The sequence below is a fragment of the Rhincodon typus genome, chromosome 42, assembly GCF_021869965.1.
Source record: "Rhincodon typus isolate 14 chromosome 42, sRhiTyp1.1, whole genome shotgun sequence".
Classification (NCBI taxonomy): domain Eukaryota; kingdom Metazoa; phylum Chordata; class Chondrichthyes; order Orectolobiformes; family Rhincodontidae; genus Rhincodon; species Rhincodon typus.
The window spans coordinates 7,275,447-7,347,535 of NC_063373.1; the positions used below are offsets into that span (position 1 = coordinate 7,275,447).

The window sequence follows — 72,089 nt, forward strand, 5'->3', positions numbered from 1 at the left end:
ACAAAAGCCCAGAGCAAAGAAAGTCAAATTGTCAAAACATCAGCATTGCTTTCTCCGGCAATATTTCTGGTGAGATCTGATGCTGGACATGCACAAACCTTTTAAGGTGCAGATCAAATTCGGAAGACTCGAATGAGGGAGGAGGAATCCTTCATTTTTAAACTGAACCATGTAATACAAAGGCAAAAATATTATGCTTGGCCCTAAAAAGTATCACGAATTATACCCAACTTGTTTAGGGAGACTTATTGCGTTGTAAAGACTTAAGGAAAGACGTGAAATGGAATTTAGAATCTAGAAAGGAAGTAAAGGAAACTGTTTGCAATTGTACAAGCGGGATCTCAATTTTGAGGTGTTTTGACTAAATAGCATAACTGTATCACCTGTCAGATGTAGAAGCTACTGAGTTATCAGGAACTATTATGTGCTGTTTAGAAGTGCAGTAGAAGTATCTTGAGTGCTAACTTTCCAAGGGAAATTTTAGTTTACAACTGCTTGAAATCGCATCGTTGCAAGATAAATTGTAAGCTATGAAGTTTGCAGGGTACCAGAGAAAAACAGGCAACGGGAATAATGGGATTATTTCTTCAAAGGACCGTGCACTGGAAGCATCATAGTTTTTTTTCTGTGCTGTATTATTTTATGTTTCTATAATGTAAGACGTTAATTCGAACAGCTAAAGACTTTACGTAGCAGGACAGCACCAGAACAGTCATGAGAATTGATAACGACATGGATGAAAGCTTCAGCAGGAGCAAGGGCCTAAGATTGAATATGTTATCAAGAACGGAAATTGACTTTGTGATGATGAGAATAAAGAGAGAAAACATTTCTCATGGTGAAGTGTGATGTAGAGTTGTGTTTTTATTTAAACGTGAGCGGTTATCAGTGGTCATGACAATTCTGGTGCTGTCTGCATGGATTACACTATAGCTAAATGTTTCTTAAATGTTGCTTCAAAATTCTGCTGCCTCAGATAGTCATGCAGTCCGTTTCGAAATAAATTATTTTTGGACTCTTTTAATGAAGGAAAATTTAAAGATACGGTAAAATGATGTGGGATTTGCAGAAATACAATGTGAACAAATCTAATTGCACACATATCAGTAAACAGCGGGCAAAATATCAAAATCAACTGTCAAACACGAAGGGAGAGATTAAGTGAGAAATTTTATGTTGAAGAGGGTCGTTTCGTTTGTAAACCCCCTCCAAAAATCGATAATGCTAGCCGAATTACTTTCTTTCCATGAATATTGCCAAACATTTGTAAAACAAAGTGCAAAAAACACAGGGCAAGAAGGCTTGAAGATAAAATTTAGTTTGCACATCTCCCTGGCTTCACAGTGAGTGTATGTCGAGAAATGAGTGAGACTATTGCCTGATGTTCCGCACTATACCATCATTGTGGCGATTTAAATAACACTTTCAGTGCTGAAAAGTTGGTATTATCTAAGCTTCTCGAGTAATATAGTCAGGTGATTGTTTTCTCTGCTGTTTTGTGTTCAAGCTCACTGATGCAGACTCTTAAAAATTCAAAGTTCACCACTCCGTTTGGCTCCAATGTCACCCCTGAGAGAAAGAAATTAAGTTCCTTTATACACCAGAAAATAGGCTGGTGATCAGTAAGAGGTTCTATCTGCAAAGCTGCTTGAGGGAATGAATCATCCCAAGGCTCTTCATAGGATGGTTGCAAATGGAAATGTAACACAAGCTACTTGAATCAGGTAGCCAATTTGTGTTGGATAAATTGGTAAACTTTAAAATAATACAGTATTTAGACGAGTCAGAGTAAGTAGAAAACTAGAATTGTGGAAGACCCAAAGCTCGAATGTGGAAGGCCTTGCAACAATTGAAGCTAAAATTAATTAAATATTGAGCAATGGTTCCAAGAACAGATGAGCTGATGTAGGAGTGCAATTGAATGTTGCAACTGGTGCAAAACATTGGTACTGCAAGTATCAGTGCCAAATCTGCGGTCAGAAGCTCTTACCAGAACGAAATACTGCACAAAAATTGTGAAGTCTGCTTTTGAATCAAGCAGTCAGCGAGAAGAGGTTTGAAATCGCAGTTGGTGAAATTCATCCTCCTAACGTTTACGTCCTGCCCCGATCCATGACCGAAATTAACGCTGAGAAGATGGGTAATTTGGTGTATCGAGCCAACGGCTTTTACCCTGCTGAGATTTACTTTGGTTGGATGGCCAAAAACACACCTTTGAACTTAGAGTACAGGTGCCATGTGGAGATCAACAAGGGAAATGGCCCTAGCTCCATTACCAGTACATTGAGGCTCACTGTGGCAGAGTGGAACTGTGGAACCAATTTGCTTCTGTTTAGTGCGACACCCATCCCTTCGCAGAAATTTAATGAGGAGTATAAATATTTCCCATGGCAAACCAACATTTGTTCCAACTGACAGTTTCAAACCCTATTCATAATCTGAGATGTGTGTATTATAGTTTCCTATGGATGTGTTAAAACTTGTATGCCAATATCTAAGCAACTGAGTCGGATATGAATATTCTGAAAAGCTCAATAGGGTTCAATGGCATTGCTAGACGAAGATGGAATTCTTTATGTGGCTTTGTTCATTGCAATAAACGAAGAAATACTTCCATACCCATGTTTTGCTTGCATGTTACTTTGCAAAAATTACCTTACATTTAATCTAAATGTATATATTATCTAGAGTGATATGTGAGCAGTACAATACGTCTGGTGCCCAAAGCTTTACGTCCATTACGGTTGTTGTTAATCACTTGCTCCTGAGTGCAATAAAAAAGCAGATTCCACGTGTACGTTGATGAGACCTGGCTCTCTCTCAACATCCTCTAAATTGACCCCGCTGCTGCCTTCCGAATAATGCTTGTGCAGTAAATACTAGTGGACGAGCAGAAATGTCCAACAATTAAACAGTACAGCGACCACCAAAACTAATGTGTTATGTGCCTGCCAAAACATCAGTTTCTCAATTACCTGATCCATCCTTCTACCTGACCATTGTTCGAGGCTAAACCTGGATTCAGAGGCTCGGCATCCCAATCAAAACTGAGCTATCTCCAAACACATATTGACTCCACCACTATGACTCTCTGCTTGCCACTCTGTCATTTCAATTGACTCTCACCTCCTCTTCGCTCCCCTGCTGCTGAAAATGTCATCCATTCCTTTGACGCCTGTCGATTTGACCATTGCAGCTCTCTCTTGGAATGCCTCCAATATTATTGCACATTAAACCATATCCTTTTCATAATTTCCCCCTTCCACATTATTCATTGATGGCTTCCAAATTTGCAGCCAATAAAACGTTCATTAAACTATCAGGAAAGGCGGTGGTTTAATGGAAATGTAACTGCAGTATTAATCCAGTCCCCCAGATTGGTGAACTCAATTGTTATCTCCCCACAGTTGCTGGTAGAATTGAAGGTCCATTGACATGCCTGGAATTACTCTCAGCAATAGCGAGCATGACACTGTTTTAAAACATCACTGGTTCATTGCAAACATAGTAAACAAAGTCTGATACACCTTATACAGTTTGTACAGCTATTTTATATCGTTTCTCTGGAATAGCCTCGGGAATCATTTAATTCATGGCCAATTCGAGTTCAGCAAATAACGCTCGTGCCTCCATCTTGTGAAACAGTAGAGAATAGAGACATTTTCGTAGTCCTGTAATACTGGCCTCTTCTCTATCCTGCTTTTGTACTGTCTGATTGGCGGCAGTCAATGGCAAATGGAATTACATTAACAAAAATAATTTTAAAAAACAAGTTCTATGCTGTTCCGTGCCTATAATGAATCTGCTAATCCAATCGTTGCCAAAATCGTGGTGTTACATGCTCATGTCACACGGGACACCAGATCGTTGTTTAATCTGTATTGTTAATACGTCATATGCACAATGTCACGCTGGAACCTCTGGCACAGGTTAAAGAATTGATTGACATGCTACTGTCCAGATCCATCCCTCCAGAAAATCCCACGTTGTGATTGGAGGGGATACCCATTGTTTCCATAAAAAGTCACAGCAGCAATCCGTTCCTGCAAGTGCCAGATTTTGCACGGGGGATTGTTGGTTAAGTGTCTCTAATACCATGATTTACTGAATACAGTAAAAAGAAGGAATGCAAACAATTCGCTTGTTATAGATGAGATAATCTGTCATGTGAAGGAATCAGGTCAGAGAATTCATTAACCAACTTTGCACAATATATGCCTGATCAGCCGACAGTGACACAAGGATGGGTGAGGCCTTTTATGACAACAGTCAGTGCACTGTTCTATGGAACGTAGAAATGTTTATGTTGACCGTGTCACTGTGACTTTGCATAACGTTGCTCTCTGAGATGTACTATCTGTCCATCCTGGAGGGTGTCTGCTCGATGGTCTGTTGTACCTGCTAATGCTGGAGCAACCCTCTCTGATTGGAAGAAGTGCTGCTCTATGACAAGTGGTGCATATATCTTTGCTGGTGGCTGTTTTAGAATGGGGAAGCTTTGGTCGCACGAGATGTGTCAGCTATGCATGCACAGGATGTTTCTCTGAGTGGGAGAAACGCAGATCACATATAAAATTACTACTGTGTCTTACATAATACGAACTCTACTCCTCTGACACAATAATTACTTTTATTCATTATTATGGACATTGCGTCAATCAATATCAAGCTGGCAAAAGTAACAGCTAAGTTTTAATGATTGGTAAGTTCAACTTCTATTATATCACCAAACCCGAGATTGCCGGATTCATTTCATCAACACTGCATTGTATTCTGCTTTCAACGTGAACACATTTATAACAATAACCATCAATTCCATCCAGAAATCCCTGACGTGGAGGATGACCTAGATGTCTATGAGGTAGAAGAAGACACTTTGAAAAGTTTTAATGACGATACCGACTTTGCATTAAAGATTCTGAGGAAGGGTCAACGGACCCGAAACGTTAACTCTGTTTTTTTCCTTCACAGATGCTGCCACCCCTGCTGAGCTTTTCCAGCAACTTTGTTTTTGTTCCTGATTTATAGCATCCGCAGTTATTTTGGTTTTTATTTTGAACGAATGGTGATCATTTTCGTCATCCTGTTCGTTCTCAGCATGATGTACAACGCGTTTGTAACAACGCTAAAGCGAAGAACCCATTTCAGCGATACCATAGCATTGTGCAAATTTACAGGAAATTTGTATACGAAACAAAGATGAACATTTATTTCCCCCACCCCACCCCCACCATCATAAATGGGACATCATTAATCGTTTACATGTGATTAACTGACAAGTTCAATAAGCCTACTGCACATGATGTTTTAAAAGAATACGTGAGAGTGCATGTGACATATGGGAATTAAACAATACAATCGAGGGAGGTCATTACCTTGCCTGTAGATTGGGGTTATTGGAAGCACAGAAAATAGAAAATCGGTTTAGGGTTATATTTGGGAATATTGAGCATAATAAATCAAAAGCGAGAGGAAGGAAGAAGACAAGCAGACGTTCCAAATACTCACGATGACTTTGAAGGAATGTGAAGAGCATTGATTGATGAAGGATTGCAGACAGAGGACATGATTTGCAAGTCTGCATCAGGTTATGTTTAGTCCGTGTCTGAATTAATTATACACATTGTAATTACATGTCTCCTAATAATACTGTGTGGCAAAAAATATATCAATCACTGTTTTCACTTTTCTAATTATTCACTAAATCCACAGGATTTTGTGAGGAGGACAATTTGAAATATAACTATTCTTCAGGTGAATAAATAGTCCCTGGCGTTACCCTCAACCGGCTGGTGCGAATTTTAGTTTCATTGTCACCTTCTTCTGAGTTCTGTCAACATCGTTAGAGTATAAAGTTTCTCTCCATAAATCGTCTGCATTTTCAATGACCTTGAACAGATCAATTCTATGGACCAATTCTTGAATTATGGAGTGTTACAGTTGCTTCCATGCATGAGTCACAAAAAGTTAGTGTTCAGATGTAGCACAAAGTCAAGAAGGCTATGGGATCTTATCTTTTATTGTGGGAAGAATTGACCATAGCAGTAAGGACTTTATGCTTCATTTGAATTGAATATTGGTGAGGCCATGTCTCGAAGGCTATGTTGAATGTTTGTCTCATTTTTTTTATAAAAAAAGGAGGAATGTACATGCATTAGGTGTTGTTCAGACAAGTTTAACTGGGTTTACAGTTTAAATGAAAGAACTGTTTTATGAAGGTATTTTAACAAACTCGGCTTAAATCCAATGACGTCCATAAAAGAGAGAAGTGGCTTTACTTGGCTCGATAAGACCCTGAATCCTCATGATAACAAAAATTCGAAGTTATGTTTTTCATAAAAATGTGAGGTGAGGTACTTTGGAAGAAGTAATAAGACAAGAGATTAATCAATGAATGGTCGGAAATAAGGAAGCTTTGATTGGGTACTTGCCCACAGATCTTTGAAGGCGGAAGGAGAGGTTGCTTTAAGAAATCTTAGCACAGATTATCAAACCAGGGAGATCATGTTGGAACTGTGGAAAACCTTGGTTACGGCACAGCTGGAGAACTGTGTGCATTACTGTTCAGCACATGATAGGAGTGACGGAACGCCACTGAAAAAAGGTCTGAAAGAACTGCGAATGCTGGAAATCTGAAACAAAAGCAAAACAAAAAAGCTGGAAAATCTCAGCACATCTGGCAGCATCACTGGACAGAAATCAAAGATAACGTTTAGGGTCCAGTGACTCTTCTTCAGAACCAGATCTGCATAGATTTTCCAGAAATTTGTTTTTGTTTGGAATTTCAGTGGTACGGCTGCAAGAGAGGCTCACCAGGATGTTGCCTGTATGGGAGCATTTTAGCAATAAATAGAGGCTAGAAAAGCTGTTTTCTTTAGCGTAGAGCAAGCTGAGTGGGAACCTTACTGCGATGTTAGAGATTATGATGGCCATGTGCACAAGGGTAGTAGAGGTGTCCTGTGATGATAGTCGACAGCGCTTCCTTAACGCCCCACTTTGAGTTCCTCGACCTGTTCCAAGTCCATCACTTTTGCCACGGCAACAGTTGTACACACTACAATGGTGGGTATACTCACTATGACAATGAGATTGTGCTACGATGACATGACTGTGCACTGGTAACTGTTACCATCACTGTTATGTACAAGTGCAGTTGCGGAAGGCAGATTAGTGAGGATGAGCACAAGTCTGTTTTTCCTTCTTGTTGGCTCCCTCACCACCTGCTCTAAATCTTACCACTCTTTCGTGTTTCTTCCACTTAGTGCTGAACATAGGGCAGTATTAAATCATTCGCTGAGAAGGTTGCCTTGCATACTTTTGACCTAATGCCACGAGACTTCATGAAGTTTAGAGTCAATGTTGTGGTGTGCTAGGTCAACTCTCTGCGACCTGACTTTCCACTGTCACCAACTCTGCTGGATATGTCCTATAAATGGGACATGAATTACTTAGAGATGGTGATTGAGGCATTTGGGACATTGATTCCGTGCATATGACAATGTTCAATCATATTGACTGGAGTTCCGAGGAAGGGTCAATGGTCCTGATACGTTAACTTAGAATTTTCTTCACAGATGCTGCCAGAAATTATGAGCATTTCCAGTAACTTCTGTTTTTGTTCCTTTTTGACTCGTCTGTGAGATAGTTTCACCAACTCAGTCACTAAACCCCAGATAAAGGGTATTATGATATGTAGGTTCGACAGGGTTGGGCTTGCTGTTGCCGTTTCTTGTGCCTTAGTTAGTGCCATTTTTCTGATTTGAATTGAGAACTTTATGAAGTTGATAAAACTGAATGGTTTGTGAGACTGTTTCAAAGCGCATTTAAAAGTCAATCAGAGGCAGTCTTAGGGCAGTCAGAGACAAACAGCAAGCGCTATATTTTCCAGTGTCCCCCCCCCCCCTCCCAATCCCTACTATAACAAAGGAAAGTTTCTTGCCTTCCATCTTAATGTTCCTTATTTCTGCTTCAAATTTACAGACCGTCAACGTTAGTAGAGGGGAAAGATAGCTTATAGTAATTAAAATAATGTTTGCTCTTGCTTCAAGCAAAATATACCAATGATGAACGGTAACTACTTAGGGAACTACCAATTAAAAGGGACAGAAAGCCAAAGGATGACTTTAAATAACTTAAAGTACGATTAAAGTCAAATTGTTTGCGTTGGAAACAAACTTTTTCTTTTTCACACGAATACAGAATCCACTGAACATAAATACAGAATACATTTGAGTTTAAATTGTTCTGTTCAATGCTGTTGTACAATGATTTCATTTCAGAACGAATGGGTCCATTGAAGAGTTCCCTCAATCATAGAGAATGGTGCACGCCATTGAAATAGAATGTTAATCATGTCGTGAAAATGCTCATTTAAAATTCCATGGAATGCGATGAAAATTAGGTTATGATAGAATTACTTGAAGTCAAGAAGAGTTTACCTGAAAACATCCTGCATTTTTTGTCAAGGATTAATAGGTTTGATTTTTCCTGTATGCTTTTTGGCTATTCAGCGTTACTATAATCAGCCTTTCCCTATTTCTGATTGGCTTCTCTTTCTACAATTGTTTCTACAGACGGTCAAGAAGTTTATTTCTGGCTCGTGTTTAAAACTTGTATGGGAACCTGCGACAATGAAGATCTTAGAGCAGTGGCACGATTATCAGCCACTGCACTGTGTATCTCAATATAGTCACAATTAAACAATGAAACGGCTTGCTTAACTTTTGCTATTAACTTGCATTTTAAATCTTCCTTCTTTAAGTTTTAGTGTTAAGTAGAATTCTACATAAATGCAAAAAAAACCCCAAAGAATAAATCAAAACAGATTGGAAATGACTGTTCATATGAGTAGGTCGGATATTCGAAGAGAGACAGAGTTTCTGGTCCTGGCCTTCATTAATGATCAAGATATTTACGAAAAGTAATGTCAAAAAACTACCTACCACATCTTGAACTCAGAGATGCAATATCCCAGAATGTAAAACTCCCTCGTCATCTGGAATTCCTTAACAACGCAGTATCCAGATATTTCCTATGGAGCAATAGAGCTTAGAATTAATCCAAAGATTACATAGCAGAACAGTCAAAAGCAATATTTACAGTGGGAAGTAAATATTCCTTTGGTCATTAGTTTGCATCACCAAAGAATCCATCGACATGGTATTCTGTGGACAGAAGAGATGGTCTAAGCTAAATATTGGTGACAATTACATCAGTGATTCAGAACAGGGAGCCTTCAAGAAAGCCTTCACATCTAAAGATATACATTGGCAAGAAAGGCAACTTTATGCATTTCCCCAAACAAATGTAACGAAAGTAACATCCACTTTGTACCAGTCTCAAGATCTGGTATAACTGCAAAATAACTAGATAGATTACGAAGACGCAATACGACCATATCTTCGTTGTCACTGAATGAAAATCTTGAATTGTGCACAAGGCAATATTTTGAGTGGTTTACTTAAATGAACTGCCGCAATCAATATGAACGTTTGCTCACTTGATCGCTCTGTGCAATTGAAATGCAGCCAACGATAGATTTCATGTGCATCTTTACTTTGAACATGACTATTCTTTTATTTTATTATCAAAATTCTTTGACTGCCAACTGACTGTTAAACTTTGTGAACATAATGTGATGGGCTGTAACAAAAATGATTGATGTTATATTTCTGTTTTCCACTGATATCCTGTATTTTAATCTAACAAATATTTTAGAATATACATTTTCCAATTTCCCTCAATGATTAAGTTTATAAAATTCGTCCTGAATTGTCATAACCGTTACAGCACACATGAATGAATTCATGTAGGGGTAAAATTCAATCAAACGAACAATGTGCAAGATCACTTTCATTTCGCAAAGTTTGGAGAGCTCTCAATTGATTTTATTTTTCATTTCATTCTCGGGATATGCGTGAGACGGGTATGGTAAATCGTTATGCATAACCAATTGCCTTTGAGTCGATGCTAGTGAGCTCATTATTTGAACTTCTGAAATCTATGTCGTGTAGCTGCACATGCAAATGTGCAAAAAGGGAGTTTCAAGATCTTCATTCAGTGACAACGAATGTATGGTCGATAGAATTCCATGTCAATATGGTCAGTAACTTGCATGGGAATATGCAGTACTGTTCTCTTGCTCATTCTTCCCATTTAGTTCGAGGTTACACACTTCAAGAGACTGAAATTAAAGCGCTTAAAGTTTCAAATCATGGTAAATGGAAAGCCACAGACAGGGACTGAGTCAGCGTAGCAGAACTTCACAGGCAACAAAATCGAGTCTTTAACTCCAAGGAATTTACGACAGAACTGAATGCTTAAAGCTAACTGAATTGAATTTAAGGCTTCATTTCACTGAATCTTCAATCCATTCTTTAAAGTAATTGCCAGGTTTCGAAACTAAAACCCGAATGTATGCGTCATTCTGGCAACTATTTGAGTATTACAATTGACCAAAAATTTACATGGACACGACATTTTAATGTAAAACCAAGAACTTCAGATGCTGCAAAACTGAAAGCCGGAGAAACTCAAAATACCTAGCAGCATCTGTGGAAAAAAAGCAGAGTTAATGTTGTGAGTCTAGAGATTCTTCTTCAGCTTTCATATTCTGGCTAAAAGAAGAGGCCATAGATGAGAAATTAATTGGTGGATAAGTGACCACTTATCTCCCCAGAGGCCAAGGACTGGGTAAACAATGATGGTTGGAACAGTGATGATATAGTCCCAATAACGAATTAAGAAAATAACGGTTGAAACAACTATTATAGGAAATCAATTCAAAATATTCATGCAATAATGTAATTTGGAAACTTCCAGAGGCACATACTTGAAATGGTCAGAAGGATTAAGAGTGCAAAGACAATTTAGCATTTTTTTTTGTTTCATACTTTGCAGTTTTTCCATGGTCCTTTGAGGCATGCATTTCACTGCCAATTTTCAGCACGCTACCGTTTTTAAATCATACCTTTCAAGAAATCCCCCAGACGTACTGTTAATGCAGCGTTATTTTAAAACAAAAACAGACATCAATAAAACAAATTGAACCTCAGTATGTAATATTCAACAACTTCTGTTTAAAATTGCGTTTTTAAAATTCACCAAACTGGAAACTGATTGAAGGTCCTCCCAACTGAGTATAGTAACTTCGTTGGGTTCTCTTTCAGGAAGCGAAACTTACTTCCTACAATATCTGGCATGTTTCGAAGGAAATGTGCTTCATCGCTATATTTCTGGAAGCACTATCCCATTAAATATGAATAGGTTCTCATGTCACCTAAAAGTGAAATTACAAGAACGCTGAACAATTTGTCTTGGTCAGTGTCAAACGAATTGCTTGAAAACAAGCAATGACGTAAAATTACGTCAAAATAGTCTGAAATTAATACGAAGAAGTCAAGAAGTAAGGGATAAAATGCACTTAAAATGCTATATGTAAGAATCAGAACGCGCTACATTTTACACGGTTTCAATAACGTACCTCTGTCTTTTCACATGGACTGAGAAAATGGCCAGGAAATCCCCAATGCATAATACATTCGCTATTTTTGAGGGTTTAATGCTTGTTTTCAAATAAAATAAATTTTGGAGTTTTAAGCGTTTAGCTCAGAAAGCAAAACTAATCAATTACTGGTCTATCAAAATTAACTAAAGTCAATTGAATCGATATCGAGCAGAAAGGGTGTTATGTTGTGGTGTCACCAGAGTTGATGCGTTGCAGTTTGATTTCAGGAGCAGCATCGTGTGCCATCTTGTGGCTAATTCGAGTAATGCAGGCTCTTAGGAACTGAAGAAAGCTGCTCATCTTTGGTCTTCCTCCATGAACTCAGATCTTGTTTAACTTGTGTCTTACATCAATTCAGCAATCTTGGCTTTATATGGTATAAACCTCCTCAAGCAAAGATTGAGCAAAACCATTTGTTACCATTCCCATAACCTACTAACTTTTGAGAGAAATATCATCTGATTTCAATGCTCCTCTTTGTGACAATACCTTGACACCTGAATGTGCTAGGCGTAATCCTAGGATCACAGCAGCAAGACGAGTTTCAGAAAATCTATTTTGAAATTGTTACCATTGTTTCTTTTAGTTTAAGTAGCTCCTCCTCCTTCCATGCATCACAGAACACACCCTTTGTTTCTGGATCCTGGTTCTCGTAATTTAACCCTAAGCACAGAAATAATTTTTCCTTAAACTTTTAAGATGCACCTCCAACAACAAAGTATGGTCGAATAGTGACCAGAAATAATGAAATGATGGTGGCACAGTCCAGGCAAAATTCTCCACAGCAAACAATCACTTATTCTGTATTCCAGTCCCCTTGACTCATTGCTCTGTCTGCCATTTATTATAGAATCCCAACATTGCGCAAACAGAGCCTTTGGCCCATTGAGTTCACACCGAACGTCCGAAGAGCATCCCACCCGATCCATGTCCTATCGTATCTCTGCAGCCCTGCACTCCCCATGGCTAATCCATCTGCACATTCTTAGATTGTGGGAGGAAACCAGAACGCCCGGAGATGACAGGAGAATGTGCAAACTCCACACAGACAGTCGCCGAGGTTTCTGGTGCTGCGAGGCAGCTGCGCCATCCTCCGACACATCATGTTACCCTGCCTTTTGATTGTCTAACAAGGTAGCCTCCTTCTTTTTGTCATTTGACTATATCTGTCAGAGCTTTTACCTATTGCCTCAATTTGTCCCTGTTCATTTATCTCACTCAGTGGCGCATTACACGCCGTGCCTCCTAACCGGTTCACGCATTACTTAATTACAAAAATATGAGTACAGTACAGCATTCTTTATGCAATCAGGTCACGTAACTTCACAACAGTATTTTTAGCAGAAAACTTGCCGATTCTGCGCGCAATTCTCACTTTTTCCAAACACAGTAGTAATCAAAAGTATATATCTAAGTCAGTTATTCCGCATTTCGTGGCTTCTGACCCCGTCGCAAACTCTGTCCCTAATCCTCTCCTCCTATCTACTCATTTCTATCTCTCTTTGTAGGTTTTTCTTAACCATTCCTCAGATTCATAAGGACAGAAAATGCTTGATCAAAAGGCTCGGGAAACATGAATTAAGTTTAACATTAAGATTACACAATTCCTTCTTGCTCCCTGACTGTGAACATTTAACTGATATAAATGTACAAAACTGTTGACAAATCACGGTATTGCATTGTTTCCGTATCCCCAGGAAAGGTACAATGATTTTTCAGTGACAATTCATTTAAAACCATGTAAAGTGCTTACCAACCTGATCTTCCTTTTCTACCAAAGAGATGTATGTCACCACTCCGTACAAGCTACTCCTGAACGTCAATGCACCATGTTGAGACAAGTACAATCTGCAAGTTAATGTATTATTTGTACGTGCATTAGTTTCCTGACTATTTCCCTTTGGTAAACAGCCAGGTCACCAGGAAGTTGTTTACACAGTGCCTGGCCTTTCCTTCACTGCTTCTGTAATTTTCGACAAGAATAAACAAACCATTGCTGATCATATCTCAAGACACCCAGCCCAGCTCAGGTGAGCTTTTGAATACATGTAGATTTTTTCGCTCTGTTACCTTGAGGACTGATTATACAATCTCGACAGAAAGTGAAAGGTTGAACTTCGTCTGTAACTGCTATCCATTATTGAAAAGATGTACTACATACAGCATGTCAAAACCCAAAAGCTTTTGAAATGGATTCCTCTTCTGATCGTGTAATTTGATCGCATGAACATTTTATTCAGCCATGTGATATATTAACTAATACAGTAACAAACTGAGATTATAAACCATGTAAGGGGCCAAAATGAAAACAGTAACTTCAAGATCTGGCAAACCAAATGTCTGACATACAATTAGTTCGTCCTTTGGAACAGTTGTATGCTGGCGTTTACCACCAATCATCCCAAATCCCTGACCCAGAAGTGGTCTAATCAATTATCCATGTCATGGATCACAATCATAAAGGAGAAGTTCTGTAAAGTTTTGTATTATTTTCCTTTTCCATTATGTCGAGAAACCTCTCTGATTCCTGGAATGTCAGGGCTGACTTCTGAAGGAAGACTGGATCACTTCAAAATATGTTGACTGGAGTTTATATGAATGAAGGGTGATCTCATAGAAACCTGTTAAGTTCTGACAGGAGTAGATAAGGTATATGCAGGAAGAATGTTGTCGATAACCAGGGTGTCTAGAGATTAAGGATACGGGGTAGGATATTGAGAACTGAGAAGAAAAGAATTATTTTCCGCAGAACATGATGATTCTTCTGGGAACTGTCCCAAAAATTTTGAGGGTAAACATTGAGTGCGTTCAGGAAGGAATTCGATATCGTTCTTCAGACTAAAGGGGTCAAAGATTGTAGAGTGAAAGCGGAAACCTGGTACTGAGTTGGAATACCAGCCATGACCATATTGAATGGTCGAACAGCTTTGAAAGGCCCAATCACCTGCCCCTAAACTCCTATTTTCTATGTGTTGATGAAAACAGCTATTAGCTAATTAAAGGAAATGAATGCTTAGGTTTTGTTAAAAATGCGAACATCGGGATCACAAAGGAATGACATTGAAATCCTACCATCATTACCACGAGAATAGTTCAAATACCAGAATTAATGCGGCTCCATGAAACATTTTTTATTATTTTGGTTTAAGTTAAAGCATATTAAAAAGAAGAAATTGAAAAGTGTGTTAATTTTGATGTTGTCAGTCAAATCGTCCCGAAAGATATTCCACCCTGCAATAATTCTTTCGATTCCATACAGAAGGAATTCCACTCACATATTTTTCTGAGACTTCTACTTGCACAGTGAAGTAATGACAGTTTAAAAGGTATAAAGTACCTTTGCGAAATTCATATATTCATTAGTACACGAAATTATGTCTCAATTATCCATGTGATTGAAATTGGAATCAGCTATCAACTGCTATAAGGCTATGAGACAACGCAAAGCAATGTTATGTATGCTCAATACAGAATTATTCATACAGGATGAGATCATGGCATGGTTTGTGGATTTACTTGATTCTCGAGATTGTGTGGCACTGAGAGATTCGTTGGTATTTATACGGAGCTACGATGAGAGAGGTGAATCAGATTTTCATTGTGAAATGGAGGCTGAGAAAACCTTGTCGTTAGGTTGGCACATATGTAGGGCAGTACAAAGAGAGGTGGCCAGTGAGTTTAATGTAGTATTGATACAGCGTGCTGAGAGAAGGCAGAACAGTTAATTTAGCGAAGACACTGGACCATGAGCTGACGACTGAGCAATTTCGTTCGCAGGCACTTTTACAGTGGATAGGGAGTAAGGGAATTGTGGGACTACTTTGGAATTGTTAGAATGTATGATGAGGCAGTAGGCAGTGAGGGTATTTTCAGAGCGAATAACGGGTAAGGGAGACAGTGTTGAGCTCAGCTATTGTTGTTTAGGACACCAGGTAGAGTAGGGTGTAAAATAGACTTAATTATAATTATTTGCTTCATCAAAGACATTCCTTGCATCAGAATGTCAGAAATTGCAATGATTGTTTATTATTGTACGAATTTCAGCACAATCTGACGCTCCTCAGATTCTGAAACAGTCCATAGGAAAACAGAGAAAGACTTTGACAACATCCAGGCTTTGCACGTAAGTGGCAAGAAGCACACCAAACAAATGTGAAGCAATAACTCAACTCTATCAAGAGAAAATCTCAACCTTGTCTCTTGACGTTCAATGTAATTACCTTCGACAAATTGCCATTTCCAAAATCTTGGGTGGCTTCGAATTACCAGAAATTGACTGCAACAACCATATAAACACCATAGCTGCAGGAACACGTTCAAAAATGGCAATTTTGCATCGCATAATTCACCTCCTGTTTCCAGAATATTTTTCCCACAAGTATAAATCAGAAGTCCTGTGTGTGATGGAAGTTTTCCATTGGCTTGGATGAGTAGAGCTTCATCAACACAAAAGAAGTTTACACCAGCCAAGACAAAGCAGTCCATTGTATTAATACCCAATCAACCACCTTCACTCTAGTCACAGACATCGACAATTGCAACAGGGATGTATGATTGGTTACAAACTTTTAGAGGGTTAAAGGGTGGGCAGAGTCAGAATAAAATGGATACAGATTTTTGTTTGCTAAAGGTCATATTATTGGTAAGTTTGGGTACCGTTCTGTTTTCGTACGTGGCGACACTAATACATATTTTCCTCTGTCACTTCCCTGTTTTTCTTCCAAGACTTGTGCAACCATAGAAACTGTTCACCACAGTAATCAGTGACAGGCAGCTTTCCTGCACAGACTCGCTAGCTTGTTGAAAACTCTCAGTGCCAAAAGGAAATGGTCCATAGTAGTCTGCAAGCCGTTGACATTTAACAGTGATAGTCAACTTGGAGTACTGGGGTCATTCTAAACTTAACCACAGATTGTTGTGATGTTTGTGCAGGATATTCTTATCGAGTTCTGCAAGCTGCTGTATGTTTGCATGTTGTATCCCGTATTTTGACATTTCCTTTCGTAAATCATTCTGTTAGATTGACTTAGCTTGGGTTGAAAAATGCACTGAGGAAATGGATGCATATTAGTTGTGTCGAAAAACACTTTCGACCCAAAAGCGTCGTCCTTGATTTCCCTCTCTTACAACGTGTTGCTCATCATACCATGAAGCATATTTTATAGATATTTCAATTCACCTTCTCGAAATATTTGGACACACCTTTAGGACAGGAGAGACTTGAGCCTAGAACGGTTGTCCATCCTTTATATGATATTGCAGCGAAGACACAAAGTTTGAATGGTCTGTCATTGGATTTTATTCGTAATATTTGAATCATTTTCCAGCCAGTGCCTCAAAATAATTTTGTTCCTTCCTTTCTTAGAAATCATCATGACGTTTTCTTATTAAGATATGATTATTTTCTTTCAAGTTCTCAGAATAGTGCAACAGTGGTAGAAATGAGAATATTTTTATGTTCCTATCAATGGAGAAATCAAACAGACCAGATCAGATATCTTGGAAACACTTGCTTATTTCCATAACTCCAAGGAGATATATAATTATTGATCATCTACCTCTATTTCATTGACTATCGTACATCCCAGAGGTAATTCATCCATGGTGTTTCCAAATTCAGTTTCAAATGAAAGTAAACATTGCACAAACCACATGTCGAGCTACGAAGTGAAACACTGGAAGAGGAGATCAATCTATATTTTAAGCCTACACTGCCACAGAAATATATTGTGGTTGTTGCAAACACTATCTGGTTGTTCTGGAACGGTAACTGGTTGAACTGAATAGGTGTTGAACTGACCTCATTAAAATCGATGCATTTTGTCTTGAAATTTCCATTAAAACCACATGATAGACAACTGAAATGAATATCGCCCGTTTTGCAAATATGTTTACTCATTCCATTGTTACATTTGTTACCTCTAATTTTACAATTATGTTTGCCTGTACAAAGCAAAGAACAATAGAAATATTCACTGAAAGTTCACTTTTGGCATTTTCAGCGCTAGAACACAACACTTCTTTCGGGTTTATATTCTTTTGAATACAAACCAAAGTTATGCAAATCGTTATCACAAATTTAACTGTGAAGATATGCTGCAGAGTTACGAACTGCACTTCATACTCTCCCATTGGACGCCAAACAGAATGTGAACAAGACGCTTGATAAGTGAAAGATAAGCATGTCGGAAGATCCTAAACAAAATTAAAATCATAGGCATTCTGATTCCGTTTTGTATCTACTTTTACAGCTCCTTGATTCAACATTGATCTTCACAACTGCAGAGCATGAACAACGTCATTGATTTTGAAGTTTCTTTTTCCTCAGTGTTTCTTTTTCCTTTCCTCAGAAATTAAAAAAACTTTCCTCAGAGTGATTTACGTCAGTTGGAACTAAAGTTCTCACTACCGTTTCGTCTACTCTGGACCAATATTTTGTCTTGTCTGCATAACTAGCTTAACTCCTTTAATTTTTGTTGATAGTGCAATATGATCTCCGTTCGCCCTCGCCCTCCAATCTTTCCTGGAGTTTCCATTTTGTTCATCGAATTTTCCCTTTAGGAACTTCCCAGACTCCAAGACTCAACATTGAACTCCATAGATTCACAGACGATAACATGATGTCTATTATCAATTTTCCTCGCATTATCCCCCACCGTCCCACTCAGACTTTGGCGTTACGTCTTTGCTTTTCTCTCAGCAGGGAGCACCCGTTTTCGTTGCTTGACACCTCAATGTGCGTCCACTTTAAATCTCTATTTCTCTTTCAACTTAATTATCAACTCGCTTGTTTTTGCGCCAGGCCTTCAGATTACTTGTTCGCTTCACTCCTTCTCTGCCTAGTCAGAAATATTAAATAAAAATTCTTTTCAATACATTTCACTTCTGAAGAACAGTCACGCTGCACTGGAAATATTAACTCTGTTTCTTTCTCCACAGATGCTGGCAGACATATTGCGTTTATCCAGTAATTCCTGTGTTGTTTCATAATGCTTGATTATCAGTCTGTTCCCCCTTTCAATACGCTTCATGACAGGTGGTAAGTGCGAGGGATTTTCCTGGTCAGGCATCCTGCAGCAAAACAATGACAAACTTGCCGCAGCACTCCTTCTACTGTCCTGGATCAATCCATACAAGAAAGACAAGAAGCAGCCGACATTTTCAAGAAGTCTCATGCTAATTTCTCAAAACAATGACCGGAAGCAGCATGAAAGAAGAAAAAAACTTGTGATTTTCTAACAGATGTTAAAATCTGCTGCCAGCACAATTTGAGGCTGTGGCAAAGAATGCAAATTTCAGTTTTATTTCATGAACAATTATACAAAGCCACAATATAGACATGCAAAAACAATATAAGGCTATGTGGAATTACCACTGCATCGTACGTAGATATATAACAGCACCGGTAAAGCTTGAGGTTATCCATGACAAAGCCTTATGCTTGTCGAGAAGAGTCTATTGAATTCGAAACTATCACCTCGGAAACCTTTCAGAAAACAGTTCACAAACTAGAGGGAGAATGGTGAATCTTCTCTGCCATTTCTCTGCAGCTAGAGATATCGTCAATATCAGGCAGCATCCCAGTGAGTACTGAGGTGTTGTAATATTGAGCGATCTTGCACAGAATATATTCAAATGCTCAACGACAGACGGTTGAACAAAAGATCCTCTTGCATTCTAGTTTGTTACTCGAAGGTGGATAGGCGACAGACGTACATATCAGGTACTTATTAACAAATATCTAAAAACCAAATGATGCTTGGAAGTTACAATAACTAACTTTGGGTAGAAATTTGCTTTCGTTTGCATATTATTCTGTGGACATGGAAAATATTACAAATCCTCAGCAGAGTATGAAAATCTCATTGTGATGTCTGCATAAATATATATGCCTCGACTATGTAACTGCACAAGTATTTATTGGAAAATTGAGCGCAAGATTCCTGAGCAAAATTGGCTAAACAAATAGTTAGATGGACAGATAGATAGATAGACAGATGGACAGAGGATTCGACTATTTTCCCGTGACAGGTGTTAAACTGAGAGTACCATAGCTATTTGGTTTCTACTCATGACCATTCGTAAATATGTGAACGTCATCTGGGAACATCCCAAAGCGCAGTAAATAATATAAATTGAAAAGTCTCACAGATCAAATACTTCATCCCCTAAATAGCTTCGGCTACCACATAGTGTCCCTATTTTAGGTGTTTTAATTCAAGCCAAAAATGTATACAAAAAGATGGATAAATCATTGGAAAATAACACGCTGATGTACAAAATAAATGGAGCAGAAGCACAAAAAGTGACTTTAAAAATATCATGTTTGCGGTTCATGCAAAATTGTGGAAAATATTTAGTCACTACCAGATCATGGGAATTTTAGCGTGCCAATTTGCATGGCAGTAAATTTGAACGCTAGATAGATGTGCAGATATATACGGAGAAGTCAGGAGCCACTGTACAGTGATAGTCTCATTAATAGTTGAGTATCTAACTGAGGGATGGGTAAATGGATAGAGAGAAAGATAGGTAAGTGAATTAATAGATAGGTGGAAAGAAAGAAAGAAAGATTGGTAAAATTCTACGAGTGCTAGTAATCCGAAACAAATACAGAAAATGCTGGAGAAACATAACAGGTTTGACTGAATTTGAGGAAAGAAACTGTCGTATCGTTTTGAGTTTGATATCACTCATCCTCAGAACCGCTTCTGAAGAAGAGGAGTCATATCTTAGTTAGTGAAGAAAATCTCCTCTTAGTTTTCTGCCTTTTGCCTTTAACCTGTACCTCCTGTTTATTGACGTCTCTACTAATCGAAAAAATGCCTCCTTATCCACACTTTATGTGCACCTTCTCATCTTCTGCAGCTCAATCATGATTTTCTCTCAATTTTCAATGCTCAAAGGAAAGGAACAGCAGTATATCCAATCTTTCTCCTAGCTCATATCCATCAACTCAGAGTGCAACCTACTTCATCTCCTTTACACCTTCGCCAGTGCACTCACACCTTTCCCATGATTTAGTGACCAGAACTAGACACAGATCGCGAGGTGTGATTTGATCAGCAATTTATACATTTCCACAATAACGTCACGGCCTGTGTAATCTATTCTTTGGCCAACAGAGACAAATATTCCATCTTACTTCTTAACTGCAATTTCTACCTGCCTGCTATCTTCAGGTATCCAGTTATATGCGCAATCAGGTATGCCCAATTTTTCTGTATTTTGCATGGTGCTGACATTCATAGAGTAATATCTTGCATGGTTCGCCCATCTATTCGTGTTGGAATTCTATGTACTATTGATGTGCATATTTGTCAAGTTTATCAATATCTTTATGACTGTTTATCACCACGCCAAATTTCATGACATTGTGACCCTCTTAATCATATTCCCTACATGTAAGACAAATCATAAATGTACAGTACTTAATCACAGACCCCAAAATTGAGTCTTGTGAAATCTCACTGGAAAGAGATGTCTAGTCACAGAAGGATTCATCTTCCAGCAAACTCTATCCCTCCTCTCAGCGTTATTTGAACCCAAATAACTTCACCTTGTTCCCACGGATTCTTACTGTTTTGCCCTATCTGCCAGCAGGAAACTCACCAAAAGCCTTGCTAACGTCATCAAATCCTTCACCAATAAACCAATTACTTTTTTAAAAAATCGATCTCATTTGTGAACGTTTCTTTAACAAATCCATGCTGACATTCCCTGATCAATCCATGACTCTTCAAGTGCAGATGTACTCCATCACTCCTATTTATTTCTAATGCAATCACGACAACTGATGCTTGTCAGACAGTCGTGCAGTTTCCAAGGCGATCCTTTTGTTACTTTTATTCGCAAATGATATGTCAAATTTAGAAGTACTCCATTCTTGCATTAGACGAGGGAGAATTGAAATGAAGAAATAATGCGTCATCCATAGGGGAGATAATATTATAGAAGATGGGAAGGAGAGCACGAATTTTGAAGGGTCTGAATACAGATATAGCCTTCAGAGACATGTCATTGAGTGACTTTGTTAGAATATAGATACTTATTTGGAAAAGGAGCAGCTTCAATAAAAAAAAATGCTTCTCTTGGTAGAAATTCCTTATGGGAAAAGCAACGTCTGAAGTGCAAGAACGATGGCGGGCATTTGGTTCTCCAACACACTGCACAACAACTTGTTTAGTGCATTAATTAATTTAATCACATCTGTCTGTTTACAGGATTCTCTGTCCAACTTCATCAATTCAATCTTTGATACGGACATCATAACAAATTCTCAGATATGTTTTCGATTCAGAGAAGTATTTTACTCTGTCTGTTTCAATGAGAGGATTAGTGTGTTTGTGACCTAACTAAGAATTGTCAAAACCGACGCTCTAACAGTGCAGATTCGGTTTCTTTCCAAATTTATCTTGCAATTTACCCACATATGTCATCGTTTCCACTTTAGTATCGACAAAAGTATCAAATTGCACTCTTGAGAGCTGGACACAGCAGTCATCAGACCCTGGCAGGAAACAAATCAGACTGAAAATTGAAGCATTGAGCATTCTACTGAAAGGGATTTGAAATCATGGGCAGAATTCAAAGCATCCTCCTTCCTTCTTTCTTTCATGTTGTGGTTCTTCTGGGTATGGCTATGAACTAAGTTGCACTTTTGCATATCAATGAAATGAAAAAAAAATCCCATCATCAAACGATGTCCTCCTTCTTGCTTCAACCATCACCAACGTTTTGGTTATCCTGGCTTCTATGTAATAGCTCATTCGATTTATACCGAAACGTAAGATGATGGAACCCATATTTAATTCTTATACTCTCTTAGGTTAAATCAATATTTTTGGAAACCCACCCTTTAAGAACGACTTTGCCATTAACCAATATATCTCTGTTGCCCATGCAATCACGTCTCGTTCCTGGCAAAACCTTTGATACTACGTCATCCTGTCTATTGTAACTTGGCTAGCACTTATAGGATTAAAAACAGACATAGCTAATGACAATTTATGCAGGTATAAATGACCAGTGTTTCGATAATGGCAACTCTTGAAGTTCTTTTGCGAAATTATATTTTTCGCTATCCCTTTCTTGATCCTATTGACCTCCTATGCCCTGACAACAAAGAACTGTTAAGAATTAGAGCTGGAGAGGAATCCCGGAGTTGATGAAGAGAAAGGTGTTGAAAACCATTGGCAGTAACTTGGCCCTTGTCTTCTTTTGCTTTGCTCCTTATCACATACTGAAACTTGACGTTTTAAGTAATGATCTGTTGTATTTATCATATCCAGTTTAATCTTTTTATATGTGCAATATTGGAATAATGCTTGGGCGCTTACTTATTTAACTGCCGTTTTCAGTCCATTACTGTACACTTTCAGGTCGCAAAACCTTCAGTGGAAAACATGCTGATGTGTTGTGTGATATGCTCTAAATGTGGCTATGACCTCAAAAACGACAGGGTTGGGGTCGCTGAATAAAATATCACTGCCTTGTTTTCTACATTTAGTTTCGAACAAATTTGTTTCTGAGAAATTAGCTGAATAGTTTACATTCTGCCTTTGTTCAAATATAATTGTTCTTTGTGAATCTTTGCCCAAGAAAGTCAAAGCCTGATACGGAGTGAATAAATGGTGTGTCAATGTATCAAAACACTGGCGCCCTTCCTTTCAACATCAAACATTAGGAAGATAATAATAGTCAGCTTGACGTATGGCTGGGATTTCTACCTGAGGTTTTTCTCCCAATAATGTATAAAACAGAATCAATGTGTGTTAGCTGTTTACAATTGTTTTTAAAAGAGACGAATCATTGTATATAATAGTTGCATCAGGAAAGATGTATAGGTCAGTACATATAGATGTAGACATAATCATATATATATATATATTCCTATCCATAGATTATAGATAAAACATATCCATTTAGAGATAGACGAAGATTGATAGATTGGCTTGATGTGGATGGTAAATACATATGATGTTTACTCATTGTCAGGTAGATACATACAGACAGAAAAGCAATTGAAAATGTAGGCACTGAGAGAGAAAAGTGAAAAGATCGCGATATGTTAATGGAGGGATAAACACGAGAGGATAAACTAAAACTTGCATTCAAGGACAAAGAGAGACAAAGAGCGAGAGAGAAAAACAAAGTATACAATATGAAAAGTCTTCATCAGTTAATGTTAGGTATTGATGGGTGCGTATCCTTGCCAGTTCCTTATTTATTTGCCTGTCATGTTTCAACATGAAAAGGTTTTGATGTCACCATAAAAATCTGGATAAATCATTGTGTGATCACATCTGCTCTACTGCATGATAAGACTGCAAAGGTGATTCTGCAATAATGCAATGGAATATAGGAGACAGGAAGTGAAAATCTCAGTGCGTAAAAGTCACCTGATTGATAGCAACACAGGACAAGCCTTCATAATCTGCGAAATGTAATGACAAAGGGAGACAGGAAATGGAAATCTCAATGTGCAATGACATCTGGTCTCTTAAGAGGGAATCAGGACCTGTCATAATGTAAACTGCAATTCAGTTAGGAGGTAGATAAATACCTTGGGCACTGCATTGCACTTTTTATGGAGAAGAACTTGAAATAATATAACATTCATGAAATATCAATATGACATGAGATACACTGATGATTGGGCCAAGGGCTTGTTTGGAACTAGCGATAGGAGAAGGAGTGGAAATTGAATCTTCAATGTTTTTAAAAATAATTTATATGAGATCCATCCCTTAATATGAATGACAGCTAGAATGTCAAGTGCTAATTTGCAGGTGCTCGCAATACTGTGTGGCCAGAATCACATGGAGGCCAGATCACGTGAGAGGCGCAGATTCCCTTCCCAAAGGGACAGGAGTGGACCAGATTGGTTGGCAACAGTCACATTACATATGATAAAAAGAACAGGATTCAATTCCAGGATTATTGGTTGTTTCAAAATCTTACCAGATGTGACAACACCTGATCTGCTGCAGTAAGATGAAGAGGACAAGGATCTGCAATTCTTAGTAATGAGACTGGTTTCCAGATCAACTGGACTTAAGCTCCCAACTACTTTGGAAAACATTTGAACTCGTGTCCTGAAAGCTGCAAGTTTTGAATAATTGTCCAAACCGATCCCTTTCAAACAAAATTACTTTCTTCCCGTCAGCTCGCAGGTGTTTCGGTGCCAAGATGCAGTCTGATGGGAGATTTCGGAGGATTTTCAGGCAACAACTGCAGTTTGGAAAATGCAAAAGGTCGCTGATCCTTTTTGATGATATTTTCCATTGCATGTCGACCCCATGTACTGTACCTTCCTGAAGAAGACAGCTGACTATATGTGTAGATAGCGCATTGGAAGAAAGGAACCGATGGACATCACTCTACAAATACTACCTCGAAGTCTAGGGACAATGCCACACCATTCAGTGCGTAGATCCTTCCGTGAGAGAAAGGGGTTAAAGGTTGACGGGTAATATGCACATATATTGTTCACGAATTGACACACGAATAAGATAACAGAGATCCTCCAAGACAAAAGACTAAATTATGCCAATTTAGTAACATCACCTTGAGCAGAAGTGGGAACCAGAGTTTATATAATATGGTATAAAGGTCTAGGTGGTATCGTCGGTCACTAAATATCTTCGCTACTGTAGGGATTGAAGAGAGCAATCATTGTGCCAATATCTGTAGTAGTAATCTCACGGGGGGATCAATACAGCATATCAGGCTAATGAATTTGGGAAGCGGGTTTAAATCACATTCCTAGTGGAATCTAAATAAAACAGAAAATCATGGAATTGAAAACTGGTCTCAGTGAATAAGACTATGAATCTTAGAATCATAGAATTTTGCAGTGCAGAAGGATGCTATCTGTTACGATTGCTTGTGGATTGCAAGACAGGTAGTTAGAATTTGGTGTTTGTAAAATGCTTGGGCGGTGGGGGGTGGCGGGGGGGGGATAGCAGTGCGTAGTACCTTTGAAAGACGATGTGCTTTTTCTACACTTAGAGATGTAAAATTGATGTCTGTGACCAGCAACTTGAAGGTTTGCAAGCACACAGAGAGTTCCCAAATTGAAACATTTGTATCCTAAGGCCGTACACTCAGCTGGCTAAGCAGCAGTTTTGTTTTGTTACCAAAAGAGAACGAGTTTTTGAATTTAGCCAATCAATTTGAACCAGGTACATAGATACTTAAAACCAATTAAATTTAAATCTTATGGTTTCGACATCGTAAGATCAATTATATTGTCGGAAACTGATATGTCACCAAGAGTATAAAAGGAGATGGCAGTTGTACAGAAATTGCAGAACTAATTGCCATCTGCCAGAGATAACACCTGTAAGTTGTTAAGAGAGAATAAACCGCTGTCACACTCTCCTCTAGGTCTTCGAGAAAGCACGATCTGAAAATCAAAGGTATCAAAGGCACAATTAATTAATATTCCTTTGAAAGAATAGACAGAAAAGGTGTTCCTGATGGAACATTCGATGGAGAAGACGGGGAGCATTCTGGAAGACACTTAACCTGGCTGTGAAATGTCGAGAGACGAACTTCTTGTTTTTCTTCTATTTTGTACAAGTGTTACTTGTATTTATTGGAACTGCATGACATCAGAATATTGTTTTATTCGGGATAGTTAGTTGTTAGAGGGGGTTAACTTTTGATTAATAATTTAGCTATTTTGTTCACTGTTAGAGTTAGATGAATACATTGTCACTTGTTGATTGTAAAGTAAGTGTCTGGGATTTGTTTATTTAACCACTAGAAGTTGCTGAAAGGTAGTTTGCACCATTTTTCACACTCCTCTTACATATTATAGGGCGAAGTTCTCCTGTTTGAATGTATCGGTTTTAGTTGTCAGAGGAGGACAACTTCCACTTTATAACAGATTGGGGGCTCACCAGAGATCTGAACGGATTTGAACGGATCTGAACGGATTTGAATGGATTTTGAAGATTTTGACAGATTTGAACAGATTTAGTTTCCAAAAAGTCCCAGTAGATTTAAGCAGACTTGGAGATTAGTGTCCTAGATCTTTAAATCAAACTAAAGTGAGAAGTAGAAAATCTGTTTAATTTTGGTTGCTTGTTGTTCGTTAAATCAAAAGTGGGGAAACGCCTCTGAATTGCGAAAGATGTTCTGGCAGTTGACGATGCTTCCCAAATCTGCCAATAATGTTTAGAAAGACAGAAGGAAGGACACTTTTAGAATTACCAGATAGGTTAGAATTGGGTTTAGCTGGGGGTAAGAAGGAAGTTGAAATTTTATCAGAGTTCGTCAAGCATTTAGATTTATCGGAGAAACAGTCAAGTGCATTGGAGTTAGAAAATAATGGCAAATTAAACAATTGGAGTTAGAAGATAAAGAAAGGGAATTAAGATTCCACGCTGAAGAAAAAGAAAGGATATCTAGGGCACAAGAAAAACAGAGGGAAAGAGCGTTCTTAGCTGAACAGAAAGAAAAGGAAAGAATCGCTCTGGTGGAGGAAAAATAAAAGGAAAGAAATGCCCGAGCTGAACAAAAAGAAAGGGAAAGAATCGCACAGCAGAACAAAAAGAAAGAGAGACAGAGTTTGAACTTCGGAAGTTGCGAAGGAAGTGTCAGAGATTAGTTTCATGTAACCACTAGAAGTTGCTGAAAGGCAGGTTACATCACTTTTCAAACCCCTTTTACAGATTATAGTGTGGGGTGGTCCTCTTTGGGAGTTTCGGTTTTAGTTGTCAAAGGGAGGTCAACCTCCGTTTTATAACATATTCTACCCAACGTGCATGTACCATAACACATTATCGTTGTCGTAAAACCGTATACTTTTCACTAATTCCCATGATGGAAGGAAAACTGCTATTCTCACTTGGTCGGGCCTTGCATGAGTCCCACAGCAATGTGGTTTAGCCTGCAAATGCCCGCTAATATTTTTAGTTCCAGGAAAAGTACGAAGGGCAATTGTTGCTGGTGATGAAATACTAAATAAAACCTTATTCTTTTACTTGTTTTCCACGTCATGATCGGAATTCTATTTTCTTGCAACAATGAGATCTTTAGTATTTTTTGGTTCCTTGTTTTTCTTTTATGGAAATGATAAATCATATCTAAATCCACAACATTTGTCACATCAGAGTGAGAATTGTGGCGTCTACCTTACATTATGTCACAAATTACTCATCCTACTATCAAGCCTACAACGTGGCCATCCACGATATAAGCTGTCATTGTTCATTTGAATTTCAACTTCATCTTCACCAGTAAGGTAGATTTCTGGAAAAGTTTCTCACTTTCCATTCTAACTCGAATTCTAAATCATTAACATGTTTCAAAAACGTCAGTGGTACTATTATATGGACTGTCACAATTGTCACTGCATGCCTCCCTCCAGTCCCAAACATCTTCTTTTGCATCATGCATAAATAGACTTGAAAGCTTTGCACTAAATAATGAATGAGAAACGTTCAAAGAGTAGCATTTAAGAGGTGACAGGGCAATCTCACAGCGATCTAATCCTCAAAGGAGTGTGAAGTAGCTGGGGGCAGAACGTCGGCAATTTATTCGTGCTGTAAATCAGGCTCAGGGAGCTGCAACCAATCTGTCATGAAGTAATTTATAATAATGTACCGAGGAAACCAGATTGTGATCAGAAACTGTCTTCGTGGCTTTGTCACAGAAATAGCTTTGTACAAATTAGTTTGTATCTTAAGGGTGCATGCTTTAATAGACATTCAGTAAAGTCAGTACACTTGATTTACCATAAGTCGTTTGATAGGGAGGTATAGAAGCCGTTAATGCACAAATCAAAGCGTTATGGAGTCGTGCCTAATACTTTCGAAAAAATAAATTTTGGTCAACATGCATAAAAAAGGAATAAAGCTGGAAATTGTTGGAAAAGCTCAGAAATAAGGCAATTATTATCAGCGCATTTCTGAGTTATGAAGAAATAAGTGATGATACACAATCAGGTTACTAATGGGAATAAAGAAAACAATATGGTTCTATCTAGAATTGCTAAATGTGAATCTGAGCTGTGAGGAAGAGACGAAGAGGTTGAAAGTCGGTAAGGACAGCTTATGTGGCCACAAACAAAAGTGGGAAAGAACGAGCTTTGTAAGTAAATCTCGTCACTTTAGAATTCAGAACACAACAGGTACATTCCATTTATAATGTTTTAAACTTTTAGTGCTGACTTTCCCGTATTACAGAAAAAAATGAATTAACACATAGTTGTGCAAGGTTATTTCGCAGGCATTTTCCTTTCGGAACATTGGTACATAAGTAGACCATATGACCCTTCCAAACAGCTGCACCGTTTACTAAGAACATAATTACAATTGCGATTACTTCAATCCCATAATACTCCATGGCTTTTTCCATAAAAAAAACTTGAATCAACCTTGAATAATTTTAATGCTTCAATCCCCTTTAACTCATGGAGAAAAAATTCGATTGTCCAATAACACTTAAAGAGATCAAAAAATATGCTCATCCCTTAAAATGGAGATCTCTTAACACTGGCCCTTAATTGCAGATTTTTTTTCTACAAGAGGACTACTCGAATACAAAAGTCTTGCTACACTGCATGGAATTTTGCTGAGACCATACCGAGAGTCATGGATATACTTCTGGTCAGAATACAGTTTGATATTCCTGCTTTCAAGGCTTTATTCGACATTTTCCCAAAAATATTTCTAGGAGCAAAGTGTTACCCTATGAAGAGAGGCTGAGCATATTTGGCTGACGCCTTTTATAGTTCAGAAGAACAGGAAATTACCTTATCGAAACTTATAACGTTCTGAAGGTACTTGACACAAGCAACCCGCTTCACATCACTGGGAAATCCAACTCACTTGGCACAATCTCACGATAATACTGATTAAGGTAGAGATGAGGTGAAATTTCGTCACTCAGATAACGGTGAATTTAGCTAATTGTGCATTTCTAAATGCACCATTGTTGGCCATGTTCAAAGCTGAGACCGGCGTTTTTGTCTTATCCCTCAATCAAGGAGAGAATATAACAAGAGAGCAGGAAGTGCCATAGAATGTAAAATCTGTGAATATCTTATTGATTGGCAGTGAAGACTGGAAAGGCCCATTTCCCACTTCTGTTCTTCGACTCTGATCTTAACATTATTTAAGGACATAACCATATCACTGTTGCAAGTTTTCTCATTCAGGCTCAGTGTCTTTATCGACAGAGGTATGGAATATTAGTAAGGTAAATGAGCTCGCAGCTTAAAGCAAAACGATGAACTTTGTCCTTCCTAATATTTAGTGGGATGTGAAAGGCAACGGCTATGTCAAGTATTCGAAAGGTTCCCTTCTCTTTAACCTCCTTCTAAAACAGAAAGATGGGGAAAATTGTGATAGATATCTTTAAAAGTATTCACGGAAGATGATATTTTGACTCTTGCGTCAAGGTATGCGAGCAACAATTGTACGCATACATTTGAACAACTTTAGTCTACTTTCATTTCTGTTTTATATTAATGAGTTGAACAATTGACCAAAGCAGATACTTAATGGTGCTATTGAACTGTTGACTGAACTTGGACTGAGTCACTACATAAATAAGTTTATTTGTGCAACAACTTAAATTTACCAGCATGAATCAGATTTTTGAGAATATATATGAAGTGTTATGTACAGAGAGAGAAGGATTTATTGCTGAAATATTGTAGGAGGAAAAAGTCTAGGACATTTGATGGCCATAAAAATATGAAACTGCTGGAAATGCTGAAGAGTAAAATCACAGACCTTCCTCGACTTTCCACCTCTGGGTCACTAAGATATTCTCCCTTGTTTTGATCCTTCAGAAATTAATGGGCTCGATTGGCCACTAAAATATATCTAATTGTCAAAGTATTGATAAACAAGATTAAAATAAATGGGAACGATGGGTTTATACCTATATCGAAAGAATCAAATTCTATCCAACCAGGCTCAGTGAAATAGCTTGGCTTGACCTAACAATGCCAAGGTGCATTGTCGATTATTACTTTAGCTCCATATGCAATGTTGGGAGGATTTCTTTTAAACAGAGGAGATTGCAAGTTGTTGTTACTACCACAGAAGTGTTTCTGTCATTGCAGTATTTTGTTTACAGTTTATGACAATAAATCCATCAAAGGAGAATATGACAGTGAACCATACAGATCAGTCTTTGGCCGAACAACTCAGGCCAAAGGTAACACAGCATACAGGGGTTATGGTCAGGAAAGATCCTGGGAAATAATATTACCGGATCTGCAATAGTATGCATTTAGTAGTAATGAACAGCAAACCAGCCGTTGCCATAACCAACAAATAGCGAGTGGTGCATGTGCAGAGTCCAGACTTTCTCCCGACAGGATCACAATAGCCACTATGTTAACTGTAAGACAGGAAAAATGAAATAAGCCTGGAAAATGATGATTAAACATTTTGATGAGCTGAGTCGGAACAATAGATCGTGAATTTTTGCGCAGAAATAGTTTAGACGGAATTAACTATGGTAATAATAATAATCTGCCTTTAGCTTCATCCATCTCGAACACACCAATATCCAACTTTATTCGAAGTAATATGAGCAGGAATGAGCAACCTGCCACTTTGAGCACTTAGGTTAACAATTTAGACCTTTTCGTTCGGTTGACGGCTTTTGAGTTAACTGGAGAGCAATATTGGCTGTCACCGTTTCACAGGCTTTAATAAACTTGGTGTCTGATGGAAATAACGAAAGAAGGATAGTAAAATGCAACCAAAGTACTTTTTTGCGAGCATGAATCCTTCCCTAAAAAGGAACAACAACACCAGTACACCAAATCCACCATACACTGAAATCATGTAGTAGACATCAGTTACACTCACCCCGACATCTGGCTTTTCATTGAACTGATCATTAAGCCTTCTCTGGAGTTTTCCCACTCTAATCCATTGGAAATCAAGCCTGTCAAAGTGCTGATTTCTGTCAAGAACCTGCCAGCTCGTTCCTCAGAAATCATTACCTGCTTGTTGGATGATTTGTCAGAGGTGAGTGAACCCCGTCACGTGGCAGCTTCACAACAGCCTGAGAAACCGTTCCATACCCTCATGATAAGTCGTACGCTTGTAACATCGTGTTCCTCTAAATGGAACGAAATATCATCACAGGTGATGAGAAAACACGAAGAATGTTGCAAGCATTGAGCAGATCAACTAGTATATCTGGAAATGGAAGTAAAAATCATGTGCATAAGCTTTCATGACAATAGCTTTTCATCAGAAATGGAGTTTATCCGAGATTGACCATTTTAAAGCAATCAACGAGACTGTGAACTTTTGGCTGTAACTGGAGGAAAGATCAAAATTTCAGATCAGTGGTTGAATGGAGGGCAATGGTGTTTTAAGTACAAGCTGTGTTATGGTTCAAAAGAAGCAGAACAGCAAATTGAGCTACAGTTATGTCCAGTGATGGTAGAAATGCTTATTGAATAAGAGACAATCACAATGGAAGGGAAAATCAGGCCAAAAGAAGAACGGGTCTGAGAATCGAACTCAGAAGAATGGGATCAAGTCCTTAATTTACAAAAAGGTGGAGGAGGGATAGAAATGACCACGTCTGTGATGGGAGGGAGGAGGGAGGGAGGGATTGAAACCGTCTTGCTATGTGATTGCATTCACCTCCACCAATCCACACCTAAGCTGGCTTGGCATGTTTTCGTCAGGGTTGTCAGAGCAAATATAATATGTCAGAAACCATCCTGCTCATCCCGTTCACACCTCACTGTTTTGTTTTCTGAAAATAAAGTGGTATTTAAGGTGAAAGTGGCAAGCGTGGTCGAATAAGACATATAGTCGGTGCCAGACCTTTGACCCATTTTTAATTTTTCATCCATTCAGAAGTTGTGAGCATCTCTAGCTGAAACTGCATTTACTCCCTGTTACTAATTGCCTCTGAGAAATTGGTGATGAGCGGCCTTCTTGAAAGACAGTAGCCAAACAGGGTTCACAGACAGCCACATCTGGGGGAATTTCCAGGATTTTGATCCAGTGACAATCAAGGAACATCCTAAACTTCCAAGTTGGAAAAGTGAGTAATTTGAAGGGGTCTTACAGATCTTGGTGTTCCCAAACAGCTCCTGCCCTTAATCTTCGATTGTTACAGGTCTCGTAAGATGTTGTACAAGTGGCCTTTGTGATTTTCTGTGGTGGATCTTGCAGATGCCACATTCGGTTGCTGCTCGTGACAATGTTGGGGGAATTTTGAGGTTTGAGGATGTGGTGCCACTCAGGAGGGTTACTTTACTTGGATGGAACAAGTTTCTCGACTGGTGTTTAAGATGCACTCGACGAGGTAAGTGAGGAGTATTCTAACATTCTTTTCACTTCGGCCAGGTAGTTGGCGGCCACCCAAGTGAAGAGGTGAGTTACTAACTGTAGGATTCCTCGCCTCTAACCTGCTCTTGTTCGATCCACATCAGTTGCTGATGAATTTAATAGCCGAAGATGTTGAGGGCCTCAATCCTCCAATTCAATGGCAATTAAGACTCTCAGTTTGCCTCCTTAGCATTGAATGCTGCAAAGGGCTCTGGTGTAACGCAGTGGTTCTCTCCTTGTTTTTGCATCAGGAGGCCTGGGGTCAAGGCGCACTTGATTCAGAGTTACGTAATAACATCTTTGAACAGGTTTATTATAATATATTATAAACGCTGAAAGGCCTCTGAGACAGACAGCCCGGTTTCACATCTCAACTGCTGCAGAGATATGTAATAATATCTTTGAACAGAATGTCTAAGAGATATCCATAACACCAGAAAGATTTTTTGGCGCTGTGGAAATGTCTTTAACTCCGAGCCAGAAAGGTTGATTTTAATTCACGCCTCTTTTGGAATGATCCTTTTTCACTTCTGAGTTAGGGTCACTGAGCTAGAAACATTACCTTTGCCTTCTCTATACATATGCTGCCAAAATGCTCCGTTTGTCGAGCAGTTTATGTTTCTGATTGCAATATTGATCTTGCATAAGAGCAATAATAATGACGACATTTGCATCCATGGTTTATAAAGAACTTGTTGTGGGAACGGGATGAATAAACAACATAATCAACTGAACATTACTGTGGTCACAGTCGGAAGTAAATTAAGGCAATAGTATGTTTCATTGAGATTGTACTATTGTTTACCTTCCAACAAACATATAAAATCTGTCTCTATAACTGCAATTTATGAGCAAACAGGGAAATGTCAACGCATTTACTTTTTTTACACTTTTTAGTAACGAACCTCAAACTAAATTGCACCATATTGAACCCTAGGACAGAAGAATTATGTTGTGAAACTAAAACAGAGTGAAGAAATATTTTAAAAGAAATAAAGCGCTTCAAAATAATGGACTGTTCCATCCCACTTAGTGGCCAAGACTCAGTCCAAAAAGCACTGAGAGTTAAAGCTTGGAATGCATAACCCCTGGTATCAGGCGTTACTTCACAGTTGAAAGAAGAAGACTACATCGGAATTGTTGGAAGGAGCTCTCAGGAATAGAGTAAACGTGATCATTGGGATAGAAATTTGCAAACGCAGGAAGCAAGGACTTCACATGATTGTTATTGATCTACATTCAGCACATTTCCACATGACTGAAACTCGATTAACAGATGATGATAGCGATCACTGCTGTTTGGTAACCGAAGGATGGGAAAGGGTGTGATTGAAAACTGGTAGAGATCGTGGGTGTGGAAGATCCCAATGAAAGAGTCCTGGTTTGTTGTTGCAGGACATCTTGCAGTTGTACAGAATGCTGCTGACACTGTGCAATGGTGGTGGAGAGACTGAACATTTAAGGTGCTGAAGAAGGTATCTAATCAAACAGGTTTCTTCCTCTGTGATGATGGAAGCCTCTTAAATTGATATGAATTGCACTTTTCCAGGAAAGTAGAGGCCAGTACATTAATTCTACCTTGAACCTGGGCAATATTCGGGCAGCTATATGCCAATGAGTTCTCGTTCTGTAGCCTTTTCTTGAAGCCACAGTTTCTGTTAGGTATGGCGCATCAGAAGTTAATAGTTGGGCGTTTCTGCGGTGGAAAAGTTATTGAATTGTAAGGGATGATTGATCATTGCTTTGCACCTTTCTAGAACAAATGTTGCCTCCCCTACCCAAACCACCCTCAAAGGCGTAGTACAAATTTACAGTGATAAACAATATTTGGAATGCATAATCGACGGATTCAGGCCCATCAATTCAGTTACATTATGAACTAACCAATGCCTTTTCCACCCTGACCTGTTCAATTCTTCAATGGTAAATGCAATTTACGATGCATTCTCAAAACAGCCAGGCGTTTTTTCCTTGAATTTGTAATCTATAGGCGGTGTGCTTTTATTGTGGCAGGTGCTCTCAGTGATGCATGGCCAGTAGAAGACATGATTTCATCAGGTCAGCATAATTCTCAGCTTAATGTGACACCAATATGGCACTGGAGTTGCGAGTTTGACTCTTTTCAGCATCCCATTTTTTTTTTGTGATTCTATAATAAATATTTACCTCTTCAATGCATTGTCAATGGAGTAAGGACTTCTAATCAAGTTCGTGATTGCCACTTAGCATAATGCGGTGGCATGGTGGCTCAGTGGTTAGTACCGCTGCCTCACAGCTCTAGGGACTCCGGTTAGATTCTACTGTCAGGTGACTGTCTGCATGCAGTTTGCATATTCTCCCGGATGGTCCAGTTTCTTCCCGCAGTGCAAAGATGTGCAGGGATTGGTCATACTAAATTGATCATAGTGTCCAGGGAGGCTTAGGGTTAGACATGGGAAATGCAGAGTTACAGGATTGGGTCTGGGTGGGATGCTCTTTGGAGGGGCGGAGTAGACTTGTTGTGCCAAATGGCCTGTTTCCACACTCTGGAGTCTCTATGAATACAACTATCAAAACTCCCCACTAGTCCATTCCCTCATAGGTTTTTCATTATAACCTTATTCAACAACACATGGTTTTGTATTGAAGTGACTAGCCAGATTATTCAGCTTATTTTAAATTTATAAAGCCGTTTGTTTTAATAAAAGATCATGAAACACAAGTATAGAGATCTTTCTGGGCATACATTAACAAATTGTAAATTAATCTATGACGGTCAATAATGAATCAGCATGCAACATCAACAAATGCAGTTAAAATCAAAAGTCAAATCTCTAACAGATTTATGAACGCTTAATAATGATAGCAACTTTCCAGAAGCACCAATGACTGCAAGCATCATGTAGTATATTTTGCAATTCCTTAGTACATTGCCAGCATTTTCGCTGCAAGATGATTAGTTCCCTTGTGAAAAGCCAATCACTGTGATTCAAAACATGTTCGCAGAGCCGCTATATTTATACCCACTGGGAGATCCACTGGGACCCCTGGGTTATAATATCATTCAAACGGTTTTTCTTCCAGAATTTGAACAGATCATGACACCAATGTCAAGTCCTCTTTGCAAGAAAATGTATTTGGTGCTGAATTCAAATTGAGAAATGCAGAAAATGCGCAATTAAAAATCATGATAAACATCTCACGAGAATTTAGTTATGAGTTATCACAGCAATTGTTGCATTGTTCAAACACCAAGTCTTTTAAGGTGATATATCATGTCAAATCAAGGAAGCAATTCAATTCAGTCCTTTAAATAAATGCAGTGCATTAATTTCATGTACTGGAAGAGGAAGAAGCGTTAGATCATTCAGTCCCTTGAGGCTGCTGTGCAATTTAGTAACTTGTGGTGGTCTAACGACTCCATATTCCTGCCATTTCCGTTAACTCCTAATCCCCTTATTTCTAAAGCGTCAATTTACCCCTGCATTTAAAATATTCAAAGACTGCATCCAGTACCTTTTAAGGAAAGAAGGTTCCAAGTGATGAAGCTCAATGCCGAGAAAAGAATCTGCATTTGAATGTTCAACAGTGACCCCACATTCAATATCTTCCCACAACTACAAGCATGATTTCCTAATCGAACCAATAAAGACAATTTCTGATCTTGTATTTTAACTCAATTCTCCTCTTACCCTTATAAACTTCAGCAGATACAAGACTACCCTGTCAAAATGATCCTCATAAGGTAATTGTTATTTGTTTATCTAATAAACATTCCACAAACTGTGAAAATTTATGCTCACGGTATTCAGATATTGCCTGACTAGTGTCTTGTATTACTGAAACAGCATCTTTCTATTTTTGGATACAATAAGCCTTGCAATAAATGTGTTCAAATCGTATTAGCTTTTCTATATTATATTTGCGTGCATAATTTTCTCTTATTCCTTCAAATGGAGCCCCAAATTGCTCTGCATTTCAGAAAATTTGAAATACTTATCACTTAGATATAATGCTTCCTTCTGATTCTTCTTGACGAATTAGAAAATTTGACATTTTATACTCCATTTTTCAAGGTTTTGTCTGTCTCAAACTATTTATGTCATTTTAAAAATTTCTTTATGGCTCCTGCCCACACCTTGCTTTCATTCTTGTCTTTGTACCTTCACCAAAACTATCAGCCATAAATTTCATAGATTTATTCAAGTCACTTTTCAAATTGGATAATATTGATGTCCCATATTGATCACTGTGACCCACAACTGAAGACACCTTTCCAACCAGGAAGAGCGTTAAGGGCTTGGATGGGAAGAATTTGTTAAGTGTGTTCAATAAAACTTTCTCAATCAATACTTAGATGGCCCTACTACAGAAGGAGTAAGACTCGACCTCTTCGTGGGAAATAAAGCAGGACAAGTGTGAAGATGCTGTGACTTTCAGAAGTTATTTTGTCCTTTTTTTTAAGACAGGTTTTAAGGCAGAGATGCAAGCTGTCTACCAGAAAGACTGGAGTAAACGCCTTGGGAGACCTTGAGTTTTTTTTTTAACAGCTTGAAGGGGTGTGGCCAGCTCTCATCGATCAGGATTTCTGCGTTTTGGCGTTCAGCTTTAAGCAGAAGTTACTGGGGTATAAACATAATTTGTAACTTGAGTGTATTTCTCTTCCTGTTACAATTTCTGAATTTTCTCTTGCTGTATTTTTGCCTCCTGGATTGGAGAACTGCATGTGAGAATCTTTGTCTGAATTTGCCTCTTTGCAAAGACCTGTGTTTGTGAGATGTTACTATCATGGAACATTTAATTAGTAATAGTTACTGTACCCATTATTCTGCTAAGTTTTCTAAAAGAGCTGTTATTCTAAATCGACCTTTCTTTGATTGTATTTTAATAAATAGTATTTAAATAAATTGTCCTTTCCTTAACGTCAATTAGATTGATGAGTCGATGCATCTGGAACAGACACTGCACATTTGCCTTTAAAAATAAGGAAATTTTTGGGGTCTAAGCCACATTCTTAAAGTATTTTGAGGAGATCTGGTCTGGTCCATTCACATATGATTGAGGTGTCCGAACGAGAAAGGAGCACACTGTCTCTTCGTGAAGTAAGGGAAACATTCCTTGTTCCAGTCCTATTCCAACCCCCACCGACAGCTCTTTCTCTGATATGATGTCATCGGTGCTGCCTCCCTTTCTCGTACAGAATTGGAAAAGTTCATTGACTTCCAATTTGCACCCTGCCTTCAATTTCACCTGGTCTATCTCGGACTTCTTTATTCCCATCCTGGACATGTCTGTTTCCATTTCTGGGGAGAGACTGACCACTAATATCCACGACAAATCCACCAACTCCCACAACTACCTGGACTATATGTCCTCGTAACCTGCTTCCCGCAAAAATTCCATACCATTTTCTCCATTCCTCCATCTCCATTGCATATGTTCAGCTGAGGCCAACTTTGACAAGGGAGACTGCAAAATGCTCACCTCCTTCCTCAACTGAAGATTCCCCATCACCATTGTCGACAGGGCTCTCAACCGGGTCCGATCCATCTCCTGCACTTCTGCCCTCACCCGCTCTCATCACTCCTGCAAAAACAATGTGTTCCCTTTGTCCTTACCTACCATCCCACCAGCATCCACATTCAGAAGATCATCAGACGCCATTTCCGCCACCTCCAGCAAGATGCCACCACCAGGCACATATTCCCCTCCCCTCCCTTGTCTGCCTTCCGCTGGGGCCATTCCCTCCTGGAAATCCTAGTCCACTCTTCCTTCATCTCCAACACACCACCACATTGCCACGGCAACTTCCCCTGAAACTTGTAAAGGTGAAACACCTGCCCATTTACCTCCTCCCGCAGCATCCAAGAGCCAAACGTATCGTCCAGATGAAGCAACACTTCACCTGCACTTCTCAAAATCTAGTCCACTGTGTTCCCTGCTCACAATGTGGAATCCTCTACACTGGGGAAACGAAGCATAGACTAGGTGTTTGCTTCACAGAAAATCTATGTGCTGCTCACCAAAAAAGATCCTGAGCTTCCTGTTGCCTGCCTCTTTAAATTACCACCCCATTCCCTAGCCAACATTTCTGTCTCAGACTTGCTGGAGGGTTCCGCTGAAGGTCAGCACAAGTTGGAAGAACAAAGCCTCTTTTTCCACTCGGTGACCCTGCAGCCTTCTGAACTGAATATGGAGTTCAATAAATTTAGGGCTTAAACTCTTCCATGTTCAGCCCCTACCCCACACACCAGGTCTTGTTATTACATAGCCTGCCATTACAAAATACCTGTTGTTTGCCACTACCCTTTACTCATTAACAGGATGAGGGCATCGCTGGCTCGACCAGCATTTATTGCCCATCCCTAATTGCCCAGACGGCAGTTAAGAGTCAACCACATTGTATGGGTCTGGAGTCACATGTAGACCAGACCAGGTAGAAATGGCAGTTTCCTTCCCAGAAGTACATGAGTGAACCAGATGTGTTTATTCCGACAATCGACAATGGATTCCTGGTCATCATTAGATTCTTAATTCCAGATGTCTTATTGAATTCAAATCCCACCATCTGCCGTGGCAGAATTCGAACCCAGGTATCCGAAATATTATCTGGGTCTCTGGATTAATAGTCTAGCGATAACACTACCAGGCCATTGCCTCACGTAACAGTGCCCATTAACAGCTATTCACTCTTCTAGCCAGATAGTTAACAACTCCTCTGTCTATCCATTGTTCTTCTCTCTCTTTGGGCTTTCTCCTTTACCTATTGTTTGCTCACTACCCCTTCCCCCATCCTATGGTCTGCATATAAACTACCATTTCCTTTGCTACCATTAGTTCTGAGGAAGGAAACCGGACCCACTGTGTTTTTTTTTTTCAGAGATGCTGCCAGACCTTTTCCGGCAACTTCTGTTTTTGTTCGACAATATGTATTTCTATGTCTGATACTAATAATGATTTAGTTTATTCTACTGCTATGTGCTACTATGCAATTCTGAATTGGAACGATGATGTTGAGTGAAACTAACGGGAGATTCAGAGGAGTCTGGTGAGACAGATAGAAATGTACTATTGGATGGGAATCGATAGAGACAACAAATATGCAACAATATGCTGTGTTGAAACATTCATTAAATAGATTGTAATAAGGACAAGACAAATATGATTTCTTGTACAGTACTTTTCAGTGACCTGTCAGGGATAATGATTTCAATGATCTTCTGTGCTTAAAATTCAATGAACCTTGTGGTGTGGTCAATTTTTTCTGTCTCTCCATGTCTATCGTCCTCTCTCTCTCTCTCACCTTTTTTACTATCTGTCTCGCGCTGTCTCTGTCTATCCACCTGCCTGCCTGATTCCACTGATTTCTCTCGTTCTGTTAGTTTATCTCTCCTTTCACATATGGATGATAATGGAATAGTTTAGGTTAGATGGGCTTCAGATTGGTTTCACAGGTCGGCGCAACATCGAGGGCCGAAGGGCCTGTACTGCGCTGTAATGTTCTATGTTCTATGTTCACTGACTGTGTGTCTATGTCTCAGTTTCTCTGTCTTCCACTTTCCATGTCGGAAATATTTCATCCTTTATTTTCCTATCATTGTGGATTTAAATTAATGTTTGTTCATCATTCATTGCTTCTCCATGTGCTCCTCTTTCTGTTTGCACCTGGCGCTCTACATGCCTCCATCTCTAGTCTTCTTAATACTGTCTGACACACTCCCTTTCTCTCTGCCTAACTTCTTCGATCTGTCACCATTCATTCTCCATATTTACGTCTCTCTATTTACATCTCACTATCTTCGTCTGCCTGTCTTTCCCCTCTCTCTCCCTGTGTCTCCCCACCTGCATATATGATGCAAATCAACAAATATGGTTACAACAATGGCGCTTCAAATTCAATACATATCAGTGAAAGATATGGTTTTATCTTCCAATCCCTTGTCACTGGTTTTGAAATCCTTGCAACATTCCTGGTATTATTATTATTATTGGAACATGGACCCGAATCTAAATCTCTGATTTCTCATTCACAGAAATCACTGTATTACTTAGGAATCCATTGGTTGAAGAAATCTGGATCAAGAGAAGTGCCACTCTGGTTTGCGAAGTGCTTTCTACAGATTCTGCTGGGGTAGTCACCTCTTGGATGGTGGATGGAAAGTTAAGGAATGAAGGCGTTCAACTGGAAGCAGCTAAAATTGATGGAAACCAATATCTGACCATCAGCCGCTTGACCAGTAGCGTGGAGGAGTGGCAGAGTGGGATAGAATACACATGCTCTGCAAAACGGGATCAAACATCGACCCCAGTATCAAAACGAACAAGAAAGACAAAAGGTGAATTTAAAAAATATATAATACATGTATGTACATATACATATCATTTTGTTAACGAATGGCAACGGAGGAAAGAATAAAATTGCCTTTAATTCTATTATAGTCGAACCAACTAAGCCACATCTCCGCCTCCTGCCCCCATCACCAGAAGAGATTCGAAACACCAGCTCTGCTACTCTTACATGTTTGATAAAAGGATTCTATTCTAACAAAATAAGCATTTCCTGGGAGAAAGACGGAGCTTCTGTGACTGCGAACATCACTAACTTCCCCACTGCTCTGGAATATGACCTGACCTTCAGTGCACAGAACCTCCTCATTTTACCTATACTGGAATGGAAGAGCGGAGCAAAATACACCTGTACTGCCTCACACCCACCTTCACAATCCACTGTGAAGAGAGTCATAAGGAACTTAATAGGTAAGGACAGTTTTTCAGGAACCATTCTCACCATTAATGCTTGGGATAAAAATAAACACAACGCAAAACTGTTACCAAATATTCAAAGATTCCTGAAACTTTACAATGCACGACTCTTCTTTGAATAAAACAACTTTAACACAGAGCACGCAGGTAGTTGCTAGACAGTAGAAGCAATAATATCCAACAATTATGCCACCTCAATCATGTGTGAGGACGGCTGATACAACCATTGATACGGGGGTGGAGGGGTTCTTGTGGCGCAGTGGTAATGCCCCTGGAGGCCTGAGTTCGTCTCATCTGTTGCAGAGTTGTGTAATAACTTCTCTCAATAGGTTGATGAGAAAAATCAATGAAGTTTATATACGACTACAGTTTGTATATCAACTTGACATCCCACATTTCTCACCATAGTGATGAAAAAAATTCACGTAAAAATGTGTTAGATGTGAGAGTTACTTTAAGTTTAGAACATTAAGGCTTAAAACCATCTCACCTGTACACAGGAAATACCGAGATTGTTTGTTTTAACAAAAGTCATTGTTAAACCTCCGATTTCTGTTTTTAACAAGAAATGATTAATTTTATTACAATTAGCTTTCTCACAACCCCATTCCCCTCCTGACATTTCGTTTTACTTTGAAGAAGCAGATACCACCAAAACCCTTCAGATGGGACTGATGTTGGAACGTAAAATGTGGCATACATATTAAGTAAAGACACGATAATATAGCCTAACTAACTCTGTTGCCATCTGACAACTTCATTTTAATCGTCTGCCAGATTGAACGCAGAGAAAGTGGACGAGATGAAGTCATGAATGCCAGCAGAGAAATATTCACACTGAAGGTTTGGAATGCGAGAAAGGAATATTAATTAATACGGTAGTAGTTTCTGCAATTTTCTCCTATCCAACATGATCGAGGCACTGGCATCATTGCAAGAAATGCACAAATTTTATTGCATGCATACAAAATAAAATGGTGCGATTGGAGCTGCACAGTAGACATGGAACATCCTTCAAGACAATAGATACTGGAACTTTCAGAGTTAATCGGTTATGCGAATACAGTAAAGGTTGTAATTTTTAAGTTAACAATATAAGAAGATCATTTCAGAATCTTCTTTGCATTTATGTTTTACGTGATGCATAAGGAAATGAACTATTCTTGCATTAAGAATGACCATTTTGCTCTAAGAAATCTAAAAGCATGGTTTCCCATGTCGTATACGCCCCGTTAAAGTTGACCTAATACTGACAAATATTAGTCTTGGCTATTCCCAGTATCAAAGTTAAGCTGTCAAAGGTATGTGCTTAGAATATTATAGATTTTCTCACTTAACACCTCTCAAAGTATAATTCCTATACCACCATCTTCAGAGAACGCCCGTTACGAGATGTGAATTGTGCAGTAAGTATCACATTTTAGTCAGTAAAAAATTTTTATGAGGAAATAGGACAGCAAGAGTTGCGTCAAAGGAAGGCAAAATTCAAAATGTAGACTGATATCAGGGGAATTTCATTGGTTGGACAGAGTAAAAATAATTTTGGGTCTGTAATAGGGGGCGTTAATAATATGATTTTCCTCATCTGGTATTGTATTCTGACAAATACAAACCACGCCGCAATAACTATCCTCTTGCATCAGTAACTGTAATAGTGAAAAGTGAAGCGCCAGAAAGGAGACATTTAGGTCCCAGTATGTCCAAGTCAGAGCTATTTCCAAATTATGCAGAATACTTTGCAAATATTACTGGAGATGTATCCATCGTAGTCAGAGCAAACGGAAACATCAAGAACAGGAGAACACAGCGTCTATTTAGCGAAGCCAAAACAATCTGAGTAAACAGATAACAGATTACAGTAAATAAAACATTCTCCAACTCTTGTTGTGTTTTTGAATTGATATCAACAGTGCATCCTGAAAAATGTGCATTCCTTATTCTTTTCAGACGATTGCAGTCGTCCAGACATCTCTGTCAATCTACTGAAACCTCCGTTTGAAGAGATCTGGACACAAAATACAGCGACTATTGTTTTCAAAATCGTTTATAGTGACTTAGAAAATATCAAAGTTTTCTGGCAAGCGAACGGGACTGGGAGAACAGAAAGAGTCGAGACGCAGAATCCTGAGTGGAGTGGAAGTAAATCCACCATTGTGAGCAAACTTAAAGTCAAGGCTTCGAAGTGGGACAGTGGTGCCGAATACACCTGCTTGGTAGAAGACAGTGAATTGCCAACACCAATGAAAGCCTCTATCAGGAAGGTAAATGGTAAATGGGGATAATACTGCAAATAAGAGCAAAATACCATGAAGGTCAGAAGTGAGAAACGAAAAAAAAAATGCTGGACAAACTGAGCAGGACTGGCGGAATTTGTGGACAGACAAAGAAGGTGAAGGTTTTCAGCCCAGTATGGTCTCCTTTCAAAAAGAGTAGTTTGTGTTACTATCGAGATAAAACTGGATCATTGACTGATTCAATAAACAAATATCTTATCAAAACATTAAATTTTTACATTATACAGTCAGATGCCTAGTAGTCCGGAATCCTGCCATTCTGCAAAAGTATAATGACAAACATGAAAACCTACAAGTAGGTCAATAATTTGTACCCCAAAAGCAGCAATCCTTTTGAAATATGTGATTGTCTCCATGTTTTTTTTTCTTTTATCCGGCAAAGTAAGGAATGTGAAATGGTCTAGCATTCAAAGATATTTGCACAGTCTTACAGGTAGGGCATACTTCATAAACCACTTGCATTATTAACAAAGAAATTACAATGTCGACATAAGACGGGATCAGTTAAATAAATATTGCTCTCTTTACGGTCAGTGAATTCCATCATCCTAAGATTTATGTCCTACATCCATCGACAGATGAGATTGACACTGAGAATTCAACTACACTGGTGGGTCTAGCCATCGAATTTTACCCCGCTGAGATTTACATTGGTTGGATGGCCAATGACATCCTTTTGGATTCCGGGTACCTGACCCAACTGGAGAGCGAGAAGGGGAATGGTTCCAGCTTCATCGTCAGCAGATTGAGACTCACAGCGGCAGAATGGAACAGTGACACCACTGACTCCTGCTTACTGGGGCACCCATCACTCAGCCGGGATTTAATCAGACGTACAAATAAATCTCACGGTAAACCAACATTAGTTAATGTTTCAGTTGTACTAAGAGACACTGTTAAATCCTGCACATAACTTGTGGTGATTGACTATTTGTTTTCCATGGATAGGTGATTGTCTATATGTCAATAACTGTTTTGGGAACTGAACTAATGCATTTTCAATTCATTGCACTGCACATTCATACTTCTGATCAGTGAACACTTTTGTAACAAAAAGAAAATAGCCACTATTTCAAATTCTATGTGCCGATAAAAGATAATTATGTTTAAAATCTGAAATGCAAGGACAACTTTGTCTTGTGAAGGTAATCATTCTGAAGATCGCTTGAAGAGTTCCACCCCGTTATTGAAAGAACAGGAAATTATGTTTGCATCTGTATATTGTTCCAATAATTGCAATAAACGCAGAATGAAAACTTTCTGACTTACTTATTCTTGGTTTCTATGCATTGTACTTTCACAAGGATTGTTTAGCCTTTGATTGAAACGTGTGTGATATCCATTTCTGATATGCCAGCGTTGCATCCTGCTTGCATGTGCAGAATTTCAGATCCACTAGGGTTGGTTCTGATCAGATCACATTTATCCTAGCCGTTTCTGGTAGAACTCCTGTGCTATGCTTGGCCTGTGGGGTATCTAGTTGTTAAATGAAATGATGCGAGGCCAACTTATTTAGTATGACAATTGCTCATCCAAATTTCTCTTACCTTTTCTTAACCAGTTTTGTCAAGTATTCTACTGGAGTGATGTCCAATCCCAGTCCACAGTTTTAGTGTTGCATCCTCACAGAGATCCGTATTTGGGCCCTGATCCACATATAGCCTACACACTGTCCCTGATTGACATCAGGTGAACTCAAATTGCAGTTCGGCACTGATCCCACATAACTCTCACTCACAGTTGTCCATTTCTTCTCTGTGAATGTCCAATACCTCTTGATGCGTGAACGTCAAACAAATAATGCATTGTCCTCTATTCTGGCTACAACCCCAGTTCGTCCCTTATTTGCACCATTGATTTCTCTGGCCATTCTGTGGCGAGGTTCACTTCGTTTTTTGACTCGACATCCTACAAATCTAGATGAATGTCCAATCCTTTTGCTCACACCGACAGATGGCTGCCATTTCTTTCAGTTTATCTGCTTTCAACAAGCTCAACCAGTCCTTTGGTACCTCTTGAGCCAACTGTTCATCTCTCTGTTTATCTGCTATATATCTTACAGTCTCAATAGTCTTAAATTGGCACAAATCTCGATTACGTAGCTTACGAATTTGCAGCAGTTCCCAATCATTCATTACCAACATGCTCATTGAGCTATACTCAACAATGTCTGTTAATTCTTCCCTTACAAAATTATTCCTCACTCACCCAAATTCCTCCACATCTTCTTCCATCACTATTAATGTGACTCCCTCCAATTTTAATTTCACTAAACCTTCTGCACCCGGGGGTTCTGGCCTCTTACGCATGCAGATTTTTATTGCCGCCATCATGTCCATCCTTACCTTCACTTAACCAGTCTTGGCAAATATTCTAATACAGTGATGTCGAATCTCACTCGTGCAGCAACACTACTGCACCCCCTCAAAAGTATATGCTTAGAACCCCATCCATGTATAACCTCCCGCTGTCCCTGGTTGATATCATGTGAATTCGGATTTCACTTAGACAATGAAAACATACACTTAAATACTATAAGTGGACTGAACTCTATGATGAATTACCTGATTCGATCAGTGCTGTAACGGTGTTGTGATATTTACGACCTGTATACAGACCATTTTTAAAGTATCATGTTGAATTTTAATATTCAATAAGCTGAAACTAATGGAGCAATCTGGGGAATTGTTTGGCAGGGTGGTGTTTAGGTTCTCTTGCACCTGCTCCCCCTCCCAAGCCCCCTCTCGAAAAAAAAGACTTTAATTTTAAAATGAGGAAGAGAATTTTTGGCAAATTTTCAGCGACATTCAAGATCTACCAGGCACAAACTTCGCATTGATTTTTTTGACTTAAGTTTATTATAGAATGGTGGTCTGAATACGATACACGGGAGGAAAGCAAATCGGCTGCAGTTCTGAAATTTCTGCATTGTCACAAAAGTCTACACCTATGATCAGGTGTGAAATAGCACGCTCAGGTCAACTGCTTTGATGAACTTGCATGGATGACCAGCTGTTCGTGAAAACAATGAAACTTTGTACATTCAGCAGTTGTCGCTCTGCCATGACATGAGATATTTACTATCAATGGATTTTGTATCCGAATGAGACACACAGCTTTGCTACTTAGATGTACATTTTCCCGTGTTGCAGGGCGTATTTGTCCATAAATAATTCACTGTTGAATCTGATGTGATGACTCTTCATGCTGTATTTCGTGATTGAGAGGTGGCCTTCTATTGGCTGTTCTGTATATCCATACGTGAGGCTGTCTCTGAGTTAGAAAGTACTTATAAAGTGGTATATGATATCTCGTCATGCAGTGACTCTTCCCGTGAATGGAAGAAACACTGTGCTGTGGATTTTCCCGCTAGTCCATGTAGTTGGGGGGTGGGGGAGGAAGGTTGTCAGTACGTAGAGCGGCTTCCTTTCCTTCTTTCAGGTCATGTTATGGGGTATGTGTCCATGTTTGATACAGCCTGTCAATCGCCGAATGATGTTACTACTGGAATTGGAATTTCTCCATGCAGTCTTGTGTGATTCACTGAAGAGGCGAACTGCTCTGTCATCATGTGTGGCTTTTATTAATACTCAAAAGTATCTCGTTTGTTGACGGATCCGTGGCTTTAAAAGTCTCCATGCCACATCAACAGTTTGAAGTATTACTTTTGAATTGGGCAGAGCTGCAAAAAACTTCGGGAATTGTCTTCTCCCTATGTCTCAAGTTCTCAATCAAAAAGCACAAAGTCGAAGTATCTGGCTTTTGCCATCTGAATCCCTTCATATCTCATCATCTGTTCCCAGATAAATTGATGCCAATGCACACATGTCACTGAAGTTCTGGTATCGCATGAGCGTATTAAAATGTTTTGCTTTTGAGTTGAGATGGCCACCCAATTCAGCTGTTGCTGAGAATACATAGCGTAGAAAGGCAATGGGAGACGAAAGCCCTGAATGTGAGCAAAACTGCAAATTCATTATGTGAAATAGTTCACTTTGTGACAAGTAAGGTACTTTTGCAATCATGATTGCAAAATCCAACCACCTGAATAAATTACAAATACTAATGCCTCCGAATGAAATTTACTGGCATCGATTCCGGATTTCTTAATAACGAATATTATATTGGCATTCATTAAGATTTAACTAAATTGGTAGAAGATTGTTGTGAGAGAAGTATCACAAGGAACAACGCTTGCACACTCGTTATTAATATTTTTATCGATATTTATGAGGACACCGTGTAATATTTCCAGAATTGTGAATGGCACATGTGAGTTGCAATGAGAATCCAAGGAAGTTCCAAGCTGACATGGGCAGTCTGGATATCTGAGCAAGAACAGAGCAGATGGAGTATCTTGTTGATTGAGTGTGAGGTTATCGACTTTGACTGGACGACTTGTGATGAAGAGTATTTCATAAAGGCCAAAAGTCGACAATTGTTGGTGCTAAAAGGGACTCGTAAGTCCGAATAGACAAGAAATTGAAATATAACATGGTACTGAGGAAGTTACGAAGAAGGTGGACATTTAAGGACGTTTTAAGGACATCGTAAGTGAATTTGAAAGCATTTTTAACTGTATCTTTCTTCAAATCTGACGTCTTGATAAGATTGCACTTAGATACAACATTCATTTTGTTCCCTTCACTTAAGTAAGGATGTATTTTCCTTCAAATAGACATTTAGATCACAAATTTGTGAGATGGTCGGACTGTCCTGCGAAAAGAGACTGAAGAGACTGGACCTAGTACCTAGCCAATGGAAGAATGAGAGATTATAACGTTTATCCAGCACGTGCAAGACGGAGATTTCTAGATGCTAATGCCATCAACGAAAATATGGATGTTTCGTAAAATAACAAGAAGTAGATGATCATCCACCATCTAGAATGGTGAACCAGGCTCAAGAAGCTGAACAGCCTACTCCTCCTTCTATGTTTCTCCGTTCCTATGGTCACAACATCTGGAAGCTTCAGAATCCAAGATAATCTAAACAAAAAGGAAATTAGGAAAGCAAAGAGAGGATGCAAAAAAAAGGTTGAACAAATTAAGGAGTATCAAATATATTTTCTTGGTAGTTTAGGGCAAGATGGTGAATAATGAAATGATTGGGTCGAACAGAAGTGAGCATTGTAACTGTTTTTATAGAATAGTTTGTCTTTGACTTCACAAAGGAGACAGCTGATACAGACAATACATAAACAGGTGTACAGCGAAATAGTAAATAAAATAATAACGAGAAGGGAAGTAAGATTCAGACTGATCTGCTTGGAGGTGTAAGAATATCTTGAGGTGAAGGGAAGTGAGTGAACAAATAACGGACATTTGAAGGATCATTTTCCAATCCTCATGAGATGCATGTGAGGTACCAGAGAATTGCAAGCCTGCAAATGTTGTTCCAGTATTGAAAATGATTTGATGGTGAATTATATAGTGATAGGTCGGTCAATCTGAACTCGGTGGAGCGCAAGTTACGAGAATCAATCATTAGAGATCAGATGCAATGTTACTGGGAAAGGTTTGGATTAATCAGGGAAAATTAGCAAGAATTTGAGAAGTGAATATCATTTCGTACAAACTTAATTGTTTTGTTTTTGGTGTGATGGCAACAAAATGATTCGTGGAATAGTACGTGGGTGGTGTCTAGATGGATATAATAAGGCATTTGACAAGGTCCAGCGTGGAAGACTGGTAAGAAAAATAAAGCACGGGATGCACGGGAAAGTAACAATTTTGGGAATGACACCGACAGGCAGCAAATGTTAATACTGGAGATTTTTTTGCGAATCAAAGATAGTCTCCAATGCTGTATGATATGACTTACTGTTGTATCACTCACTATTCGTGTGAGTATTAATGATTTATTAATGATGCGAGAGACCTGATTTGGATTTCGCTGATGACACAAAACTGGTGGTGTCGTTGACAATGAAGATAATGGCTGTTGAATGCAGGTTGATATCAATGATTTAATTTAGTGGTTGAAATGTGTTCACTTGGATTCAGTCTGAAAGTGGGAATTTATGCATATGGGGAGTGGAACATTGCATGTAAAAACACAGCTACCAGGAAGATATCAAGATGAGTAGAGCACGTTAGAGACCTCAGATATTATGTCCACGGATCCGTGTTTGCTGCATGACGGAGAGAAATTGGTGAAATAAAAGGCATGTGTGAGATGCTTTATTACTTTTGATGAAATATTGAATAGAAAAACGGGGATTTAATGCTCGAACCGTGTAAGATGTTTGTTAGATCACTGATGCAGTTTTGTGTAGAATTCACTTCATTACTGGAAGAACGTAATTGTTTGGGACAGAGCATAGCAGTGTTCAACAAGAATATTTTCAGGACTTTTAAGTTGTGGCAAGAAGGAAAGATTGGATGTGCCAGTGTTATTTTCCTTACAACAGATCAAGATGATGCCTTACTAAATTGAATAGTGCAAAATAATGAGGGGTTTATATAGTATAGGCAGCGAAGACGTGTGTTACTGTGGTTAAGTCAGGTGGAATTACATAAATGTGGATAGTATAAAGATTAGAAAAGTAATGCTACCATAGTCAAATTCTGTCATGAGAAAAATGATATCTGACCATCATTTAATCAGAGGGTAATCTTTAAGGACTACACAGGAAATGAGGGAAATAAGATATTTTTACCCGATGGTGGGGGTTGACTGGGATTTGTTTCCTTGTTTGGCGGTTGAGACAGAAAGCTTCTAATTATTTGTATTCAATCTGAACGTGTCCCTGAGGTGCTGTAACATGCAAGGCTACCTGCAAGACACTGGAAATTAGCATTAGAATTGACACTAACTAGATGTGGTGGACTGACTGGCGGTTTACTTTGCACAATTTTTTATGGCTCTATGATTCTACAAGATTTCATTCATATACTTGACCACAATATGGTTGATCGATCACCTCGGTCACTTCAAAATTGTCAGTAAAACTTCGTTAGTGCGAACTAGATTGGAAATAAAATGCATCATCCTGGATAAAATTATCAGTCAGTTGAAGAAATGTGCATCGATTATACGAATGGAGCCATAATTTAATACAGGAAAATAGCATTTAAATAACTTGCGTGCCATTTTTGACAAGGTAACAAAGTGAGCCCATGAACGTCAAACTGTTGACATGCTGACATGGAATTCCAAGAGGCAGATAAACAATGTTTCTCCGCAATGCAGAAGTCATGGAATAAAACGAAAATTGTAAAACATGACAGAGCGTTGTTTAAATGTCAAATAACAGAGAATATCCGTGTACTACTGAATTGAAAAATATATGTTTTAAACTGCTGAACAGGCACTGGTTAAATCTTCAACTGAGAGTTGACGCCTTCTTCCCCATCTCCACGCGTTGCCCTTATCATGTGATTCGTGATCCACTTAGTTATATAATTAGTCCAACTTGCTGTACAGAGCAGTGCCAAGTTTAATCCATTTAAATGAATTTTCATTAATTGCTGGTATCAAGAGGAAAAATATGAATTATTGATCATCAGATGCTCTTGTCAGGCTCACAAAGTATTGTCTTCCAGGACGTAAAAATCGCAGTTATATGTGCCATTGACTAAATTCATAACAGTGCAGAAAAGGCCCTTTAGTCCATCAAGTCCACACCGATATAACTAACAATAAAATTGCATTAATCCCAATTTCCTGCACTTGTCCCATGTCCTTGAATGCTATGATATTTGAAGTATTCCTCCAAATATATTTTAAAGTTTGTAAGGTTTCCAATCTCCACTACCTTCCCAGGAAGTGCATTCTGGATTCCCTCCACCCGCTGAGTGAAGAAGTTCCTTTATTTTCCCATAACCCCTCCAAATCTTACCCTAAAACTATGCCCACTCGTGATTGACCCCTCAACGGAAGGAGACAGCTGCTCTCTACCCACCCTGGTCATGCCCCTCAAAAATCTTTTACACCGCCGTCATATCCCCTTTACTCTTTTCTGCTTGAAGAAAATAATCCAAGTCTATCTAGTCTCTGTATCATTCAATTTCTCCATCCCAGACAATATCCTGGTGAACCTACTCTGTACCCCCTCTACTGCTACCACATCCTTCCTGTAGTGAGCTGACAAGAACTGCACGCTATACTCCAGTTGGGCCCTGAACAATGCTTTGTACAACTTCAACACTACCTCCTTGCTCTTCAACTCAATACCACAACTGATGTAAGCAAGTGTCCCATATACTTTCTTAACGACCTTTTTCACATGTTCCACCCACTTCAGGAATCTGTGAATAATAATGCCAAGATCCTCTGTTCCTCTAAGCTACCCTGTATCCGGCCATTCATTAAAAGCTCCATCATCTTGTTTCTTCTTCCAAAGTAGATAATCTCACACAGAGTTAAATTCCATCTGCCACTGGTCTGCATGTCTGACCAACTCATCCATATCTTCCTGTAACCACAACCACCTTTGTAATTATTAACCACTCTACCAATTTTGGTGTTATCTGTAAATTTACTTAACATTTACCCCCACAGTTTCACCTATATCATTTATGTATATAAAACAATAAGGGCCGTAGTACTGGTTTTGTGGCACACCTTTGGACTTCAGACTCCAGTCACCTCAAACAGACTTCTACCACTACGCTCTGTGTCCTTTTACAAAGTCAGTTTCTGATCCATCTCGCCAAATTTCCCTGAATTCCATGTGCTTGAACCTTCCTATTCACTCTCCCATGTGGGACCATGTCAAAAGCTTTGCAAAAGTATATATGGACGATATCAACTAATCTCCCCTCATCCACATACTTGATCACATTTTCAAAACAGTCTAACTAGTCTGTTGGGCATGGCTTGCATCTGACAGAGTCTTGCTGATTATTTTCTGCTCTCTTTTGCTTGTTCTCACAACTACGTAATCTACAGAGTTATGAAAATCCCATGATAGAGCATCAATTCAATTTTCAAGTTCACTTAGTCTAATGTGTCACATTCTTCATGATTGCAGTATTGTGGTATTGCAGAAACTTTGTCGATGTGACTAATTTTATAACAAAATCCATCCATTTGTTTCAGAAACCCCTGAAATAATTGAACATCCAGGAGACAATGACGTTGAAGAATACGAACTAGAAAAAGTTGGTGAAGGTGCCAACAGCTCATTATCCGTAATGGCTTTCTTTATCCTGTTTATTCTCAGTATGCTGTACAGCACATTTGTAACTGTCCTTAAAGTAATAACACATTTCAATCGCAATGTGACATTGTGTGAGCCCATTACATTCACAGATGAGGTGTCGCTAAGCGGCACATAATAATATATATGTTTTACTGAGGAGTAGTTACTCCTATACAAAAGAATGGCATTGGATTTCCTTTGTTGTCGCTGAGTAACTAACTCTCATCTTGAATAAACCTCCTAAATATAATCATTTCACAGAGGAATGCAAGCAAATATGTGGCATTTAGGAACCAAACTATGTCAGCAATGAAATAGTGCTGAATTTATAGATTCTGCTCATAGAAGAAAACAGGGGCAAAAGAGTTAATTCATTCCTATTGGTAATAAACCAGAAACGGTGAAATATATTGAGACTAGAGAGTATAAAGATAAAGCAAAGATACCATGAAGGAATGGGGAAAGCATCAAGGAATAATCGGTGATGGATCACTGAAGAATTTAAGAAAGCTTGGGCACGTTTACACTTAAGAATAAGAGGCGACGTTATTTATAATGTACAAGAATTTTACAGCTCCTGAGGTAGTAGATGCAAAAAGATTGTTTTCCCTGGCGGGAGTGTCAGACAGCCATAGAACACAGAAAAGAAAATTTGACCCATCGAATCTGCATCAAACTAGCTACTCCAATCTCACTTCCTAGCATTGAATTGAATGTTATGATACTTGAAGTGCTCATCTACGTTCATACTAAGTTTCTCACTTCAACTACACTCCCAGATAATGCATTCCACATTCGCACCATCGTAAGACTGAACAAATGTTTCATCAAATCCACTTTAACCCATATGTCCTTCATTTTTCAATTATGTTCTTTCATTATGGACCCCTTAACTAAGGGAAACAGAAGATTCCTATCTATACTGTCCATGCCACTCATATTCATATACTCTTCAATCAGGTCTCCCTTCTGTTTTCTCTGTTGTAATGACAGAAATTTTCCAATTATGTCCTTTCATTATTGCTGCTTTAACTAAGGGAAACAGAAGTTTCCTACCTATTCTGTCTAAGCCGCTCGTATTCATAAACATCTCAATCAGGTCTCCCATCTGTTTTCTCTGTTGTAAGGAAAACAACCAGGAAGCTACAGACTCTCTTCATAACGAGAATGCTTCAGCTCTGGTGACTCGCCTCCACACTCCCTCCAGTGCAACCACATCCTTCTGATAGTGTGGCAACCAGAACTGCACACAGTACTCCAGCTGTGGTATAACCAAAGTTTTGTAGAGCTCCAACATAACCGCCATGCTCTTACAATCTTTACAATCTTTACAATCTATCCTGATAAAGGCAAGTGTCCAGTATGCCTTCTTACTATATTAAACTGCTCTACCACCTTCAAGGATCTGCAGATAAGCACCAAAGATCTCTTCCGGTGGCCTGTCATTCATTGTGTTCTCTGTTGTCTTGTTATTCCCTCCGAGGTCATCACCTCACACTTTTTTTAGTTAAATTCCATCTGTTAATGATGTGTCTATCTGACCAACCCGTATATACATTCCTGTAACCTAAGATTGTCTTCCTCCCATCAAGACAATCTTAGTACCATCTGCAAACTTACATATAATCCCCCGTACATTCTCATCTATGTCATTTACATATCATGAGCAATAAGGGACGCAGCAGTGATCCCTGTGTAATGCTACCAGACACCAACCTCCAAACACATGAACAGCCTTTTACTACACTCTGCATCCTACCACAAAAACAAGGATGATACGCTAGGGTCAAAAGCATTAACCTCAGAATTAATGAGCGCATATTTAAGACATAGATGAGGATCAGTTTCTCATTTCAGAGGGTAGTGAATTTGTGGGATTCTTTAGCTCAGAGAGCTATTGAAACTGGATCACTAAATATATTCTAGGCTGAGATAGATTTTGGTGGTGGAGGGGTGTTTTTCCGACTGGAGTGATGTGAGGTGTGCCACAAGAATTAGTGCTGGGCCCATGATTTTAATTATTTATATAAATGATTCGAATTTATGGCTACTAAGTTTACAGATGACACCAAAACAGGTGGTGTAGTGGACAGTGAAGAAGATTATCTCAGAGTACAACGGGACATTGATCAGATGAGCCAATGGGTTAGAGTGGCATTTGAAGTTTAATTTAAATATCTGTGAGGTGTTGTGTATTGGTAAGCCAAATCAGGGCAGGGTTACACAGGAAATGGCAGGGCCCTGGGGAGTGTTAATGAACAAAAATGCCTCGGGGCACAGGTGTACAATTTCTTGCAAGTGGAGTCGCACGTAGACAAGGTGATGAAGAAGGCGTTTAGCAAATTTGCTTTCGTTGGTCATAACATTAAGTATAAGAGTTGGGATGACACATGTGGCTACTTTGGTACAATGTGCGCAGTTCTAGTCGATCTTCTGTAGGAAATATGTTCTTAAACATGAGAGTGTGTAGAAAAGTTCGACAAGTATGTTGTTGAGACTAGAAGGATTGAGCTATCAGGGAAGGCTGACTTTTTTTCTCCTGGAGATGCTGAGTGATAATTTTCCAAAGGTTTATAAAATCATGACAGCATGGATAGGGTGAATAGCCAAGGTCTATGTTTCCTAGGGTGAGTGATCCAAAACTAGAGGTCATAGGTTTGAGGTAAAAGTGGAAAGATTTAAAAAGGACCTCATGGGTAACTTTTTCATGTACAGGGTGTCATGTGCATGGATAGAGCACAGGAAGAGGTACAGGCGGGTACAACTGCAACATTTAAAAGACATCTGGATGGTTATATGAATAAGGATATTTAGGGAGATATGGGCCAAATGCTGGAAAATAGGCCTGGATCAGATTGGGGTGTCTGGTCGGCATGGATGAGTTGGATAGACAGGTCTGTTCCGTATAACTATCTGACTCTAAGTAAATCAAGGTTTGGGGGGAAACTCAGGTAATTGGATTTGAGGATAATCAGATCTGCACAATCAGATCTGTAGAACTCGGTGAGCTGATTGGCCCGCTTCTGTTTCCACATTTTATTGCTCTATGGATAACTGCGAAGAGATGAACACAACATCTAAGAAGGAGAAGAATAAGAAACAATCAGAGAACATCCCAGGCCAAACATCAGTGAACTCAGAGAACGAGTTCATCAATAACGTGGCCAGTGATCACAAATTTCAAACCTGAGAAAACATATGCAAGTGGTGCACCACGGTGAAAGAGGATAGTTATTTTCAGTAACAAAATTGAGGTAGATATATTTTTCCTCACATATGACGATGAAGGAGCAGACGTTGTCTGCCTGATTGGTGGACGATGAAAACTTTCGGTGAGGTGAAGATAATGGTTGGTTTAACTCACCTGAGCGAGTTTTACATTTACACAAAACGATTAAAGCCGACTATAAGATGTCCGTGAGAAGTTACAACACAGAAGCATAAGAAGATGATTTTAAAACACCGCCCACTTTCACCACTCATATAGAAAATGGCTATTCCTTAGTGTCCCATCTGAGAAAAAAATATATCTATATCATTTTTTTAAGTGGGGACAGTGCTGTCGAGATAATCTCACTGGATTTGTAATCCACCAGCCTTGATGAATGTTCTGTGGGTATTTTTGTTCAAGTACCTCGGTGGCAGCTCATGGAATTTGAATTCGATTAATAGTTCTGTGTTAGCAAACTAATCTCAGAGATGTAGATCATTAAACTTCCATAGAATGCTGTGAAGCTCGTCTGGTACAACAATCTCCTTACGCACTGTGACCGATGTGATCGAAACCCACAGCATTATCATTGAATCTTTCCCTGGAATAGTCAAGCAAGACATTCAGTTCAAGTGCAGTTTCTGTGGGCAGTAAATGCTGACCTTTCCAGAGATGCACATTTCCCCGAATACAAGATAACATAAATTGGCCCCCAATATCCACACAATTTTGAGGAGATGAGTTCAATATCTCCGGTATCATTATGTGAGAAAATTCTTCACCAAATCACTCCCTAACAGATCAGCGCTAATTACGCTGTTATCCTTCATACTTCTGTACTCTGTGATCATCATCATCATCATTATCATCACCAGATAATGAAAATGGAGTTACCACCTAAATATATCAGTTTCATGCATCTCATCAGTTGTCTACTTCACCACATTTCTCGACCAACTAATTTCAGCCACCCTGACTAATTCATCTTTAATAGAAATTTTGGCCTAATAACTGCAACGAGCCCTCATACATGTGCTTTCAGGCACGGCGTCATTGTGGTGACTGTGTTATGCACACTTTACAACCAATATATGCTTCTTGCTGTGCGGTGTCTCGAAAAAACATAAGATTAAGAGATTTATGTAACTGTAGCAAAATGTCTCCCTTTTTGTATCCCACCCTTAGCTTTGAATAAGGAACCAACATTCTCTTCATCAAAAACAATCAAATCCAAACATTCTGAAAAAGGGTCACTGCACACAAAATTTTAACTCTGTTTTATCTCCACAGATGCTGACAGACCTGATGAGGTTTTTATTAGGCATTTCTGGTTTCTTGTTTGTTTGTTTTGTTTGTGATTTACAGCATCGCCAGTTCATTGGTTTCTATGGTTGATGAACATGCTTTGTCTGAGAAATGAGGCATTCCTGCATTCCAGCTGTACTCTCGGCAAGTAGGTCAAAAACTCATTTCACAACGCAATCGATTGAAGTAGAGAAGTTGCTTCATAGTTTTTTATTTGAAAATGTCCAAGGAGCATGCAAAAGTCATATTGTAATTTTTAATTTTAATCTCTTGTACGTTAAACAGTCTCACACAGACTTAGGTAGGTTCTTCCAGGATTTCCAGTTCTAACTTTGGAAATTTGATATGCAATAGTTTAATTGCATATTCTATTCATTGTTGGATCTAACTTTTTGTAGAGTAATACCTGTATTATCATGACTGCCTTATATGATGCAGGGTGTGCTGCTACATTTTATTTTCATGAACCAGCCTCTGAAACATGTTATCCTCCAGCACCACTGAAACCACGCTCACTTTGTCAACTGCAACCATAGTTTTCATTGAAGCAATTTCAAATAACAGGGCAAATGTAGAATGATGATGTAGAGTGAATCGGGGCTTCAGAATATTCGGTGTTTTTATACATTTTATTCTCGTAATCATTGGGATTTTGCCCCTGCAGGTGAACTGACAAAAACTGTTGAAGACGATTACTTCCAATTTCATGGAAAGTTTGTGAATGAAGCTCCATCATATGCGGGTCACAAATGGAGTTGAGTTGACTTTCCCTCTCAACCGTAGCGGCTGCTTCACAACATTACTTCAGCTTGTATTCCTATGTAGTCTCAACTAAGCTGTGAAAACTGTTTGGACCGTTTCAACCTTTAGCGTTTGCCTTTACTTTTTTCTTTGTTACACGTTGGTGTTAAACAAATTTCATGTAACTTCTACAAACTAAGGAAATCCCACTTCACCAATTAAAATAAACTGAAGAAAAATTTATAAAAGTTGCCATGATTCAGCAATATCTTGAAAGAGGGGAGGTGTATGTTATGTCACTTGCTTTTTAGAGAATTGTTCAAGATGTCTTTGAGATTAGAAACCAGAGAAACCTTCCTATCAGATCTCGGAGGCACGAAACGAACGATATAACGCTTTCCCAATAACATTGGAAAGATAAAAGCTGACTTATTTCATAAACGGTCCAGTCATTGCTATAATAAAAAAGTGTATTGCAATATCCAAAAATAGCGGTTCAAATGTTTGGAAACGAAATTAAAAGTGTAAACATTAATTTTGTCACTGATGTTATTAATAATCTAACTGCGTGAGCTGATGATATCCTCTCTTCGTGATTTTTATTTGCCAAACATTCAGGCTATCAGACCTGAATGTGAGTAATAATTTCGTTTCCTATACCTAACACAGGAAATGTTTGAGAATATCACTATAGACAGAGCACAGAGAACACTTAATAAAAGGTCATCCCCCTATAATGTGGATAACAGAACTGCACACAGTACTCCAGTTGTGTTCCAGCCAATATATTGTACAGTTCTAGCATAATGCCCTAGCTCTTAAAGTCTATGCTTTGGGGATTTTTTTTTCACTAAAACGTAAGAACAAAGAACAAAGAAAATTACAGCACAGGAACAGGCCCTTCGGCCCTCCAAGCCTGCGCTGATCCAGATCCTCTATCTAAACCTGTCGCCTATTTTCCAAGGATCTGTATCCCTCTGCTCACTGCCCATTCATGTATCTGTCCAGATACATCATAAATGATGCTATCATGCCCGCCTTGACCACCTCCACAGGGAACGCATTCCAGGCACCCACCACCCTCTGCGTAAAGAACTTTCCACGCACATCCCCCTTAAACTTTTCCCCTCTCACCTTGAAATCGTGACCCCCTAGTAATTGAGTCCCCCACTCTGAGAAAAAAGCTTCTTGCTATTCACCCTGTCTATACCTCTCATGATTTTGTAGACCTCAATCAGGTCCCCCCTCAACCTTCGTCTTTCTAGTGTAAATGATCCTAATTTACTCAATCTCTCTTCATAGCTAGCGCCCTTCATACCAGGCAACATCCTGGTGAACCTCCTCTGCACCCTCTCCAAAGCATCCACATCCTTTTGGTAATGTGGCGACCAGAACTGTACGCAGTATTCCAAATGTGGTCGAACCAAAGTCCTATACAACTGTAACATGACCTGCCAACTCTTGTACTCAATACCCCGTCCGATGAATGAAAGCATGCTGTATGCCTTCTTGACCACTCTATCGACCTGCGTTGCCACCTTCAGGGTGCAATGGACCTGAACGCCCAGATCTCTCTGTGCATCAATTTTCCCCAGGGCTTTTCCATTTACTGTATAGTTCGCTCTTGAATTGGATCTTCCAAAATGCATCACCTCGCATTTGCCTGGATTGAACTCCATCTGCCATTTCTCCGCCCAACTTTCCAATCTATCTATATTCTGCCTCGTTCTCCGACAGTCCCCTTCACTATCTGCGACTCCACTAATCTTAGTGTCATCTGCAAACTTGTTAATCAGACCATCTATACCTTCCTCCAGATCATTTATGTATATCACAAACAACAGCGGTCCCAACACGGATCCCTGTGGAACACCGCTGGTCACAGTTCTCCATTTTGAGAAACTCCCTTCCACTACAACTCTTTGTCTCCTGTTGCCCAGCCAGTTCTCTATCCATCTAGCTAGTACACCCTGGACCCCAAGCGATTTCACTTTCTGCACCAGCGTACCATGGGGAACCTTATCAAATGCTTTACTGAAGTCCATGTATATAACATCTATAGCCCTTTCCTTATCTATCAACTTTGTCACTTCCTCAAAGAATTCTATCAAGTTGGTAAGATTTTGAGGCGTGACCTTATTGGGGTTTATAAAATCATCAGGGGTATAGATAAGAGAAATGGCAGGTGCATTTTCCCTAGGGTGGAGGATTTCAAGACGAGGGTTCATATTTTTAAGATGACAGATGAAAGATTAAAAAAGACATGAGGGTAATTTTTCTACACAGAGTGTGGTTCACGTGTGGAATAAACTTCCAGAGCAAGTGTAGGATGCGAGTATGGTTACAATGTTTAAAAGATATTTGAATAGGTACATGAACAAAAAAAAATGTTGCAGGGATACAGGCCAAGCGCACGCAGATGGGACTAGTTTAGTTTGGGATTATGGGCAGCATGGACTGGTTGGGCCTAATGGGTATGTTTCCTATGGGTATGACTCTCTGACTGTATGTGTTTAACATCTATTTTTATTCCATATTGGCACAGTCTTACTGTTTTACATTCTTCTGGAAATCTAATGGAAACTGTATATTGCTATTACTACATGTAACCACACTTAAGTGTTGAAAAAAGTTGCAAATAAGATTCCTTGTTTCAACCCATGGTTACAAATTCTCCAGAAATTTGTTGTGAGGGCACGGTTGCCCCAAAGAAAGTTCTCTAAGGAACATTTTCCAACGTATTATAAAATGATTCATTGTTTCTCTACAAACAAATTCGAAGCAAAGACAGATCTGCACCAGATACTGTATAACATCACAGTCCACATTTAAATTATAGATTTCTTTGCTGTTTATTTAGCTGCAAACCTTCCGAGTTACAACGAATAGTGATTGATAATTATATAAGAGAATAAATTTGGTTTTGAATGAGTCAGGGATTTATTCTTGATATGAACGGACCATTCAACCACCAATACCATCTTTGCCATTACAAAGCATCTGTTTGCTCACTACCTTCACTCTCTTCCAATGTATATTTCCGAGTCTTTCAATTAACTTTATTGACAAGATTAATTCCTGTGATTTACCCAGAAAATTAAGTGTCAAAAACAGTAAAAACATGATCTAAGTTCCCCAACCTGTGGAAATATAATGTTGTCATCTATAGATTTTAAGCATTTGTTTGCCTTCAATTTTAGTGTTGTATTCTTATTTAGTTATTGCCTTTAAACTATGTCAACACGGAAGTGTGAAAAGCAATTGTTACTATTCACATCATGTTGTCATGTTTTGCTGAACATCTTGGCCTTAAATTTAACACGCGTTTTCCGAATGCAATTTAATTCAGCTCGTCAATGATATATTCGCCTGTATTCGCCTCATTAGTGGCGTTCAATGAGCAAATAAAATCAAATAAATCAATTTTTAATTAGTTAACCAGCGTTCAGAGACCTGTTTGCTTGCTATTCAAATTGAATCTCAACTCATTCCTTCGAGGTGGCCAGCATTCACATTATCAACTTTTATTGCCCATCTACAAGTCCCCCTTGACTAGATGATACTAGTCGTTTTTCTTCATGTACTTAAAATATATGTCATGTCGGGACCACAAAAAGCTGTCTGCTCGGATGTCAGGATGGTTAGTGAATTGAAAGGGGATTTGTAACCACTGGTGATCCCGTGCATTGGATGACTTTGCACTTCCACATAATAGAGCAACGTGGTTCGGAATTCATCCTAGAACAAAGAAGATATGTAGAAAGCCATTGAATCGGTGTCACGGATTTTAACCGCCAGCAGTATCCAGTCTTCTGTTCTTCATTCTTCATGAAAGAAAGAAATCGTTATATCCATCTGCATTGAAATAGAAGCTTCTATTCTGTAATAAATGAATCAATTATTCAAAAATAATTAGCTGATCTTGATGCCATGATAATGGATATTATGTATCGTATTGAATTAATTATTATATCTTTTATGAGTGCATTCGGGATTATTGCTGAGAGATGGCAATGGTTTGAAATTCTGCAGTGAGTAATTCCTGACTCCCGAATGCCCAAGAGACTGGTCAATAAAACTGTCATTTAAACAACCTGATAAGATGTCACCTCAAAATATTATTGCAATCGGACACACGTGACAATGCTATCATTTTAAGAAGTTTTTTTCCTTTTTGTTTTGAGGAGAGGTTGTAAGGCAGAGATGATAAACTGGCTACTGAAGACCTCTTCAGTAAACAGCTTGGGAGACCTTGGGTTATTTTTAACAGCCTGAACAGCCTGGCCAGCTTTCACAGAGCCAGATTTCTGGTTTTCAATTTTTTCAGTAATAACAGAAGATGTTGAGGTGTTAACAGAGTTAGAAGCTTCAGTAAATGCCTCTTGGCTGCTAGTCTCTCTGAATCTTCTCTTCATATATTTTACCTCCTGGATTGGAGAACAGCATGTGAGACTCTGTGTCTGAATTTTACTTTTTTTCCAAGAAGTGTGTTTATGGGATGTTGGAACAGTAAATTAGTAATAGTTACTGCATCTATTATTCAATTAAGTATCCAAACCGTTAAGTTATTCTAAATTCCTCTTTCCTCGGTTGTATTTTAACTATAGTGTTTGAATAAATTATGTTTTGCTTAACGTCAAATACTTTAACTGGTCGTATTGCATCTGAAACACTTTACATTCGGCTTTAAAATAAGAAAAAGTTGGGGTCTATTCTATCTTCTTGAAATATGTTTGAAGGGGTGTCTCAGCTGGTACATAACAAATTGGGGGCTCTTAGCAGGATCGAATTCTTTAATTCCAAATTGGTTTTAGGACTCAAAAGCTACGAGTACTAATTGTTGGTGACTTTTATTTTGGGTGCTGACTTCGTATGGTGTTAACAGGGTATGTGTTGTGTTGTAATGGCTCATTCGGTCACTAAGAGTTTTCTGGGGGGTGGAAGAAGTGACTTCAGGGGTTTTAAAAAATGTGAGCAAGGCAAAGATTTCGGAATTGGTAGACAAGCTGGAGTTGGTCTTGCCTGGGTCTGCAAAGAAAGCAGAAATGGGTACGTACATTGTGCAGTGCTTAAAAATGCTGGAAATGCCGTCGTAATCTTTGGAAATGGCTAAAATTCAAATGCAAATGAAGCAGGTTGAATTAGAAGCAAAAGAAAAGGAAATAATAGCCCTGGCAGAACACAAAAAGATGTGAAAAGGAACGAAATAGTTTGAATTACGATTAAAAGCAGAGCTAAAAGACAAGGAGAGGATGGCCCTAGCAGAAGAAAGAGGGAAAGGAGGAGAAGAAAAACAGAAAGAGAAAGAGTTTGAACTTCAGCAGTTGGCAAGTAGAGCGGAAAGTCGACATAAAAGTGTGACAGTGAAGGTATAAGGTAAGCTTAGTGAGGAGAATAGTGATTATGAGCAAACCCATTGTAGCCAGAGGTCTTGTGGGGATATGTTTAAATATATCAAAGCATTGCCTGAATTTGACGAGAAGGATGCAGAAGCCGTTTGTTTCATTTCATTTGAGAAGTGGTTAAACAAATGAAGTGGCCGGTGATCCAAACAAAGTTGGGAGGTAGAGTCAGCGAGGTATTTACATCACTATCATAGGAGGTATTTAGAGTATGAGCAGGTGATGAAAGCAATTTTAAGCGCACGTGAGCTAGTGTCAGAAGCTTACAGATAAAGTTTCAGGAATCTAAGGAGGGACCCTGGTCAAAGGTACGTTGAGTTTGAAAGAATCAAACAAAGCAATTTTAATAGGTGCATACGGGCATTGAAAATAGTTCAACGTTTAAAGAGTTCAAGGGAGACTATTATTTTGGAGGTGTTCAAAAATTCACTTCCTGAATCAGTGAGAACTCATGTGGAAGATTAGAGAGTTAAAACTGCAAGATTAGCAGCTGAAATGCCCAATAATTATGAGTTGGTTCATAAATCAAAGTGTGGCTTCAGATATCAATGTCAATCTGTGGGGGATAGAAATTGGTAAAAAGAGAAATCCTCAGCTGGTAAGGGAAAAGAAGATTTTATAGAAGATAATAAGCAATAGATGATTTGGAGTTGGGGACTAAGTGTGGTGTGTCAAAACTTTGCAGATGACACTAAGGTGAGTGTAGAGCAAAGTGTGCAGAAGACACTGAAAGTCTGCAGAGGGATATAGATAGTCTAAATGAGTGGGCAAAGGACTGGCAGATGGAGTACAATGTTGATAAGTATGAGGTCATCCATTTTGGTAGGAATAACAGCAAAATGGACGATGTTTTAAATGGTAAAAAAAATTGCAGCACGCTGCTGTGCAGAGAGACTTGGGTTTCTTTGTGCATGAATCACTAAAAGTAGGATTGCAGGTGCAGAAGGTAATTAAAAAGGCAAATGGAATTTTGTCTGCCATTGCTCGAGGGATGGAGTTTAAAAACAGGGAGGCTATGCTGCAGCTGTATCGGGTCCTAGTGAGGCCACACCTGGAGTACTGTGTGCAGTTTGGGTCTCCTTACTTGAGAAGAGATATACTAGCACTGGAAGGACTGCAGAGGAGATTCACTCGGTTGATTCCAGAGTTGACAGGGTTGGATTATGAGGAGAGACTGAGTAGGCTGGGATTATACTCATTGGAATTCAGAAGAATGAGGGGAGATCTTATAGAAACATATAAAATTATGAAGGGAATAGATAAGGTGGAGGCAGGGAGGTTGTTTCTGCTGGCAGGTGAAACTAGAACTAGAGGGCATTGCCTCAAAATAAAGGGAAGCAGATGTAGGACTGAGGTCAGCAGGAACGTCTTCACCCAAAGGGTTGTGAATCTGTGGAATTCCCTGCTCAGTGAAGCGGTTGAAGCTACTGCGCTGAATGTTTTTAAGGAAAGGCTAGATAAATTTTTGAACAGTAAAGGAATTAAGGGTTATGGTGAGTGGGCAGGTAAGTGGAGCTGAGTCTCAAAAAGATCAGCCATGATCTTATTAAATGGCGGGGCGGGCTCGAGGGGCCAGATGGCCTACTCCTGCTCCTAGTTCTTATGTTCTTATGTTCTTGGGTAATAAACATAGCTTACCACAGGGTAAAAAGAAACCGATGAGGGAGAAAGAGAAGTTAAGAAAAATACCTCAGCTGTTTTCACTGCAATAAAGTAAGCCACATGAAGTTGCAGTGTTGGTGTTTAGAATAAGCATTCAGAAGACGGATGTGGTGAAATAAGTTTAGCCAGTGAATTTTGTTGAAATGATGAAGTAAAGCACAGTGGCAGCTAAAACGCTACACCAGATTGTAAAATCTGGTAAGGACTTGTTTGAAAGAAAGCCCCAGATCTTGCTAAACTAGTCACTTGCGAGGGTGAGATTCACTCACATATACCAGGAGGAGCAGCTAAATAAATTGCAATTTACAGAGATACGGGAGAATGTCAATCTTTCATGCTGAGAGATGAGGATATAGGCAATTCAGAAAGACTATTGCCAGAAAAATCGGTAATATATGGAATTCATGATCAGACGAGGAGCACTCCATTAAGTAAAGTGACGTTGAAGTGTCCGGTGAATTGTGGAGAAGTGTTGGCAGGAGAACTGGAGGAACTCTCGGCTCTAGGAGTACAATTTGTCCTCGGTGATGATATAGCTGGATCACAGATGGGAGTGCTGCCTACTGACGTTGAAAAGCCAATGTAAAATCAGGCACCTGAGATATTACAAGAAGTGTATTCTGGGATTTTGCCTTACTGTTAGATTACAAGGCCACAAAGTCAATAGTTGAGACAGGAGGAGAAATCAAAGAACACAATAAGGAAGTTGACATAAAATTAATCAGAAACAATGTTTGATCAAATGGTTGAGAAAAAAAAACAAGAACAGTCGGAGTACAAAGTGGATATTTCTAGTTCAGGGAAATTAACTTACTTATAACAGAAAGATCAAAAACTGAAGCAGTTGTATGAAAAGGTGTACACAGAAGAATTTGAGTGCATCCCAGAAATGTTACTATCTTAAAAATGACGTCTTCATGAGGAAATGAAGACCATCACATATTCATGCAGATGAGAAATGGACAGAAGTTCATCAAGTTGTGTTACTGATGGTTTGTAAAAAGAAGGTGTAGTGTGTAGCACGTAAATTACTAGTAGGAGGTCATGTGGGAGTAAACAAAACTCAAGCCAAAAAACAAAAACATTTTTATTGAACTGGATTGCAGAAGAATGCAGTTAAATTTCGCCAGACATGCCATACATGTCATGTAATTGGGAAACCTCAGGCAGTGATAACACCAGCACTTTTAATGCACATTACATCATTTGAGGACATTTTTAGAATGGTCTTAATTGATTGTGTAAGACCCTTACCCAAAACAAAAATAGGGAATGATATTTGTAGATATATCCATTGGATTTCCATAGACCATTCCATTGTATGTAATATCACAACTAAAAGGATTGTAGAAAAGTTACTCAAATTTTTCAGTTGATACGGACTACCCAAAGAGATACAATCATATCAAGGGTCAAATTTTACATCAAAACTATACATCAAAGTTATGGGATAGATTAGGAATAAAATAGTTCAAATTCCCTGTGTACCAACCAGAATCGCAGAGAGCATTAGAACGGCGGCATCAAATTTTAAACACCATATTAAGGCCTTATAGTCAAGACTGTCCGAAGATTGGGACAAAGAAATTCCATTTGTACTTTTTGCAATTAGAAGTACACCAATTAAATTTACTAAATTCAGTCCATTTGAATTAATTCTTGCCATGAGGTGAGAGCACCACTGAAATTAAATAAAGAGAAATTCTCAGCGTTCAGAGACAATATATATGGATTATGTGTCAAATATCAGGGAAAGTTTGCATAGAGTGGGTGAGTCGCCTAGACTGCATTTCAAAGTAGCACAACACTCAATGAAACAGGAAGCAAACAAGAAATCAAAAATTGCCAATTTTGCTGGTGGAGATAAAATGTTAGCGTTACTTCCAGTGATAGTAAGGTTTAGTGGACATTATCAAATCGAAAGGAGATTGAGTGAGGTGAATTATTTGATACCAACGCCAGGTAGAAACAAATATCACACAGTGAGCCATGTGAATATGCTCAAAAGCTATTGTGATATGGAAGGAAAGCAAGAGGAGAATCTTTTACAGGTTACAAAAGAGAACGAACAACCAAGTTCAGAGGATTCAAATTAAATTGGAAAAGGTTCTCAAAAATTGGGAGAAATTATTGTGGAGCTCACCCATAGTTTTGGTGCTAAAGCACGATATTCCAAGAATTGCATGCGCCCTATCGCAAAGTCAATGCAGTTATAAAGTGTGATTAATATTCTATTACACGTGTGGAAGACTGTATTGAGAAGGCCGAACAAGTAATATATATTTCTAAGTTGGATTTACTCAGAGGATACTAGCAGAGGATCAGAGGATACCTTTATCCAGAGGGTTTGAAAGGAGCTTTGGTTTTCGTGACTCTGAATGGTGTCTACCAATTTAGTATGAAAAATGTACCAGCTACATTTCAAAGACTAACCAATAAAGTCATTTCTGGATTACTCAATTATATGGAGTACACCAATAACGTGGTGATAATTAATCACACATGAAAGTAACATTTCCCGCATCTATCAAATTGTTTTGTTTGCCCTCGGGAGGCAAGGTCGGTGGTAAACCCGGCTAAGTGTGAATGCACAAAAGCCCATGTCACGTTCCTGGGTCATGTTATTGGATATGGACAGTCGGCCCCGTGGGATGTGAAATCAAAGGTTAGTGGGGAGTTTTCCATACCATCTACGAAGAGGGAATTGCTATGTTTTTGGGATTGAGTAAGTTTTATCAAATGTTCATAACGAACTTTAGCAGTGTAGTTGCACCATTGACTCACTTAGTGAAGAACTGCAGAAACTTTCCTTGGACGACAGACTGTCAGAAATCATTTGACAGCCTGAAAGCCGTGTTAACCATTGCCCCGGTGTAAACCACACCCAATTATGCAAAGCCATTGAAGGTGGCTTTCGATGCCAGTGACGTGGGTGTCAGTGCTATACACTGAGAAGAAGACGACGAGAAGACAGAAAGAAATATTGTGTATTTTTCCACAAAAATGAATACTCATCAACAGAAATATTCCATGATTAAGAAGGAAACCTTGAGCTTACTGTTGGCAAGACAATGTTTCAACATTTATATATGAGACAATATATAGTGATCTTAACACATTGAAGTTTTTGGAGAATTTAAGGCAAAAACCCTAGACTGTTTAGATTGAGCTTATTATTGCAGCCATTCAATTTGAAATTTATACATATGGCAGGACGATAAAATGCAGCTGTTGATGCGTTGTCACGACTTTAATGAAGTGGTGATGGGAATAAACAGACTGGAATGGATTATAGTAGTGAATTTTTGCATGCTTTGAGTCAATGTAATGTGTATGTATTGCGGTGTGCTAAAGAGTAAGACTCAGAGTTTTAAAAATGAAACTATCTTTGTATATTGATGGGTTTTTTTTTTCAAAGGGGGCAGGTGTGACGACGCTGTCCCTTTCAGAAGTTATTTTGTTTTTTTCTATTGAAGAGAGGTTGTAAAGAGGTTGTAACTAGCTGCTGAAGACCTCTTCAGTAAAGTGTTTCTGAAGCCTTGGGCTTTTATTTAACAGTCTGAATGTGTGTGGCCAGCTCTCACAGATCCAGATTGCTGGTTTTAGGTTTTTTTCAGTAACACCAGAAGATATTGGGGTCTCAAAAGAGCTGGAAGTTTCAATGCATGTTTCTTAGCTGTTACTACCTGTGAAATTTCCCTTAATGTTTTTCCTCCTGGATTGGAGAAGTGCATGTGAGAATCTGTGTCTGAATTTTCCTCTTTGCCAAGGGGTGTGTTTATGGGATGTCTCTATATTTGGACAGTTAATTAGTCATAGTTTCTACACCTATTATTCGATCAACCTTCCAAACTGTTAAGTTATTCCAAATTCCTCTTTCTTTGTTTGCATTTTAACTACAGTGTTTAAATAAATTGTGTTTAGTTTAAAGTCGATTAGTTTGATCATTCGTATTGCATCCAAGACACTTCAGTATTGTCTTTAAAATAAGAAAATATCCGGGTCTAGTCTACCTTCTTTAAATATTTTTTGAGTGGGTCAAATCTAGTCCGTAATGCACATAGTCAATTTCAGTGGAATATCTTGAAATGGCAAAAAAGACAGAGAGACTAAAGATTTATTGGCGGTATTATCAATTACTATGCAATCTGTGGCTACCTTGTCTCCAATTTTAAGGCAAGTCTCACGTTGGCTACTTTCAACCACTTATCAGTTTGCAAAAAAACTTCATTTCATGCAATCACTGAGTACTGCAAATAGCCCAAAAGCTCTCGAAGAGAAGCCTTAAGAGACGGACAACGATAACAACCAACAAAATCAGAGCTCAGTTAATACTTTACAATAATTATTGGCTATACATTCATTCAAACATTGTTGGAATTTGTGTCAACAGGCCTAAGTGATCGTCAATTAACATTTCCTGCGGACAAAATCATCATTTTGCTGAAATGGCTTACAGCCTGTCATGAGGAATAATTGTACAAGTGATATAAATTGAGATTCCGATAACACTGTGATATTAATGCCCTGCAGAATCCAAGAACAAAGGTCCAAAACAAATGAATATGTAACATTACTTTCAACAGCCTGAAAACCATATAAATAGATTCAAGGAGCAGTGAGTATAAATTCAGCCTACTATGTCCCTGATTAGTGGTCGGTTTCCATTTTGGCCAGTTTCACAAATTTGCTTCTTTCCAATTACAGAAGACAAAATAAAACCTGCCAGCAAATTCATGCATTCATTCCCCATCTTAACCATTCTCCTTCTTATCTGTAACTGTATACCATTCAATATTTGAGCAACTAACTTATCCATGTCTGAGTAAGCTGCATTTTTGCAAATTTTAGTGATTTTCCTACGTGTTTCCTCCTTGTCTCTTTCTCATTCGTTATTTAGAGACCTGCAGAATTGTTTGCAGTAGAGTAAGTTCCATATTTTCCCTGTCAAGATAATTCGTTATTTCCAAATGTACAAACATGTTTCTAATCAACAATGACATTCAGCTTCTTTTACAGTTTCTGAGCACCGTATAAGCTTGTATGTTGAACGAGTAGTCTTCACCATCCTTAAGCCGAATAGTCTATCCAACTGTTCTTCTCTCTCCTTGGGCTATCCCAGCTATTGTTTACTCCTTATCCCTCCCGTCACCTTATTTTCTGCGTATAAACTGACATTTTCCTTAGCTACTATCAGTTCTAAGGAAGGGTCACCGGACCCGAAACATTAACCCTGATTTTTCTTCTCAGATGCTGCCAGACCTGTGAGCTTTTCCAGCAGCTTCTGTTTTTATTCATTATCAGTAAAGATAGTGTTGGGCAAGCTAATGCTGCTGAAGGTAAACAAATTTCCTGGCCCTGATGGAATGCATGCCAAGGTTAAAAAAGAGATGGCGGGTGAAATAGCAAAATCACTCGTGGTAATTGACCAAAATTCGCTGGACTCTGGGGCGGTTCTGGCATTTTGGAGAACGGCAAACGTAATGCCATTGTTTAAGAAAGAAGGTAGACAGTAGGTGAATAACATTGGGCCAATTAGCTTAATGTCTGTAGCAGGGAAAATGCTTGAATCCAAACTCAAGAATGAAATAATGAGACACCTGGAATAGGAATTGTCCCATCAGGTAGATGCATCATGGGTTCATGAAAGGCATCTCATATGTAACTAAGTTACTGGAATTCTTTCAGCATATTATAAGCATGGTAGACAACGGGAAACTGGTGGATGTGGTGTATCTGGATTTCCGGAAGGCAGTCGACAAGGTGCGCACAAAACACTGCTGCATAAGATAAAGGTACACAGTGTTACAGGTAATGTATTAGGATGGATAAAAGATTGGTTAATTAACAGAAAGCAAAGAGTTGGGATAAAAGGGTGTTTTTCTGCTTGACGATCGGTGTCCTGTGGTGTGATTCAGGGATCAGTGTTGGACTACAATATTTTACAATTTACACAGATAATTTAGAGTTGAGGGCCAAGTGTACTGCGTCAAAGTGCGCAAAAGACACTAAAATGAGTGGCAGAGCAAAGTGTGCAGAGGACACTGAAAGTCTGCACAGGGATATAGATAGGTTAGGTGAGTGGGCAATGGTGTGGCAGGTAGAATACAATGTTGGTTAATGTCAGGTTATTCATCTTGGTGGGGATAACAACCAAATGGGCTGTTGTTTAAACGGTGAAAAACAGCAGCATTCTGCTGTGCAATCGGACCTGGGCATCCTTATACATGTATCACAAAAAGATGGTTTTCAGGTGCAGCCAGTAATTAAGAAGACAAATGCAATATTGTCCTTCATTGATAGGGGGATAGAGTTTCAAAATAGGGATGTTATGCTGTAGCTGCATAGGGTGCTGATGACGCCACATCTGGAGTACTGTGTACAGTTTTGGCCTCTTTACTTGAGAAAGGATGTACTGACACCGGACGGAGTGCAGAGGAGGTTCACGAGGTTGATTCTGGAATTGAGAGGCTTGGCTTATTAGGAGATATTGAGTTGACTGGGACAATACTCATTGGAATTTAAAAGAATGAGTGGGCGTTTTATAGAATCATATAAAATTATGAAGATGATCGATTAGATAGAAGCAGAGAGATTACTTGGTGGGTGAAACTAGAACTGGGAGGCATAGCCTGAAAATAAGGAGAAGCAGGTTTAGAACTGAGTTCTAGTTCCACACGCCATTATCCCTTTTTGTATAGCCCTTCCTTTTTACTGCTACATACTTTTGCTGAGCACTGTGAAAA

At 38.9% G+C, this 72,089-nt stretch overlaps 1 gene segment (V, D, J or C); it reads left to right on the forward strand.

Annotated features, from left to right (window-relative positions):
- The first annotated feature begins 2,112 nt into the window (after positions 1-2,112).
- LOC109936784 lies at positions 2,113-53,158 on the forward strand. The segment is given in 6 exon segments: positions 2,113-2,278; positions 40,851-41,153; positions 41,257-41,574; positions 43,528-43,847; positions 44,404-44,725; positions 52,920-53,158. Coding segments are annotated over 6 exon segments (1,668 nt in total).
- The last annotated feature ends 18,931 nt before the right edge of the window (positions 53,159-72,089 follow it).